Source organism: Apteryx mantelli, chromosome 3 (assembly GCF_036417845.1).
Source record: "Apteryx mantelli isolate bAptMan1 chromosome 3, bAptMan1.hap1, whole genome shotgun sequence".
Taxonomy (NCBI): domain Eukaryota; kingdom Metazoa; phylum Chordata; class Aves; order Apterygiformes; family Apterygidae; genus Apteryx; species Apteryx mantelli.
The window spans coordinates 135,831,475-135,892,904 of NC_089980.1; the positions used below are offsets into that span (position 1 = coordinate 135,831,475).

The 61,430-nt window shown below is 41.7% G+C and overlaps 3 protein-coding genes across 3 annotated transcripts in view; all 3 read left to right on the top strand.

Annotated features, from left to right (window-relative positions):
- The window catches only part of LOC106482090 (cysteine-rich venom protein-like), a 5,563-nt gene extending 1,354 nt beyond the window's left edge, over positions 1–4,209 (top strand). The window contains exons 2-7 of the mRNA XM_067294618.1: positions 1–113; positions 889–979; positions 1,513–1,658; positions 2,271–2,365; positions 3,107–3,195; positions 4,082–4,209. The exon at positions 1–113 is cut by the window's left edge and continues 10 nt beyond it. Coding sequence (XP_067150719.1) covers positions 1–113; positions 889–979; positions 1,513–1,658; positions 2,271–2,365; positions 3,107–3,195; positions 4,082–4,209 — 662 coding nt within the window. The remainder of the gene's footprint in view (positions 114–888; positions 980–1,512; positions 1,659–2,270; positions 2,366–3,106; positions 3,196–4,081) is intronic.
- A 20,756-nt stretch (positions 4,210–24,965) lies between these two features.
- Positions 24,966–43,758, top strand: RHAG (Rh associated glycoprotein). The gene is made up of 10 exons (XM_013939607.2): positions 24,966–25,178; positions 31,645–31,828; positions 33,133–33,283; positions 34,430–34,577; positions 35,365–35,531; positions 36,473–36,610; positions 37,471–37,592; positions 38,256–38,341; positions 39,151–39,224; positions 40,965–43,758. The coding sequence occupies exons 1-10, from the start codon at positions 25,040–25,042 to the stop codon at positions 41,040–41,042; spliced, it is 1,287 nt and encodes a 428-aa protein (XP_013795061.1). The 5' UTR covers positions 24,966–25,039; the 3' UTR covers positions 41,043–43,758.
- An 8,278-nt stretch (positions 43,759–52,036) lies between these two features.
- Positions 52,037–59,072, top strand: LOC136991611 (cytochrome P450 2K6-like). Its single transcript, XM_067294413.1, has 9 exons — positions 52,037–52,252; positions 53,113–53,275; positions 53,993–54,142; positions 55,867–56,027; positions 56,432–56,605; positions 57,011–57,152; positions 57,322–57,506; positions 57,744–57,885; positions 58,696–59,072. The coding sequence occupies exons 1-9, from the start codon at positions 52,067–52,069 to the stop codon at positions 58,881–58,883; spliced, it is 1,491 nt and encodes a 496-aa protein (XP_067150514.1). The 5' UTR covers positions 52,037–52,066; the 3' UTR covers positions 58,884–59,072.
- The last annotated feature ends 2,358 nt before the right edge of the window (positions 59,073–61,430 follow it).

A 61,430-nucleotide genomic window follows, 5' to 3' on the forward strand; every position in this document is an offset into this window, starting at 1 on the left:
TGGATTTTTCTTTCTCTGCTCTTTCTGAGACTCAAAACCGACAACAGATTGTTGACCAACACAATGAAATAAGGAGATCTGTCATTCCCACAGCCAGCAACATGCTGAAGATGGTAAGCTATGCATTGTGGCCAACCTGCTTTCCAGATCACTAGCAGAAGATTGTAGCCTTCTAAACAATCCACAACACAGTCACAACAGAGAGCAGGAAAAGTGCTCTGGGATTAAGAGGTGAAGAAAACAGAATTTTATCCCTGTTATTCTGCAGGCTTCATGCTTAGTCTTGCACAGCTCAATGCTTTCACTTGCAAAATCATTACAATGATCTCAGAACAGGTCCCAACTGCTACTCGAAGTCTTTCTCTTAATCACCATGTCTTAGTTCCCACAGTTAGCAAAACTCAGTTAGGCAGCGTGGGAAATGTCTGTGAGGAGATTTATTCTACAGTGGGGTGGAAGAAGTTGTAAATGGGAATTAGACCACTTGTTTCTTGTTTAAAGCTTCAAAAAAGAGCTCGAGTAGCTCATGCACACAGGAGAGTTCTGTGAGAGGTACTGTGTCCCCAGGAAAACCTCAGCCTAGGGTTATTTGTATAGTGGAACTATGAAACACAGGTTTGCCCCAACCATGGGCCATTTATTACCATCCAATCTATATTAACACAGCCTGGAGAGTAAATCACAAGTTCTTACATTATGTTTGCTTATTGAAACAGACAGCAAAACGTGACATCCATGCCCCAGTGGTGTAAACTGGCGTGACTCCTCCACTTTCTGCTGAGCACCACAGGAGCATTCAGCACACTCCCCAAATCACTCCTTGATTTTTTTTCTTCTCCTTCATGGACTGCACTGTGATCTGGGTACTTCATCTTTTGTGTCTTTCAGACGTGGAATGAGAAAGCTGCCGCCAATGCTCAGAAATGGGCAAATAAGTGTCAAATGAAGATCAGTCCCAGAAAGGAGAGAATTGTTAATGGTACCTGAAGAACTTGGAGCATAAGTTGATGGGTTAATGATGATCTGCAGATGACCCCTGTGCCTGTGAACTAGAAATAAGGATACCTTTTAATCAGATGTAGTATATCTTTTGAGGATCATTAAATACAAAAATATCATCCTTGGCATAGAAAGACCCTGAAAGATAAATTGTGGAAGCCTGAGAGAGAAGGGGAGGCTATACATTTACCCTGTTCTTATACCCTTTGTTAAGTATCTGCTTTTTGTCCCTGCTGGAGACAAGATGGTGCAATAGACAGATGACCCTTTGGTCTAAGTATAGCTATTCTTGTGTAACATTTTGTATTTAAATACATATTTGGGACCTAAAGCTCACTGAAATCAGAGGAACTCTGCAGCTTTCATAGGGTCAGGTGCACTGTCCTCTTTTCAAAACCACAGGGCAAACAGGTTGGCATCGTAGACCATTTTTAGGATGCAATTATGTCATACCTACCACCCTAGATCTTGCTTCTTTCCTGGGTAATAAAACTGACTTACTTCTACTTTCAGGTGTCCCCTGTGGTGAGAATATATTGCAGTCAACCTACCCCAGCACATGGGCTGAAACAATTAAAGTATGGCATAGTCAGAAGTACAATTTCAAGTATGGGGTTGGATCAATCAAGAAAACTGACAAAATCCAGAGCTATACTCAGGTATGGAGAACTGAAACAAATAGCAATGATACACTAGAATTATATGAGTACAATGGGCTAAGAGATTTTTGTTATCAGCAAAAAAACCTATCACTGTCATCAAACCATTAGCTATCAATCATTCACACCCTATCCAAAGCCAACTGACAAATTAAAACCCTTTTGCATCTACTTCAGAGACCCTGCAACAGGTGTTTAAGAAGAGCTGTTCAGAAGACAAACATGGTTCAGCAGAAAAAAATGATGAAATAACTTTAATCTTAAAATAAGAGGAAAACGCTGAAATATGTATACGTTTTATATGGAGGGGGTTGAAATATTTGATTAGGAAGATTCAGAGCAAAATATCTATGATGAAAATATTCAAATATAAACTTTTGCTGTCCTCCCAGAAAATGTGTCTGAAACATTTGCAAACTGGAGGACATGGCTAACTCGTTTTCTTAGTTATTCTTCCTGACTGCTAAATTGTATATTTAACAGCTAAAAGAAACACACAGAACAAAGCAAAAACCATCTTCCAGTTCTGCTATTTTGTGAGCTCTTTGATGAGAATTCAGAGTACAAATAAAACATGCCTCTGACTTAATGTATTTATTTTCAATTCTACAGCTAATCTCGTATAACAGCTACCAGGTTGGATGTGCAACTGCCTACTGTCCTAACAGCCAGTTCCCTTTTATGCGTGTTTGCCATTACTGCCCTTCGTATGTACTGCCCTTTTATTCTTTTAACACGAGATAATTCTGGATATGTTTTCAAAAAATCCTGTGGTCCATTGGTCATGTGTAGGATCAAATGCTTACAGTTTATTTTAACTCTGGATAATTCTGAAAACACCAATGTGAATTGTGACTGTGGGAAGTAAGTAGAAACAATTGTGAAGTAGCATGCTGTCAAAATATTGATGTTTATTTTTATTTCATATTAAAACAGAAATTAGGGTGTCTCAGCATATGAATAAGGTCCTAGATGTGTTAGGACATGGCTTACAAGTCGTTCTGTAACTTTCATCACAAACAGGAAAGTTAGAAGCAAAGTGAAGGCAAACAGCAAATGGGTATTTACAGGGGTAAAGAGTACATCTGTAACCCCTGCATGTCAGAGGGATCTGTTGAGGTTATTTCCTTATAATCTGCAATGCATTGAGAAGCCATTAGAAAAGCAGAAGCTTGGAAGCAGAAAAGATCTATTTTTTTTTAACTGGTAGTGCTGTACAAAGACAAACTGCCAATTAATTTTCTTTCCTCCTCTCCCAAATCTTATCAGCCTTCCCATTTGAAATTGAGATTCTCGTAGTCATAGAATAACTCAAAGTAAAATGTGAAAAATTGCTTTATTCAAAAAACGGTGGAATTCTTTCACTGTGGGAAAGGATTTAAGCTTCTGTTAGAGGCTCAGAGCTGCTCTTTGATCTTGTTTCATGATGTCTTTCTTTGGACTTTCAGAGGAAATAATCCAATGCAAATAACTAAACCTTACAAAAAAGGACCAAAATGTGGTGATTGTCCGGGCCACTGTGACCATGGGCTTTGCAGTAAGTGAATCCATGTTCCTCCTCACGGAAAATGCTCCGCCATTTCAGATAGTAACTTTGTTCCTGAGTAGTTTTTACTTTTTCATGTTTACCTCTTGCTAGTCTGGAAGCAAGTCACCATAGAACTTCCTCTTCCATTTCCCTCCCCAGTAACAGTAGTAATTAAAAATCCCACTAAAATGGATGCAATGGATGAATTGTGCTGCTGTCTAGCAACAAATGCAAAACCATATAATCGGTGTCGTGCTGCCCTCTTCTGGAAAGTTCAGGACAAAATACTATACTGCTCATCTAAGGGCATGTACAAGTTGTCAGGATCCGTATGTCCACATGTACCTAGAGACATGCTCAGGCCCTTGGGTTTTGCAGACTTCCATGTGGAGCAGGTCAAAGTATGCAAATATACAGGAGCTGCAAGACACCACCCTTCTGACTGTATTCCCATTTCTATAAAACAGAAGAAAATAATCACCTCACGTTTCTGGGGTTTATTGCTCTGTTTAACTCCTGAAAGCTTTGCAAATGTGCTGAGACCCTCAAGTAGAGAATGCCAAATATTTTTAAATAAATTAAAATGTCTTTCAGTACTATCATATCATATACCATCTTACATCATTCAGTGTGCACTCCCAGTTTCAATGGATTTATAGCAGGGATGACTGTTCTTTGCAGATCTTTACTTTGCTTACAATATTTGTTTTATTTTCTTCCATCTTAAATTAATATTCAAGTAATCTTAACACCAGAGCAGAGGAAAAGGTACAAAGAAGACTATATAGACTTGAAAATGAATGAGAAAATACATTTTGGAAAACACACAAGTATCAGACCAGGACCAGGTTCTCAATTACTATTTCACATTTTTGTTTCTATCTGTTTATTTTAGCCAATCCTTGCAAGTATCAAGATTTATTCACAAACTGTGCACATCTGAGAATCTACTTGAACTGTAACCTTTCGGTAATGAGCAAAAACTGTCGTGCTACCTGCAAATGCGCCACTGAAATCAAATAATGTCCAGGTGGATGTCATTACAGCGGCTTTGAGACCGGCTTATTTGGAAAGAATAAAACTAACCATGAAGTGTATTTGCTTTCAGTTTATCAGCTCAGACTAAGCTGTTGGTAACATTTTTATGAAATCACGCCATTATTTCAGTCCTAAATTAGTCTAGTAACCTGAGTAACCTCTGATGTCATTTTAGGCTTAATAAAAATCATCTTTAAGCTACTAATGGATTGTTTTACCCTTTTTCTTGCAATGGAACTTCCACTGATTCATTTCTTTTTAATGGGAATTACTCTTTTAAAACAATTTTTGTAATATGCATTAAATTCCACTTAACTTTCTTCCGCTGCCTTTTCTTTGGTTATAAATGGAATGTTATCCTGCTAAATAAACACCTGGTTTGTCATCACTTCCCAAACAGAGATTTTCACTGAAGTTCTTTATAATTCTATTCCTTCATTTGGAAAATTCCTTATAAATATTTCAAGGTTCTTTGATACTTTATGCTAGTGGGGATGAGTCTGAAAAAGAAAAACAAAGACAACAGTGATGGATTCTTTTTTACAGCCAAAATAAGAGGGACACACTGATTCTGCCAACTTTTACCTCAGGCTTAAACACAGAGTTTCTGATGCCACTATATATTTTGGTGATTAAGGATATTTTTTCGTATGGCACCAACAGTCAAGAAATAGGAAGGGAAGCAGATACAGATCATTTTTCAAAGCGTTCATACAGAGAGAGAGGCACATATATCCCTTCATATCGCCTTTATGGATAGTCCCCCACTTGCTTGGAATTAATATTGCAGCATGTAGAATAAAATACTGCTACTATATATATATATATATATTTGGCAATAGAAGCCAGTCCCCCAAAATGCCCATCAAAAGACCTTCTTTTCTCCAGATCTCCCCAGGAAACTTCTTAGCGCCAGGTCCTGTCTGTGGACAGCTCTAGGACCTCTTCAAGAAGATTAAGTTCAGCTCAGGACCTTAGCTCTGCCTTTTCCCACCTGCCTTTGCAGGCAGACAGCCAGCTCCGACCTACAGGGGAATTTAGCTAGATCTGTTCCACTCGGTCACGGTGTTGTTTTAGGTCTTGTAGTGATTCTAAGGACACATTTACTTCAGTAAGATTTTTCATTTCACGCCGTTTCAGGCCCTCTGCAATGCGTGGCATAGCTTCAAAGGACTGAGTGTCCGTATTGACCCAGCACTGAGGGCTTGGATTTATCACCTGCCAGTGACATTCATTACTTGGAGAAACATCCTTTTTCTGACCCATTTAGTGAGGACTGTTGTCATAATCGGGCCTATTTAGATGCTAGCAATATTATTACATCAATAAAAGTCTTTGAAAATGACAGAGGCTTATTGCTTTTATCTCATCGTGATAACATTTCTGAGTATCCACGCTTGCAGAACATACATATTAAACATAGGTGTCACATACGTATTAAAAGAAGAATATCTCTTTTAGTTCTTGCTGGAACCCTGCAATGGGTGCCGTTCAAAGAGACTCTTGGGTTGCATCTGTAGTTTTCAAGACAGCGAAACAAATTGCTTTGCCTTCAGCCATTTTCAGATTTATTTTCCTGCTCTGACCCTTAACCCTTGACCACTTGCACAAAATTACACCAACAGCATTAGCATACAACAAACAACATGATTTAGTCCTCATCTTCAGTCCATAAATTCCCCACACAGGGGACTGTCTCCATTTATCACCTTAACTTGCAATTTTAGACGAGCAAAAAATGTTTATTCTGCAGGGCTGTAATTCTGGTTATAAACGCTAGAGGGTGAACCATATTCAGACATTCAGCTGCATCAGCTTTTGGTTTTGCTACCTGCATGAAGGGCTTCTCTTTTTACTAGAAGTTCTGGTCCTGTCCTGATCTGATTTTAACATTTGGCTGCATAGAATTTCTTAGCCAATACTGGATAAATAAATAATCACTACATAGAAAAACAGTTTGTGTAGTGGTTTCTTACCCTTAATGTTTCATGCTGTCTCTGCTGGTCAAATTCCTACTATATTTAGGCAATTTATAGTCTTCAGGATGTCACTGGCTAGCTAAGGTAGCCTTCATTTGCTATCTGTCTGAAGCAAATTCTGTGCCTCATGACTGCATCCTACTATTCATGGTTTCCACAGCCACAGCAATATTTATAGAAAGCAGTATAAAACAAAAGCTGGGTGAGAATTTCCTAAGCAAGCTATATTTTCCTCAAAAAAAATACTGATTTTTTCATATGCAAAATCTATCTCAGGAGAATAAGCAACTTTGCCAAAACTCTCAGAAAATTTCTGGGATAATTTCCAACATTTAATTTGTGCTTAAAACCAGGGAGAGGGTTTTAACCCTTCCTTGCACACACTTTCTTTTTCTCCCTCTCTCTCTGGCCCAATGAATATTTAAAGAGGAAATGTTCTATTATCAGAGATTTCTGACAGAGCTCCCTCCCCAAAGATCTGCGTTAGGACGTGCCACCCTGAGGCACCATAAGTCCTGCTGGGCCCCTACTGGGGGAGTATACGGACACTTTGCTCCTTGCTTTCATAGCTAATTTCAGAAGACGCTGGTTTCATATTGATGTGGAACGGCAGAAATAGCAGGTGAGCCCTAATGCTACCTGGAAGATCCTATTTCTCACCACGGACTGCAAGGAGAGCTTGGGTCACTGGCTTACCCTTAGTTGTTCACCTCCCTGGGAAGGCAGAGACACTTCTGAATGCGAGTTGCCCATGGCAGGGGAGGTAAAAGCAACATTGCATCCATTGAGATCTCACATGTCATAAAATGGTTTTGTCCTTTCGCTGAACGTATTTTCATGAACTTACTTTTTATACTGATGCCCTGAGTGTTGTTTCCGTTATGGCTCTAGCGTACACCTTTTGATATGTGTAGAAATTATACCTACAGAATTGTGCTACTTTTTATGTGTAATATCATGGAGAATTAATAACACCAAAAATTTCTTTACATTTCTATTCTGGTTCCAGATATACTCACAAGAAGCACATATGCTGAGAGATGATAAGAGCAACAACTGTGGTACAAGGCTAAGTCTTATCTGTAGAGAATGATGTAAGAGCTCTTAAGCAGCTGACTTAGGTGACAAGGACTTTAAAGACAGAGTTTTGAACAAATTTTATGAAGTCACATATCCCAGTTTTATGGCTTATGAAGAAAGAACACTTTTGATATTTAACATATGCTAAGTGCAGTATTCATGTTATCTATTTTAGATGTCTAAGAATCAGGCATTTGCTCTGGGCTAAGCAAAACGGAAAAAATTATTCACTTTCAGTGTCACAAAGTCTTGCTGACTGTCATAGGCCTAAAAGCTTCCCTGTTTTTCTCTATTTGTCTGATAAAGAGAACAACTCTCCCATAAATCTTCTCTCACTTAAATCCTTAATGTACCACACCTACAATAACAGCAGGCTAAGCAACTAAAGCCAAGACTTTATACTAGTGAAAAACAAGGTTTGACAACTCCAGAGAGTGATTCATGCCATCAGGCCTTACAAGAGTTATCTAAAATCATGGGGCTAAAACGGATCCCACCAGAGACAGACGCCTGTCTCTTTCCACTGACCAGAGATGATTAATTTAGACTAGATGACTTTTAGAGATGCAAACTTAGGTGAAACAAGTACCATCTTTTACCCTCCACATACCCCAGAGCAGTAATATTTCTTTGATCCTACCAATAAGATTGAGTTTTAGTGTTGCAAGGTCAGTCATTTGACAGGAATAAGTATGTCAATAAACCAGTTGTAATCCCTGAATGCATATAAATAATCTCAGGGACTGTGCAGACAGACTTCAGAGCTGAGGAGGTGAGAACTTGCTCCAAAAACTAAGCAAAGACAAAATATTTACATGCCCACAACAGTGCATCCATTTGTAGGCATCATAAGGCAGCGTTCAAAAATGTTCTTTCACATATTCACATCCGATCCTATATGTATATATTTCCCTTAGATATACCATTTCCCAAATTGTCTGTATAGCATCGGATGACTCACTCTTCACTATTTCCTCTGAATCTTTATCCTGAGGTGCAAAGAAGCCCAGATTCCCACCTTGGCCTGGGCCCTCATCTCAGGTCTCTTTTTTTCAACTTGACGTGCCATTAGTAATTTGTGTTGTCAGAGCATTCGATCAACCCACAAGAAACAGAACTGTAGGAAGATGCTTGAACAGGGCCATGCAGCAAAGGATCATCAGAGCCGGGAACACAAGGTTGTTCCCCACTCCTGGGCCTGCTAGTGGCTCTTCTAGACCGTGCTGCCAAAAACTGGATTCCTCTACGTGAAAGGGCGATGGTTAAACCATGAAAAACAGGAGACAGGACTTTCTCATTAAGAAGCCACTTGACAGCTACTGTCTCCACTCTGGGCTGCAAGGAAGACATTTAACCTCTCTGCTTCGGTCTCACCGACTGCAACGCAGAGATAAACTGAAATACTCAGGGGTTAGGAAGATTAATTAGTGAATGCTGAGAAAGAGCCCTTGAAGACCTGTTAATTATAATATCACATTGTGTAGCCACACCTCCAGTATAATTATATCTCAGTTTAACCACAAGCCAAGGGGACACTGGGCGTGAGGAGATAGAAGTGCGGAAATGCCGCTCCTTCCCGCGCTGTCCCACCAGCGATGTTTGCAAGTTCCCCGGCTGCTCACTGGGCTCAGGCATCTGGTTTGGGGTCTTGGCTGCGTGGCAATGGGGCTGTTCCCTGGTGCTAACAAAGATATTCTGACTCCAGCAGCAATAGCAAGTCTTGCTGAAATGCAATTTTTAGGAAAAGTTAAGTTGGAATGGAAATACTTTCACATGCATTAGTGAAATTGCCCACATTAACTCTTCATTACATTTACTGATGAACAAACCAATGCTCAATATATGTAAGTGAAAATGGCTCTCTACGATGCTTGTTATCATCAGAATTTTCTTTCTTCCATAGTAACTGAAATGATCATTTCAAAGCAAATGGTGTTTTTCTCTTTCAGTTTTGCATCATTAACACTCCTTCTCTGCATTCTCCTCCTCCCACACATCCATATATAGTGATAGAAGTAAAGGAGGAAAACCCAAAGTGCCAAACTAAAATCAAATTAAAGTTTTCATTTGTTTTGTTGACAAATTTTGAACCAAACACAAGTTTTTTGTTTTGCTTGGTGTCTATAAAACAGTATTTTTTTTGTTTTGTTTTAGGATGTGCTTAAACATTCAGCCTATCATCTTCTTCAAACAATACTTGTTTTTAAAATTTCAGTGACATCTACAAGAGAAGTAATTTTTGACATTTTTCACACCAGTCATTTTAATTAAGCACATGATGTTTCTATTGAGGTATATAGTAGGATGAGAAATCTGCTCATGATTGCATAATTCAGAACCAGTTTAGGCTACACTTTATATCTTCCAAAAATATCACCAATGTGATGAGAACCAAAACCACTAATTTTCAGTCTGCAAGAAATTTGTATATGTGTATTATGACTGGTTCAGGAATACTAAAACAGACCTGGAATCTATGCCTAAATTTAATATGCTGTATTAACCCATTATATACTACATCATTTTACATTTTTTAAACATATTTAGATCTCAGAGGGGCTACCTGTCCCACCACTTTATATACATTTAATCCTTCACTGCATCCGAGATCATTCTTTCTGAATTGATACCAAAGATAAAATGTTAGATTCTTTTCTAGAATCACGTAGTAGATGAAAGGCAAAGATGAAAATAAGATCAGGTCTCCAGACTCCCTGTCCTTTCTCCGCTAGCTGCCTTCCTTCAGAGCTACAGCTATTCTATACCAAAGGAGATGCTCATAGCATTGTGATCCAGTAAAATTCATCCTACCTAACTTTAGATGCCCGCAATGTAAGTGCCTACATCTGAGATAGTTGCATAGATTCCTTTTATGGACAATGGAGAGAAAATGACATTTCTCAGCTCATTCATCCCACTCTAAGCAGACACCTAAAATGCACCTTGCACAGAGGTGGTTATTTCTCCGTTCAGTGGAGAGTTACCAGAGGTTCCCACTCTAATAACATCAAGCCCTGCTGTGGACCAGTCCTAGCAGTGAGGGTTTCACAAGGCACATGCTGAATGCTGTAACTAGCTGGAGTCATTCACAGAAAGCAATGTGAATCCTTGGTTAGTGCTTCACCGGGCAACATAAATTACCTTTTCCAGTAGAGAGTATAGGATGATTATTTCTTGTTAACTCCCAGATAAATCTGTTCCCTCCTTTCCTTAGTAAAAGAAAACTTAATCTTTCCTGTAAATCCAATTTCAGCACTTAAAGCCATGCTTGTTTTAAGCATCCTTATTGTTTATAAAAATACCTGAACTTGGAACCCACTTTTACATCCATCCAAACAAGTGGCAGAGATCCAATTCATTTGTCTGGGAAGAATAAGGACTCCACTTGCTGTTTAACATTATTTCTTCGCATGCAAGTTTGTACCTTCTCTGCTCAAATAATCCCTCATCTAAATGTAAGTGTCCCAATTAGACAGCTGATAATCATGTTTCTATCCAAACAAGTGCCTACACTGACCTTATTGGGAATGGGTTAGGGTATAACTCTCCTTTCTCCATGTAAATATATACCAGAAACCTAAAAGTAACTAAAGGTAATAAAGTGGGTATATATTAAACCAAGTTATTTTTATTTAGTGATATACAGCATTCTTCAAACAGGCACCTCTGACAACACCAATTTTCCACCATGTGATTCCTGGATGATCAAAAACAGTTTATTTTGACAGGAGTTGAAGTGAAGTCCTCGTGATTTTTGTGCAGGATTGAAAACCAGGAGTAGAGTGTCTAAGCACTGCTGCTTCCAAAGCATGAAGATTACATGAAACCAATAATTTCACAGCAAAGAAGGATTCAGCTCTTGTGTGGACACATGTACTATGCAGCTCTGATCAAGTCAAATGATGTAATGGAAGAGACTTTCGATTTCACTATTGCACATGCCAGGAGATGTCTTATAATCACAAAGCTTTGGTTACTGCAAATGACATTACTGTTTTTTTTTGTTTGTTTGTTTTTTTAGGGGGAGGTTTTTTCTTTTTCTATTATATGGAGGGTAATGCAAAACTTTGATTAAAAGGGATAAATCTGAAAGAGAATTGAGCTTTAGCATGAACATTTAATATCCTGGAAATTTATCAAACTAAGTTTAACCATTCAGTTTAATCATGAGTTCTAGATGTGCTTTGCAGGATTCATCCCCAGTTTGTGACTTATAGGAAAGCCCCCTGTATATTTTTTTCACTCTTTTGCTTGACCTCATACACATCACCTCAGGCTGAGATGGATCACAAACTATGACATTCTTTCAAAATATTACCTGCTCATCAGTGTTGCTGGTGAGCCAACAGAGGCAGGAGTCCATTATCTTGTAACATCTTTAAATATGTAGAGGGCACCCTTGGACTTTTGAGCTACCCACTGGGTCACTGTAGCTACAAGCTCAGCCTGGTCTCATCCTTCAGCCCTTTTGGGAGAACTCTCTCTTCTCTCAGTTTTCCAAGGTATGCACCACACATCTTGCAGCTCTTGGTCATATGATAATTTTAATATGCAGCTTGTACAGGGTTGGAGGTTTGCCAGCCACTGGCTTAATTTTTCATGCCTGCCATCTGTCCTAGTGAACCAAGTTAGGATGTTGCAGAAGATCAAAGCTCAATGGATAGCCCAGGTGAAGGCCGTGAGAGACTTAGACAAAAGCATAGTCAGAACATTCAAGCACAATCTGAATAGTATAGATGTTTTATTAGAATATTTTTGTCAACTCAGAGGTGTGAAGATGTCTCATCTTCTACCATTTCCGTTCTGGCTAAAGCCCAAATGTAAAGAAGCTTATAACAGAAAAATGTCCTTAATGAGGCATTCTTTTTTTTAATATTGGAAACTGATGTTATCAAAGGAACCCTTTCATTATTATGAGCTGTGCATCCAGGTGGGAAGGAGTTGGCAGGATGCTCAGTTGGTGTATGAATACAGATATCTCATCTACACGTAGATTAACTCAAATTTAAGTTCTACTTTCACCCCGTTGACTCACAAGGCAATGAGAGTCTAATGGATACAAGACTCTAGCCATAAATATTTTCAGGAAGTATAAAAGCCTATTAACTACTGGTGGCAACAGTGTATGTCAGAGCTAGTCAGTTAATATGATAGAGCTAAGGTCCAGGAAGATGAAGATCTGGGAGCAGCTAGTTTCTATTGGCTCTAGCTCTTCCAGGACAGTAAGGTACTACATGCTTAGTCCTGATTCAGGGCAGAATCCACGTATCTGAGACAATGGCAGGAAATGAGGGATACACCCCATGTCTGGAAGTTTGGCAAATCTGGGCACAGTTTGCTTGCAAGCCTATTCCAGATCAAAATCAGTTTTGGGTCTCCTCCCTGCTATTTTTTCCAAAGCAGGCACTATTGTTCCAGAATGGTGGTTATCTGGTAGGCTTTCCTGGAATTCTGCTGCTTGGTGATTGTCTAAAGAATTATTGTTGCAGTCTGATGAGCTTTGTTTACCACTTTGCATACTTATAGGAAAAGCTGAACCTTTTACCCTTTCTTATTCCTCAGGCACCTAAATTGAATGAATTCTTTGCGTGCATAGATGGTGTTATCTAGCACACCATTCTGCCAGCTAACCCTGTTCCTAGAAGATAGCTTACCCAAAACGCAGTCCCCTGGACTTTCTAAAAGTCTTTTAGAGAAATCAGTTTGCCTGTATGCACTTGGAGAAATTAAAGCAGCCCTTAGTTAAGATACCTTTTTCTGTTCATTGTGTGGGTCTGTTTGGGACATGCTAACAGTACTCTTCATTAAAAAGCCTCTTCCAAAGCCCTTCAGAGGCAATGGAATGAGTGAGTATGATGCTTTTCTATGAGGCAAAACATGGGACATGTTTCGTTTGCCAAAACATACACCCAAACTTCTCACTGCCTTTCACAGTGAATTTTTTGATGAGTGTCTTTCTATTTTAAGAATGGCACTTGACATTGAGAACCATGGTTTCCTTCAGTCCTTAAGCAGACTTTCAAAAGAGAGATTGCTGTTTTGACATATTTCTTATTATCTTCATCTCAGCAACTTGAGGACAGCGTCTGCACTTAAGACACTGGACCTGGAGCATAACAGAAAAGAGTTCTAGTGCCAAACTTCTTGAGTCTCCACCAGGCAGGGATACCTGAATAAATCAGGGCCTGACTCTCACACTGCTGGTGCTCAATACCTTTCTTTGCTTCAGCACCTCATCCCTCAGGCAGGAGTTGTGTTTTCTTAAATTAATAAGCTTCCGTGCAGCTAAACTAGTTAAAGACCGTGAGAATTTCAGTGTAGGACTCATCTCACCTAACTTTAAAAGTCTGTGGAGTTAGTCCTTTTTATGGTCAAGAGACAGAAATAAGCAGATTTCAGGTGCAAGTCATTTGACCTACTTTTGGCCTACTTGTATTACCATGAGTTTAATTACACTCCTCGAGTAGATATTTCTCTCCATTTCTGATAAGCAGAGCACCAGCTCACTAAGTTAGATGTAGATATCAATACTACAGACGTTTGCTTCAGTAGATGGCAGAGTGATTTAAAAGCTAGGAACCTCCTTTTCTCCATTTTAGTAATGTAAGAAATGTGTTATTGCAGGCACCTTAAAGACATTTGAAGTGTGCTATCATGCCTTCCCCTAGTCTTCTGTTGCTCTAAATAAACACAAAACTCTTAAGGGATGTCACAAGGGCCAGCACCTCCAGCATGCCCTGGGGAGATCCCTCTCCTTCCTGCGCTGATGGATGCGGCTGCTGCTTTTCCATTTGCAGGTTCAACCAGGTGCGAGGCTGAGCGCATATCCCAGACACACGTGCACACACGTGTGCGCACACACACAAACACACACACAAACACACAGAGGACACTAACACAGCCAGCTACACAGACTGCCACAGGTGGGCGATGTGCCCTCCCTAGGCAACTGCAAGTTATTTGTCTAGGTCTAAACAACACAATCTGAACTCTTTTTGTGGTCAGTGGGGGAGAAGGTGATAGGAGAAAATAGTCCAAAACGATAAGGTGAAGCAGAGGCTTGGAGAAGCCTCAGACCTACTTTAAACTAGATGCTAACTTTTACACTGTTTTCTGTGATAATGTGGGAGACCATCAACCTGAAGCAACTCTACAAGGAAAAACCTGGACTATTAATTGTGGGATGACTGCAAGTCATCAAAGTGATGTTGTAACAAAAATGTGACCTTAGGATGTATCACGTATTTCCAGAATATAGAAGAACTAATGCCATTGTACAAGATCCCGGTGAGTATTGTTCTCAAATCCTATTTACAATTCAGGTTATATACACTTAAGTGAATGGAAATTGAGCCCAGTAAGAAGAGATATTAACATATGAAGGAAAACAGACAGCCTGCAATATAAGACAAAACTAAAGAGCCTGCTTGATTAGAAAAAGCAAAAGCTGAAAGAGGATATAATTGCTCTCTGTAAACATCAGGATGGTAAATACATTAAGAGCTGTTTGAGCTACCAGATATTTTTGTCGTAAGAAGAAATTATATATACTTTCTATGAATAAATTTAGGGCAGAAATCAGCTCCTAAACATTAAAACTAGAAAGACTGGCAACAGCTTTCCAACTGAATTAAGAAAGACTTAAATTTTAATTTTACAAAGAGAAGTCAAAACATTTATGGAAGAGATTATCTGATAAGGTACCTACAATTCCAGGAAGAGTCCTCAGCAACCTAAAATTTCCCTGTATTCCTAAACAGACAAATGTTGGGTGATGGAAAAGGTAGCGCATACAAGTCATAATAAATAATGTGTTGAAAGCAGCCGTCATGCTTCTTCCACAGATTGTATTGGCTGGATGTTCGTGAGGAAATCAGCTCTTAAAATGAAATAGGAAAGGAGAAAGTAGGCGCCGGAAGAAAAAGAAATGGGTAAAGAAAGAGATGAAAACAAACAGTAGAACTTAAAGCCAAAGGAAAAAACAAAACAAAGCAACAAAAAAAACCCTATAACTAAGGCACAGGTCATCTAGATAAAAATATAAAAATGTTCACTAGATGGGCAAAATCATAAGAAATATGAATGACCATTCATGTAAGCCTAGCATCCTGTCTCTAATAACAGCCAAAAAGTATCCTGTCTCTGGTGCTGTCTCCTAGGTGGACCTCAGACCCACATTGTAGCTGTGTCTCCAGCCCTGTCTCCTTTTGCTCCCAGCTGGACCCACTGGAGGGACCCTGGGTCTGCTCCATCCCCTCTCTGCATCTGCGGCTGTTGATGGACCCCATGACCAGCACCGAGCTCTGCCCATGGTGTTCACACCTGGCAGTACTGTGCCTGGTCCATGTGGGCACTGCCCATGTTGGGGTCACCTTCAGCTCCCGGCTCGTTCTCCCTCGCAGAGCAACTGGTCCTCACTGCGCCTGGACAGCAGGTTTGGGAAACAGAGCTCCCCCAGACACTCCCACATCAATGTCATTTCCTGAACTAAAATTTATGTCTCTATATTTAATACCCCTCAGTGCAATTTTCTTCCATGAGCACTCAGTCAGTTGCTGAAAATGCCACTCTTAAAAACATTGTGAAAGGTGAGAAAACATTTAGACAAGATGCTGCTCCAGGAGGGGCTAACTGTGACCATCACTTTGCATAATTACATGAGGCTATTCTTTTTGTTATAAATAAACATAACAAAGGGTGATTTCAAGGCAAAATAACAATCCTGACCATTTGGACACACGTTTAGAGAAACCTTTTCTTTCTTTAATGTCAAAAGTCAAGCTTAAATCTTTGGAGCTTAATTTATCTCTTTAGTCTCACACTGATTAACAGTCTTTGCAGATTTAATTATACAAATAAGTTGAATAAAGCAGTGAGAAAGATTTTTGTCCAGTCTTATATGAGTTATTTAATGCTGCTAAGCATTTATTTCAGATGTACTTGGAAACTGAATGGGTATCTCATGAGTTGTGGGATGGGATGAAAACTTCATTTCTTTCATAGGTTGGTGCGAACACTTCAGAGATTGGACTTTTTCACTGAAACTGTCTTTCCCGATAGGGCCATATTTATTTACTCTCAACCCACTGCAATACCTCCAGTGTTGGCTTGTGCCGGAAGGAGTGTTGTATTTTAGATAATAACTAGGGTTACAGTTGTTCATTGAATTTGTACTCGGCTCATTGCAAGGAAATAATAAATTCATCTCGTCAGTTCAATAGCACAGGACTACTGGGTATTCTGTGATTTAGTACTTACTTCCTGGTAACTAAAAAAAAAAGAGATGTAAATTAATTATGAAGGTCACAAATCATGTCTTCCATTTGAACAGCATTCAAGCTACACGAAAGAAGTCCCTACTTGCCTAATATTCAGGCAACTGAAGGAGATGTTAGTTGAACACAGGAAAAATAAACAATATGGGAGTTTCTTGTAGACATTTTTTTAAGGTACAGCTCGTTCTACCTACACTAGTGACTCGTGACAAGGCAGTACAGATCAGAATTGGTGGCTGACTTGAATCAGTGTTAACATACAGGCAAAATGCATAGTTTATGTTAGTTTCTAACTTGTGGTGTGCCTCAGAGTTTACACCACCCATTAAGCCATTAATATCAGAGAGTTATTACCTCTTTGGCTTGAAAAATCCTCATGTAGGTCAGACCAATTATTTCATGCATAGCAGCTACACGGCCTCGTGCTGTTTTACCACTAAGAACATTAGAGCGTGGCCTCTGAGAGGCTGATGTTTAGATAAATGATGATAATGCCGCATGTAGCAGGAGGTCTTCTGGGATCAGTTCTCTGGAGCCTATTTGTTACGGTCTCAGTCTGCAGACACCTTCTTCGGATCTGGCTGCTATGGATGGATTGCTCTACAAAAGTAGCACTGGGAGCTATATTAAGCAGAGAAACTGAAGCTAACATATCTTTTGATTGAGGAATATTCCCTAACCACCCACTTTGACTCTTCATGCATGCATTGCAATTACTGCTGCAAATTTAGAATTATGTAGCTCGCTTAAGATTTCTGTACCATTTGTGTACTCTGCAAGATTTAGTGGAGAGAGAAGTACTTAACCTTCTCAACGGGAGGGCACGGTGAAGTGGCAGTGATAGGAACATGCTCTCTTGCTGAAACGGAAAGCACGCCGATATTGCTGTAATCATTACTTCAGAGATGTAGCCTTTCCGTATAGCAAATGGAGCATACAGGACCTCTGCAGGAACAGCACAGCATTGTACTGAGCAAGACTGTAACTGTGAAAGAACAGTGGGGGAGAGGGAAAAAGAGGATTTATAAAGTTGGAAGAGGTTGATCCAGTTTTCAGCCAATGTGGAAATGCAAATCACACCTATCTGTCATTTAGAAAGAAAAGGAAAAAAAGAGGAAGTGGAAATCTTAAGACTCAGAAACAGATGGAAAATTGATAACAAACCTAATATAAGAACAAAAAGTTCCTGGGCCACAAGACAAGGAGTGTAATCCATCTTGTCACAGACAAGGCAAACAGATATGCTCACTGTTGCAGTTACATAGCCTAATGGCATAGCTGTGTACCTCATTACTTTTCAAAAGCATTTTTCTTTGCCATTAATCCTTGTAGGTAAACAGATCTCTACCCCTGTGCAAACCTGACAATAGAAAAGGGGGAGGGGAAACTGAGGCACCCCGAGTTGATTATTTCAATTATTAATGTAGTACATGTGATCTCTGAATAAACCCTGAAACAGGTCTTGAATTATGAGGCTAACAAAATTGTTGTCTAGATAACGCTTTCTATGATGTGGCATTTGGAAGTAGCAATTAAGCCAGGTAAAAAAGGCCAATATGTAAATGAAATTGCCAGGGAAGGAAGGAATTGGTAGAGTTAATTCATGTTACTTCCTAAGAAAGTTGAATCCAATGAGGAAAATCAGAGTGTTACAAAATCTGTGCAGTTGCAGAGACAATCTGGACTGAAACAACCTAAAACAATATTTCCTTTAAGTGCTCACCCAAACCTGAAAGTCCACTTAAACTTTATCTCAACCGATACATAAAAGTTGAAGGGGTTGCTAGAAACTGTGTTGGAAGATTCCTTTGCAGAAAAAAGAATTTCATGGTAGCCTTCAGATAAAAGGGAATTTGGAAGAATTCAGAACTTTCTTGACACTGGAAAGCAGCCTTCAAAACTCCATGCTGCCAACTCTGTGGCTAACACAGCTAAGAGATGTCTTGTAAACAATGTTGAAAAGTCCTTATTTTCAGGTGCACCTTTCCAGTTTTCTTTTTTTAACCGTGTCTCCACTGTTGAAAGTTAAGCCTTTGCTTAACTTTGCTTAAAGCTGAAGCTTTCCGTTTCCATTTAAATCTTTTCCTATGTTTTGGGTTTGTTTGTTTGTTTTTTCCTGGTGTTTTGGTTTTGATTCACGTGATTATGACAAGAGCAGACCGGAGGTCAGAAATCTAAATGAGGTGATGCTGTGGAGCATATGCCACCCAAGGTGAACTTGGGGGTCCCTTGAGTTGGCACGCGTTTGTGGTGTCATTAGGAAAAGTGATGTCACGAAAGGCCAATGAGGAAAAAAAGACTTCTCCTCACTTCCCACAAGTGGTCTTTCCTCGTGCTCTTCTGGCAAGATGCAAACAGCAGAGTGAACAGAGTCATGTGAATTTGTTCCCAGGTCTGTACTGAACTTTGTACCATAGAGACAGCCCTCAGTGGGGAAAAACAACTGAGATGATACCTTGCCTGGTCCGAAGTAATTTCCCTGTCCTTCTCACAAGCTTAATACCGGTTTGCAAGGGACTTCAAACTGGCAGCAATAGCTTCTCTGTAACTGCCAGCTGAAATGTCCAGATAAGACTCATCATAGAGGACGGATGGGGAGCAAGAGCAACACTTGCTTTGACACAGGAAGGGGAAACAGATATATGTGATTTATCATGAACACTTTTTGCAAATAGCATCCCAGACTTTAAGGCTTAATCTCATTTATACTATTTCACATTGCTTTGTCAAGAAAATGGATAGAGATTTAACGTGTATGTAAAGCATCCATCGACTCTGCAGTAGTTCCTTTTTTTTAATCACAAGAACAGTACAAACTGGCTCTTGTGTAAGGGAGAATGAGCCCCTTTATCTCTTATAAACAGCCTTCCAGCAACTTTGGGGATACACTTAAACCAATAATTTCTGCCTGTACATTCTGTTCCTTCTTTGCAGGGCCAATGAAGTAAAAGTGGAATATAAAACAGTGAAGTCTTTAAGTCCACCCTGCTCCTTTTCTACAAGATTCACAAGCTTAACTGAACATAATTCTCTATTTTATTTAGAAGAGAGAACTAAAAGACTGAAAAAGTCTTCCTAGTCTTAACCTCTATTAGGCCTTTTTGTACTGTACAAAGGAAATGCCTTGTATAGTAAACAAGCAATTTCTTCTGAAGGGAGAGAGAAAGTCTGTATGATTTTAAATAGGAAAAACTTAGTTACTTCAGTAACAATCTGTAATAACCAAATAGATTAAACAATGGTCTATCCATTAAGCTGTGGTTGTTTGTCCATCGTATTTCCCTTCTCTCGTTTTGGGATCTTAGTGTTAGTGTTTCCTATTAGAAATTTTAAAAGTGGTGCATTAATAGGAGTAGAAAATCCCTTATTTTTCCCACACTTTGTAAGAAACTGGGCAAGAGGTAAGAGGCCTGCATGGATGATATGAATCTAGTCAAGACAAATTTGTTCTTGCTATCCAGGGAGTCAGAAAACCACATTCAGCATCATTTTCCTCTTCAAGGTGAGGGAGGTTACTTAAGTAATACTTGGACAAACTGCATTTACTGAGCTGAGCTTTGAACTCTAGATGGAGCAGGTGTCTGCTGACTCAGACTGATACAGGATTTTTGACAAAGCATTAGAAAAAGTTAATCTGTGATATGCCCACACTAACAACATGCACAAAGAAGTAGCTTAAATATTGTCATGTTCTCAAGTCATACTCCATAAATCCACATCACTGGCTGAGGGAGACCCGTAGCTAAGACTTCTGTAAACTGAAATCAAGGTTGTTAATCACATTGGTCATTTCAGCAGACCATACTGGATATCTTCTAGGAAGCATCCTGAAGCTGATTTTAGCCTACATCAGCCAACCAACATGATCAAAAGGGCACTGAGTCCTTGCATTCATGTGACCTATTTAGCCTATTTTATATATCTTCTTTTAAGATGAAATCAATTGCCTCTCGGAACTTCCTATTTCTCTTTTCTAACTTAAAAAGGACACTTAATTGGTTAATCAGATATAGAAATCTATAGCATATGTCTGGTCAGATAAATTCTGCTCCTAATGATGCTTGAAGGTATTCTGAAAGATTATTAAGTGCAGCTTCTTTCTCATTCCTTAGGTAAGGATACTGCTCAAACTACCATTTATCTCTTGCTTTGATTTATTTGGAAGCTTGAAAGTCTGCCATAACTTTTTATATTGATTTACATAAAGGTTTTGATACCTCACCAACACCATATTTTTCCCTCAGATGGATTTGTAGGATGAAAAACCCAATGTCGATTTAAAAGATAGATACACAAAGTTAGTTAATAGATCCAGATGTGCAACAATACTTATCAAAGAATACCCTCACTTTTTCCGTTGTATTTAAGCAGTTGTGGCTGGGCTAAAGCTAATAGGGAGGGACAAGGGAGTTTCCCTAGACACTAAAGCCCAGCTGCTCAAGATGCATGTTTTTTTGGCTGCTCTACCCAGCAGTTAGATGGACATTTAAAGACTGCTGGCCTTTGAAACGAGATGTTGCAGATGGCTGTTTCTCATCACCTTGCAAGAAACGAGAAAATCAGAAAAAAGATCAGTGTGAAGGAAGCAGATAATGACGCAGCAGCTGCTTCAAACAGTGAATGAATCAGGCCAAAAAAAACAGGTAATGTGGGACCTGGCATAACAGAAAGGTGCAACAGGTGCCTGGATGGACTGCGTGCCAGTGTGCAAGACAGCGCTCTGCCGAGAGTTAAAATACAGTACGTGCTAGCTGTTATAGCTGTTAGAAGACAAAGGAGTGTTTTCAGTGGAAACAGGTCTGTTAGACATGTAGCTATCATTCATAATGGAATTTGAAGTATTTCCCCCCTTTTTTGCTCCAGGCAGAGCTTCCCTTCTTACTCTACTGTTCAGTAACACTGTCCGTACTCTGTCTGCATAAGGGAAGACACCTGCATTTATTCTATTCACCTCGTGACTGGAGTGCCATAAACAGGAACAGACAAGCAAGAGCTATTTTAATGTCACTACCTTCTGCATGAACTAGGTTCATTCACCTCAGACAGACGTCTCTGAGTATTTTATATAAGTAAAATAGGTTGTATTTTAAAGAAAGCCCTAAAAATATGAGGCATAATTGTAGCTGGTTGGTGAGTTTGGGGATGCATGTAGCAATTGCTCACATAAAAAATGTTTCCCTGTTCCCTCCCTTTTGATTCTGCAGTTAAGAGCAAGGCAGGAGCATTATAAGTTTCCCTTAAATCACAGGAACAAGTTACTCCAATCAGATTGTGTGAGCAGTGGGTATTTTCCTCATTTCCCTGCTGCTGCATCCACACCACGGAATAAAAAAGGCCAGGTCTGCTCTCTGCCCTTATGCTGGCTGACACGACACAGCTTGTGCCCACACAAATGAACTCCCTTACACTCCAAAACAGGGTGGCCAGCTCCTGGCTGCCTACGGGGAACGATCCCTGACCTGTGCTTGCTCCCAAACCGTATTTGGCGTGGGAAGCAATGTTGCAGAGAGTGATAGATGGCCTGGGTCAAAGTCACACCAGGAACCCTGCTAAGAACTCACTAGCCTGGTCAGCAGCCTGCTAGTGCAAGGGGCTGTGCCCTGGCCCTCTTCGCTTTACTAGCAGAGATGTAGCCTGCGTGAGCACATCAGGTATTTCCTTTAAGAGATTTTCTGCGACTGCTTCCATCGCGTGCCACACAAGGGATGAATTACAGCTGATCAAACAAGAATACGCGTGGCAAGATCTTGAAATTCTCAGTGGAGAAGGGTGAACTCACCTGACTTAGTCGAGTTTCTAAAATTTGGATGTGTAATTCTGAGCTACTCCCCAAAGGCCCCCATTATAATCAACAAAGAGAAGTGAGCACCTCTAAAACATAGAGCATTTTTTCCTAAAACAACTCTTTAAGAGGGATGAGACTAATCAGATCCTTGAGATGCACATCTTTCCACAGACTGTAAAGGCAGCATAGCATTACCAGCTCAGACATGCATGAATAATTTTTCTGTATAGATGGTGTATGTGTATGTGCATACATGTAATTTAAGATAGAGTGGAATAATCTTGGAAAGTCCTGCTTAAATTAATTTGATTTGACAGATTTCTAGATTAAAATAGTTACTAAAGGCATTTTCCCTAATAAGATATCAACCAGGAGCCCTTTCTGCACCCGTGAAAGAACTTAACAATCTCGAGCATTGTACTTACTGCATGTGAGATATTCAGTAGGGGAATAATTAGATAATGAATGAAAAAAACATAGTTGTGTTTAATTTACAAGTCCCAGGGGAAAATTCCTTTCATTTTGGAATAATTGAGATATTCACAGTTGAACTAAAAAAGGAAAAAAAAAACTTTTGTAAAAAACAATGAATTTGTCTCGTGATTTTGTTGCTTTTTAACCACTTCCTGTAGAAATGAAGGGGCTAGCAGCTACTTACAATCAAACATTGCAGTCTGTCTTATCCTGTGGTACAGCAAGGATGTTCAACAGCCTTTTAACAAAGCTCTGCTTCCTTTGAACTGTTAAAATGAAATATAGTTGCTACAAAGAAAAAAATAGGAATGTGTTCATTTTAGCTTTGCCACTTGCAAGCGCGATACATTGCTATGTCTCCCTTGCTCAACAGCTTCTTTTCCATTCCAAACCCACAGACCAGTTTTCAAGGGTCCAGTAATGGCTGAGGTCATTTTAAACTAAACCCAGAAAATGGTCTAATTATACCTCTGTGCTAGAAAACTGAATAGTGCCAGGGCCTGGGCAACAGTGCCAGGCAGGCTTTCTAGCCAGGGCTAGCCAGTCATCTCCCAAGCAATTCCCAGCAATTCCCAGCCATCGTCCCGGAGTCAGCATGAACCAGGCTCCCTTCCTAGGAGGCACGTGAGAGGCAGCCACCCTGTTTCGCCAGCTCAAGATGCCAAAATAACGTGAGCTGGCCTCAGGACCAGCAAAAAGGTTGTGGCTTGGTACACTAATATAGGTATACCCTAAATAAACTAAGTTCTTTACATCTCATAAACTGTGTGAGCCCTTTTCCAATAGCAGTCTCACCAGGACTGCAGCCCAAGGTAGCATCGTCTCCCAGCATCTACAGAATATGTCCATTTTACACCCAACAACGCATATGGCAGTTTATTCCTGTATCCTAGCACTGCTACTACATGATCAAGTCGTTTTCTACTGTGATACCATCAGTCTTTTTATAGATACATCTTCTCGTGAGATGCAGACTCATACAACGCAATTTTGGCCTATATTTTTATTCCTAGATGCCTAACACTATGATCAGCTGCATTAAGTGTAGAGATGATTCTGCCTAACTTAAAAAGTCCTACAGACTTAGGAATTATTATCAGGGAATTATTTCATTCTTTAGTTACTACCATGAGTTTTCAGATGCATTCTGGTTCAAGAACTAGACTTTCCATTTTCATTTTGGTATTACCATGTGGTCTTCAACACTGAATTTCCACCTGAAAAAAGTGTATATACTGATGATGTCTAAACATGCTTAGTCCTATCTTCTACATATTGAATAACAGAGGGAGAGATACTCAGTATTATAACAATAAGATAGCTTATCCCAAAATCCACAAGACTTTTAAGATTCTACAGAAAGTTTGACAAGCAATCTGAATACTCAAGAATAAGTAATCATCCTCCCATTAATCTTAGTGAAATTTAATTTGCTCCTTATTCATGAGAATGCTTACAAACTGAGCATTTTAAAACCTTTTAAAAACTTTGGTCTCTGATCTATTCTCATTGTCTTAGCTAAGAGAAATGCAAAAAAAAATTAAAATTGAAAAATAAAGCTTTTTTTTTTCAAGTTCCTCTTTTTAATAATCTACAGCTTTACTTTTTAACAGCTAGGAACATCCTTTCTTCTTTTTAGGAAGTATAATTCTTTTTAAACAACAGTTCACTCTGAGAACTTGTGCTGTATTTATGCATATTTCATTCACTATGAAATAGAAAGAACACATGCTTCTGCAGTTTACTGAAGCAAATTCACTTTGCTTACTTATCCTATTGCCAAGAGACAGGAGATAATCCACATTTCATATCACATGAAAAATAATCTACCTATTTAAAATTAAAGCTACAACTTCGAGAAATGACTGACTGCAGGAAACACAACAGGCTGCAGTTGTGTTCCTCGCTATGTGCTGCAAATCAGGCTATGTGAGATTTTCTTCCAGGCTACTATTTCCTTTTAAACTATATATAAGATACTGAGAAGCATATCCATGACTGAATGAGCTATTTTGTACTACAAACTGAAAAATTTGTAAGCCAGCATTTCATACGCAGAAATAGCCCGGGGAACAGCAATTGCTACATTGACCTATACTATTTCCCTCCCATAGTGGGTGTGACAGTGGGTTCGCTTGTCTCTCTCTTGCTGTATCACCGAGATCCACTGAATTAGGCAGCCCTCTCTTTATCAGGCTCTCACAGCCTTCTGCTGTCCTGCAATGCCTTCAGCCCTTGACACCAACATGAGGTTCAAGTTCTCTGCCCTGGCTCTTCTTCTGGAAGTGATCATCATTGTTTTGTTCGGTTTATTCGTGGAATATGACAGCAACAATGTCTCCCAGAATACTATATATCCATGTAAGTATCGCTGTTTAACATTTATAGTAGTTAGAAGTTCTTTAAAATAATCCTAAGCAAGATTTCTGAACAAAGAGGATACAACTTATGAGACCAAACAGTATAGCTACAAAAGAAAGGCAGGCTTTGGGGCAAACAAACTTTTTCTGGGGTGTGAAAGCAGTAGGTTTCAAAGCTAAATTCAAGTTGAGCACATATATTCTGAAAGTAACTAACTGCTGAGAAGTTAGCTGTTCCAGGAGAAAAGTCCTTTTTCTATAGTGTTTTTATAGCAGGTTGAAACTTGGAGAAATCTGAATTTCTTTGAACAGTTCTGCCATTTTCCAGAGATGAACGACAGTGCTCCTTGGACTGTCTGATTACTGTAGCAAATGAAGACAATGAATAGAACCTGCCATTACTATTGACCAGGTTTCAAAAGGTCATCTTATCACAACATGAAAATAGGCAGTATATTCAGCACTGTTAAAAAATACGTTTGCAGAAAATGGACTACATGAAGCCAATAGCTTTTGACACAAAGTGGAGAAATCCCTCCTACCTTTCAAAGCAAAACAGTGGCCCAGCCGTGGTGTTTGGACGGTAGTAATGTTCAGTCTGTAAATGTTTTGGTTGATTTGTTGTTCTGGAAGTGCCTGATGGAGTCTACGGAGAACGCTTTGGGCATGAGAAGTAGTTGCTGACTTCTCCCACCCTTCCCTTCTTATGCAAAGAGCGGGTTCTTGTGAATAAATAGCAAGAGAAGTTTGCAGAGAAACATCCTGTGTCTTTCTACACTAATGAAAGTTTGTTGTTGTTCTTCTTGTCTCTGATATTGTAAAAATTTGTAGTCCTGATTGCAATCCTCTTAACAATGATCATAACGATACAGAATTCCTAGCCTGTATGTAGTACACATGCACGTATCGCTCTTTTTGTGTTATTCCAGCAGGCCTTTCAGTGACTGTTACAGGGGAACCTAGTCTTGGGGTCAGTTCACACCTCATTAGTCACATTGTGTGTCCTTACACAGAACATTGTCTGCTTGAGACAACAGTGAATACAGGGATTTATTCAGCTCCAGATGCAAGTCAGCTGATGGACATCAAGGGCCAATTACCCACATTTGGGCAACTCCATTGTAATGTAGCAGTGTCTCCAAGAGATGAATTTTGCACTGCCTATTAGCTTCCTTTTAGTCACATGTATGCTAGTAAATTAAGCTAGTAAATTAAGCTGTGCCAGAGCTTATTCTTTGTCTAAGGCACTGCCTGGCTATGTCCATCATATTGAACTATCTCAGCTCCTAAACTAGGTGGCTGCGTCCCGACAGCATGTTGGGGATCATCCCTGGTCCACTATTGCCTGGGACAGTGGTAGATGGCCTAGGCCAAAACCATGCCAGGGGCTATGCTAACAATTTAACAGCACAGATTGTTGTACTGTGATACTTTTATTTTACTAATATATCTATAGCCTAAAACACCTCTCCAGCAATCCCTTCTCTGCCTCTTCCCCAAAACAACAACAACAAGTACAGCCACAGAACAATAGTGTTTTGGGCATCCCCCTCCTGGTATAATTTTGGGAAGCCATAAGGACACATCTAGGCCATGTATCCCTCAGATTCAGGTTAAAGATCTATTTGATCTGCAAGAACAACCCTCTCCAGGTGGAATATCACTGCTTCCGGCTCTGGTGCTCTCTCTGCACTTTCTTAGACTCCCTCTTACCAAGGAAAATGAAAGAAAGTGCCTGGGTTGCACACTTCTAAGAATTAAGGTGTAGCACATTTCCTTTTAAACTGTGAGTCTTCTGGACGGAGGCTTTCTGTGCCACACATAGCACCATGGGTACTGTGCTTCCTGGGGAGCTCCTGAGGTAGGCTGTTCTAGCGTTAAAACCCTGTCCTTGCCCTTGTGTGGAGCCCTGTTTTTCTATTTAACATCTCTACTTTAAAAGGAGGGCAGAGAAAGGGCAGGGTCCTCATCCAACTCATGGAGGAAAGGATTCTTCTCACCAAATGTTAACTCTAAAAAATAGGCCTTAAAATGTAAGCTATTCAGTTAGGGATCATCTATAGTCTTTCCCTCCCTAAGATCAGTGTGAGACACATGGGAAAAATTGCCCTGTCTCTGTCTCTCTCCACCTCTGTCTCTCACGCCTCACAGGCAGTGTACGACTATGTTATACAAACACACTGTCCTCCAGTTGTCCACACTACTGAACTGTTAAGAAGCTTCTGGCATGTTTTTGGCTCATGGAAACCAGCACCCTGATCTCCAGCATGCCTCTGTATGGCTTTAAGCATTGCATGGGTCAGGGACTATTCACAAGACATGGCACAGGTGAGAATGCTGCTTCAGGATGGAAAAGTATTTAGTTGTGTGGCTGTGTCATTTGCCCTTTGCTAAGTTGTGTCGTTTGCCCTTTGGCCTGGGAACAGGCCCTTGAAGTTTACCAGTATGGATATAAACTAAGCAAACACTATAGATGTAATGTTGGGCTTTTCAGTGCTCACCTATGATTAGATGAATCCCATTCACAGCAAACAAGTGGAAAAAAGGAGCAGTATTTCCTGATACCTGTGCTTTCACTTTTAGACCATCTTCTCTCAAAAATCCCTGTCTACAAAGTGCACATAAAAGCATAGAGTTTGCGGGAGTATCTGGCCAAAAGTTAAGGCTATGATAGTATAGATGTATTGAGAGAGATTCTGAGTCTGGACTTCCCCTGAGCTCACAAAATAGTGGGTCCAAACTGCTTCACATGCTCTCTTCAGGCAGCCCTGGGACAGTAACTTCATCTGTACCTCATTCTATGGTAGATTTAGTTGCTTCATCTAGGGTCCAATTTATATTGCCAGATCTGCAATGCAAGGCCTGCTTTTGTATGCCTTAAATACCTCAGTGCCATGGACCTGAGTTGTTTCAGCATTTTTGGATTCATTCCTTAGAAAGATGAAAAAAATGGTTGAAAGCCACCATAGCTTTGCACCCAGATAAGGAGGCCTGAGCTGAGATCATTCCCAGCTTTGCATCGTATATGTTTCTGGAGGATCCAAGTACAGGAATGGTGAATTGGATGGACAACTTTATGTGTGGTGTACCAGTGTAATGGGAGGAAAAGGGTGTGCGGTGGTTTTGTGAGTACTCCTAGGTGGTTTCTGCAGTGCTGGCATCCAGGATGTAATGTTCTGTGTCTGATCCACGTCCCAAGGCTCAGAAAGTTTTCTGTGCCCTTCTTGTTCTGGGTTGTAAGGTTTTCTTCTTCAGGCAGAGCAAAATTACAGTTTAAGTATAAACCTGGATTCCACAAACATCTTTTCATTGAGACTGACCATCATGCGGAGTCCTTGCAGTGAAATTAATATATTGGCTTTGAGCAGCCTTGGCAGAATCGCGTGCATTGGTTTTGTCCAGGAATAGCTGGAGTGTTTTTCCCAGTCTTTCTCTTCCTGTCTCACAGAATAGAAGTGCTATAATTTATTAAATACAATTAGTCATTAAAACAGCTTATTTCATATTGTGCGGTTTTCTCCATCATTTGAAACCATTTCAGACCTATTGTTCTTTAAAAAAAAAGGGTAAGAGGTAGTTCAAGAACAAGGTCCATACTAGGCAAATTCAAGATCTTCAGTTTGTGAAAATTATCCTTAACATCCATGAATTAACCTAGTTTTCCCCAGGACTTTTAATCTGATGTGTAAGTAAGTCCAGACACCTGTAAAACATTTATATGAATCCTGGATAACCCTCAGGAGGCCCCAGGATTACATGTCAACAAGCCACTTGTTTCCAACAGAATTGCATCTTTAGGGCTGTGGTAAGATTTCCAAAAGCATCTTTCAAAAAAGACTTGATCATGCAAAAGCCCTGTTGATGGACATTGATAATTAAACTACTTGGTCATCAAGATGCTTTTGAAAACTGTTCTTTGGTTCATACTTAGTGTCAGGTGACTTAAGCAGTAAAGCATCTTTTACTAATCTAGACATGATTCATTGCATTGTTGTAAACATGAATGGCTTTTTTTTTTTTATGAGAGCAATTCACTTGTTTTGTCTGCAATGATTTAACCAGCAGATTACAAACAAGAGAAAATAATATGCTGAATGCTAACAATTCATAGTTTCCTCTGGGAGACTGGGAGATCCCTTTTCCACAGAGCAGGCTGCTCCTGTGAATGTGCACAATTAAGGCTCGGGTTGTTCCTTAGGCTTTACTGGAAAGTCCATAACCCAGGTTGATTCAGAGTCTAAAAAGGCAAGCAGTGGGTCATTTTCAAATGCACCTCTCATTTTGGTGCATGAAACTCATTTGCGATATAAACTAAAAACTATTGAAGTCCTATATCTCTTTGTAGTTTGTTATGCTAATAGTTTATTTAATACATTTGCATTTGTTTCTGTTAAAGCCAAACAAAAAGGCTACTGTTGTAGAAGTTGCTTCTTTTATAGATTTCTCCCCTAGTTCTGTATTTGTTTGGCACCATTAATAGGCCTGTTATAGAATAGTTTTACAAGAGTCAGTCCAATAACCCAGGCCACTTCTAATATGCAAAAGTGTTGATCCTGCACATTATTGCATAAAGAGTCACTGGCAAAAAATTATTTTTAAAAGAGGAGAAAAAGGTTTGTTAGGCATCCAGTTTTCACATATCCTCCAAAAAGAGGGGGTGGCGAGTAGAATCTCTGATTACTCCTTCTCTTATTTGAGAAGATCTTTTTCATGTGACCCACCAACATATCTTTGTCTCACTTGCAAGTCTGTGACTCCAAATAAACTGCTGAACACCAGGCTGCCAGCAGAAACCAGGGCAGCTGTAGACAGCGTCCCCACCCTCAAAATAACGGGACCCCTAGGCACTATTTTTGAGTGCGGTGTGCACTATACAATTTTAAATTCTTGACTACATACAATTTTTGCTGTTGGCAGGATCAGGAAGGTTGTTTAAGCACAGTTTATGTTGTCCCAAGACATATCTTTTCAGTTTCTTGCAATGCCCTTTTAAGCAAGGAAATATGTTGAACTTTAAGCAAGGTGATTATTTTCACTCAGCTTTGCAATACAAAATTTGCTAGTGTACCAAAAGAGCAGCAGTCCAAATGGGAGAGCTAAGTTGGCTGTATATCTCTTAAAATAAATAGTAAGTACAACACAAAATTTTGGAAAGTAGTTCTGGAAATTGAGTAACATGGTGGAAAACAGGGAGATTACAAAGGGCTGCAGGAGCCTCAGAAAGTCATGTCACTGGCTATTATCAAAGTCAGTAAATACATGTGAAAAATCTAGTCCAAAGAGGAAGTGAAAGTGATGTGAATGTCTGCGCATTTAGACCCTAATTCTTAAAAGTATGCAACCCAGTGTAAATGTTCTTATTTGCATGCATGTATGCATTTCAGTGCTATGTCAAGACTAGCATATGACAATGCAAATACAAGACAGTTTATTAGGAAACTCCAGTAATTTATTATACTTTTGGGCCCTCTTTTGGCTAAAGATGGCAATGCATATAGCAAAACTACAGGAATCATATGAAAATACCACTGCTGGCAAATGTAACTTCAAGCCACATACTATATTTACTAGGTCAGTGTCTCAGTTTTTCCTACGTATTCGCATCTAAGGACCAGTGAAAGAGAAATTAAAATAATGAGTTTCTCTCTACTGAGGTTCTTACTAACAATAAAATCAGAAAAAAATCTTAATTACAGGACTCAGATCTGATAGGTGCACAGATCATTACACCACATTAAATACTTCAGAATAACAAAATATTTTAAAATGGAAAATAATATGATATCCATGTTATGATGATAAATTCAGTTTGCATTAAAAAGCCTGAAAATGAAAAAAAATAATACTTCAAAAAAGTAATTAAAAGAATTAGCCATATTTTAACATTTAGAAGTGTTTGAAGGACAGATAAGTATATGCTGGTTATCAGTATTAATATTAGTATAGTTCTTAAAGGCAACTTCTAAACTAGTAAATTACAAGTGCCCAGGTAAAGAAATTAGAATCAATTTTTTGTAAATTGTTTTAAATCACAGGCATACCTTTGTAGTGGGCCAACTAGCATGTGTCCAAATAATTCCCATGTATATTTTTGGAGTTAGGCCAGAACATTTTGGAGGTGACAACCCTGATCTGAGGGGAAAAGAATTTGCTGTATGGACGTGAAGCTGTGATATTCCAGGTAGCTCCAGGCCCAGAGTGCAGTTCCAGGCACATTCAATTTGCTAGTATAGGTATAGAGCTAGTGTTCTTTGCATAATGATGCAGCAAGTAATAAAACCGATACTGGGTCATGAATTTTCAAAACACTCAATCTGCAACAAGTAGGCTCATCATTAAATGTGGATGGTTGGATCATACTGACAATATGAGTTTGGAATCAATTTCCTTTCTATTAAACCCTCCTTTTTACCTGGCTTTCCTCCATCTATAGTCCCTGTTTACATAGATTTTGTTTTTCCCTTAAGTCTTTCAGGATGTCCATGTGATGATATTTGTTGGATTTGGTTTCCTGATGACCTTTCTGAAGAAATATGGATTCAGCAGTGTTGGTATCAACATGCTAATTGCTGCCTTGGGTCTCCAGTGGGGCACCCTGATGCAAGGATTTTGGCACATGAAAGGAGGGAAAATTAGTGTTGATATCAAAAGGTATGTATGACATTTCCAGAATTGACAATCTGCCCCTTAAGATATCAGGAAAAGACATAAAACTACAACAGCTGTGAGATCAGACTTCTGAGCTCACTAAAATTTGATGGAGCATTACTGCCAGCCTCTCGGCATTCATCAGTCTTTCATCTCTCAAGAGGCAACACTAGTGCATTGGGCCAAGGTAAAACAGGATGAAATTTGGGTCATAAGCTACAGGTGGGCCATATGCCATGTAGAGAGACCCTCTTTGAATCTCTGGAGCCCTGGAAATTTCAATATTTCCCTCACCAGCACAGCACCGGGAGCTCTCCAGATCTCTCCTGTATCCAGCAAGCACAAAAGGGTCTGTCCTCCCATGGTACATGGGGTCACAGAGGAATTGCTGGACCAGTGTGTTTATCTACACGTGAGGTTTTCCCCTGCTTCTGGAGAAACTATGCGCATGAGCATCATGCTTGGAGCCTGTTTTCAGATACTGCAGTAGACTTTGGACCCCAACCATAGAATAAGAAACCTTTGCCCATGAATGTCCCTGGATATTTTTAACCCCCTTCCCACTAATCTGTCTTGCATCTGCCAAGGTCACAGAGTGCTTTCCACATTTGCGGTTCTCCTTCCTGAGAAAACTTGTGGGCTGTTTTGAAAGAAACAGCATCCAAACATTACTGAAGGACATGCAGGATAATATAAATAGCTCCTGAATGTTTACAGACAAACCTTTGATGAGGGAGCTATAACTAGTATCCCTCCATCCTGGAGGTCTTTGACCAATTTGTGTTTTCATTTACCTTTGTCATTCTTCATACCTGTTAACATTGCTCCTTCCTGACATCAGCTAGTGCAAACCTGATGCACCATGTCAGAAAGGCACGTAAGGCTTTTGAAATGAGCTAAACCATCCAAACAAAACCAGAAGCTCCCTCTTGTCTTTGGAATTCAAGCAAAAATAAGAGTTGGAAATATCCCTGTGCATCCTCAATACAAATCTCATGTGTCTTTTCACTGTAATTTCAACTAGCTGCACACAAATACGGTCTAAGCAGGAGGTAACCTTCCTGCACTTTATCCTCAGTAACCAATGAGATCCCCTTGCCTAAGAAAGGAAAGGTTTGATTTAATTTTTATCCACAAAGAACAGAATGTATCTTAATAGTTTTAAATCTCAAGTGTTAAAGCTTTATCATTTTACTGATATGATAAGTTTTAGTCCATCTTTATTTCCAGAAAGCTGATTTTTCTTTTTCTGCATATTTTTTCTTTCTTTTTTTTGGTTTTGTTATGATTTATTTTCTTAACTTCAGCATGATAAATGCAGACTTCAGTACAGCAACTGCTTTAATTTCATTTGGAGCTGTCCTGGGGAAAACAAGTCCAGTTCAGATGCTGATCTTGACGATTTTGGAGATCACAATCTTTGCATGCAATGAACATCTAGTTACAGAAATACTTCAGGTACAAGTATTTAGAAATAATTGTCCTCTGGTTATAACAAATACTAATCTATATGGGGTGGTTTGTCTTCCACAGCCATCTGCCTCCTCTCACATCAAATTCCGCAAGTCTTTGCTCTTCTTCTTCAGTCCGGCTTCTCCTGTTCAGATATCTAACTGTTTCATCTCAGCTTAAGATACTGCTTCTGTCTATATGATACGCTTGGGCTGAACAACACACTTAAGCTATGGCAGCCTAACAAGTTACTACTATCAGCCTCAAACTACCTTAAACAGAAAGACCTATCTGTATTTTTGCTTCTCCCTAGATGCAAGGTAATGTGTCTTTAATCTCAGTTTCAGAGATCAGAAAGAAAGCCCCTGCTAAATACTTCTTCATTCTCTCCAGATGCCCTGGTTTGGGCAAAAAATGATGGCAATTTTAAGTATATATTTGAAAAATGTTTATGAAAGTAAGAGTATCAGCTAATTATTAAAAGAAAGCATTACAGGAAATATGAATGTGTATGGTCAGGAAAGCTAAAAGCAAGCTGGTGTCCATATCTAAAGATCCTCTGATATCTATTCTACTGATTTTGCTTTTGATTATAGAAATCTTTGATTTTGATTATAGAAATATTCTTTCCTTGATCTTAAACTATCTTATTTTTCCCTGTATCTCCCTTAGTTGAGTAAATAGGTAAATACTATTCTTGGAGCTTAGTCAGTCATGGAGCATAATCAAAGAATGTTGCATTTTTTAACTAGAGAGGCACTTGAGCAAGGAATTCTAACAACTCAGATTTGAACAATTTTCAGATCTGTTTCACTGTTTACTATAATCACTCATAAAATCCATTGTGATCCTTCAGCAGTGATCAGGTATTCTGCTTTCCAGTGCTATTAGACAAAAGAATCATGAAACATTTTGAAGACCATACTAAAAGAGATGATCAATAGAAGTGTTTCATATAAATTCTGATTTGTAGTTATAGTGTCATGTGCGTTCTTATTAGTGACAAGTTTTCACTTTGTAATATTTTCAGTTTACAGATTCTACTCCCTACCATAGAAAATAAACGACAGAGTCATCCAGACTTCTCATTCGCCAGGTCCTCATCCTTCCTCTATTTAAAATTTGTGGTATTGTTTTGGATCCCTGTTGCAGGCCACAGATGTTGGAGCCTCAATGACTATCCATGCTTTTGGAGCTTATTTTGGTTTGGCTGTAGCCCTAGTCTTGTATCGTCCTGGCTTGAAAAACAAACATGAAAATGAAGAATCAACCTACCACTCTGACATATTTGCCATGATTGGTAAGTAGAAGAAGCACAGGGAAGTAACAGTGAGCTCTGATTAGTTGTCCATCCTTCTTCAGTTTGTTTTTAAGATTGCCTATTGTTATGCTGCATCCATTTTTCTGCATACAGTTCTGGAGTCATATTCTTTTCTGTCTGATGTATGCATTAAGTTTTCAGTGCAACCCATATTTTTACAATTTTTCTTTGGATAAAAAGAGGAAATATCAAATTAAACATGCATTTTCACTGTGCATTGATGGGGAGTCCCTTCTTGTGACTTCTGTTATGAGCAGCATCTCCATAGAAATTGGCCATATTCAGCTGTGCCCTGTCCTTCTAATAAATGTTATAAAATATATGGTTTATGGAACTGGACATGCATCTATCTCTCACTGAGACCTGTCCATAGATCAATTTTTCAGCTAAAACCATCAGTTATATCAATAGGTGATAAAGGATTTGTATGTGAACTGTCTTGCACCAGCATACATCCTATTCTGTCATCATTTTTACAGAGGTTGTGAGCTCTGGAAGTGAGGGGTGTGTGTGACACAGCAAGGGGTTATAATATCTTAAAGTCCTTCAGTAAGATTTGACAGAGAGCATGTGTCAGCATCCCAGCTGCTAGTGTCAAAAGCTTCTGCATAATCTGTTATTTCTTCCAGGATTTTGGTTGTTTCATATTTCATATTGGCAATCTTCCTGACTTCCTATAGGTAGTTCTTTTGCATTGAATCTTTCACACTAAAATATCTCTTGTGACTGAATAGTCTTTGTTTGGTTTTGTCTTATATTCATCCAGGCACCCTATTCCTTTGGCTGTTTTGGCCCAGTTTTAACTCTGCCATTGCACATGACCAAGATTCCCGGACTAAAGCAATTGTGAACACTTACTACTCCCTTGCTGCATGTACTGTCGTAACATTTGCCCTCTCCAGCCTGGTGGATCAGAGAGGCAAATTCAGCATGGTAAGAGTCATGCCAAACCCTCTGTTAAATTGAGTCACTCCTCTAAAGTAAGGATAATGCTGTAGATTTCCAGCATCTATGAGCTATCTGGAGCCTTTGCTCACAGTGTGGGCAAAATTAGGGCTATTATGCTTCTAAAAGGTTCAATGCCAGATTGGACCATGAGTCATCCCTCCTTGCATATGCGTCCTCAATGGGATCAGTTCATCTGGAGAGCCCAGTGCTGTCAGACATTATAGTGATGGTCCTGCTCCCTTGTCCACAGAACCAGCTGTGGACAAGAGCCACAGGCACATTACTCCAAGGTTCAGGTGGGTTTTGGGGTCTTATTCCAAAGAAGTTCTTACATAAATTACTGTATTGAAATAGCTAAAATAACTCTCTGAAGGCACTTGACCTGTTCCCTGACAGTCTCAGTGCTCAGCTGCACACAGCCAAATCCAAATGAGATTGGAGGTGCCAGGATCCCACGCTTTCCTCTCCTTGCCCTAAAATCCATGTTTTCACCCACTACTTTGCAGTTGTTGCAGTGCTCATCCAAGCCCAGTGTGAGGTGGTCCAGTTCAATGAGTTTTCAGAATTTGTTGCTGTTGTGGGAATCAGTTCTTGCTGGCTCAGGCTGGCTTAGCAAGAGTTTGGATGAACTTCAGTAACTTTACAGAGAAAGGACGGGGATTCTGCTTTCGGAAGCCAGAAAGGGGGACAGGCCCATAGCAGACCCAGGCTAAACTGGCTCAGAGTACTGGCTCAGTTTTGAACTAAATCCAGAAATGCATAATAGGGAGGCACATTTTAAATTCCTCTTCAGCTTTCACTGGACAATTCCTATCTAACAAAAAGAAAAAGAAAAAAAACATGCAAGCAAGGCTTTCAAGTCATTCGGGCCCCCAAAAAGTCTCTATTCCACATATATCATCTTCACTGCTGTATACTCTGTGCAGGTTCTCATTCAAAATGCCACCTTGGCAGGAGGAGTAGCAGTGGGTACCTGTGCCGACATGTCAATCTACCCTTTTGCTGCCATGTGCATTGGGAGCATTGCTGGGATCATTTCTGTCCTTGGGTTCAAGTTCCTGACTGTAAGTACCTAGGACCTGCCTCTGCTCTCATGTACTTTATTGCTTCATTGACTTGGTTTACTAGAAATGAATTTTAGTAACTGGCTTATACTCTACAGATTGCACATGCTAGTTAACTTATTTTGAAATCAGTGTGACTTAAATATATGCTTGTGAACCGTCTTGAATTTATCATCTAGCTAAAAATGTAGATGGATTGTGTAGATTTTAGAGTTCATTGAACTTGGGATTTCTGTTCCAAGGAACTGGCAGGATTTTGCTCCAAGCCCATGTTTCCCAAACAACCTCCACCAGAAGAACTGTGCTTCAGATTAACACTGAAACAGTATTAATTAAATTTTGGTGTTGTAAGATTTCTAAATAAATCTGTAATGGAAAATATTTTGAAGTCCAAAGTGGAAGTGTTTCATATGCAAAATGTCGAAACAAAATAATCTGACTAAAACTCTCCATTTTGGGAGTGCTGCTTGTTTTGATTTCAACAAAGTGGCATTTCCTGATGGAGAAACATTCTGGAAGAAAATAAGTGACTAGCAGACTCAGAACAGGCATGTATGTTTTAGCCACTTCTTTCAGTCTTTGTTACAGTGGCTGAAAAGATCAGGAACATCTCAGAACTACCATGTTTTGTACCATTACAATGGCGCATTGTACATTTGTACCATTATACTTAGTTACCCAGTTTTCTGCATGTACATAGTTTCACAATGAAGGGGAAGATAGCAGGTTTTATAGCCAAACTTTACCTATGTACAGGAAACGTTTACTTGTTCTTCTCCATTTATTTCTTCTGCCTATCATTCTAGAGATAATGGAAGACTATAAATTCACCACAAACTTTGTGTTTCCCCTCATTTCAGCCTTTTATGGCCTCCAAGCTGAACATTCAAGACACTTGTGGAGTCCATAATTTACATGGTTTACCTGGAATACTGGGAGGTATCGCAGGCATCATTGTAACTGCAGTGAGAAAAGAAATCAGGTAAATTATAGAGAGGAGAAAGAAAGAAGTTTCCTTTAGTGAAGGCTTATCCTAGGTTTTTTTCCCTTCCTTGGATCTAGTTATGATTTATTTTCACAAAATGCACCTTTGGTTTGATGCCAGACATGGTGTTCTGGTTTAAATACAACTCTTCTTGATATACTGCCTTTAATACACTGTTTATATGCCAAATGTGTTCCATATTAACAGCTCAGGTAAAAATTAAAAATCGTAAAAAACAACAACTTACAGCACAGTGCATCAAAAGTAATAGAATCATTATCATTATTCTACAATTACACTGCTGGCAGCTGTAAGATATCCAAGAAAAAGATCAATTGGCAAATGGGCTATTTCTACTCTTTTACAAAGAAGGCTACAGGAAGACGAAATGATGGTCTTTTTCACAAAGGAGAACATTCCCAGAAGGCTTATAAGATACTAATAACCTTTTCAAAGAACTTATGCTGAGTTTTAGTCTAAAACAAGACTGAAATAAAATCAATCTATCTCACATAGTTTATGCCTTGGCCACAACAATGATAGGATATGAGCCACCCTGTCCAGCAGAGAGCAAACATGAACAGAGCTGTAAGACAGAAGCTCAGGCTCAAGGTGTAACAATTTTTAATTGTCTATGGTTTACTTTTCTGTCCTTTTCAGGGCAACTGCCCGCTTTACTCCTGACATGCAGGCTGCTGCCCTGGGCAGCACGATTGCAATTGCACTGGCAGGCGGAATATTGACAGGTCAGTACAATGCATACACCAAATGAAAGCAAAGTGAATTTAGAGATGTGCCCGTAGAGAACTTCCATGTGTCAACAATTTTGTGTGAAAAAGTCAAAGATTTGATTTATCTATATTACACTGGTAAATATGACACAGGATTTACAAGAGACCCATGCCCGGCCCATGCCCAAAGGCAACTGGATTTCTGCATGTGATTCCCATCTCCTGTGCCTTTTATGTGGAGAATAATCAATTGAGATGATTTAGTGGTTCCTTCTGGCTCAATATTGGTAACTCTAAACCACTAGAACATATTCTCCCAAAAGCTGGACTTCAGCTGAGGATTCCTTAGTCTGATGTAGGACCTTTGCAGGTTCTCTGGTATGTGTAGAGTAGATGGAAACTTCTACGATCTGAGCCACTGATCTCAGACAAACCTGTACTGTGCAGCTGCCATATATGATATCCAAAGGCCGGTAACTTGATTGTACTTGGGCAGATTGCTTGAGGACGTATCCCAGGTCACAGCATCATTCCTGGGGGAAAAAAAGGATAATTCCCAAACAAAAGTTCAGGTTGAAACAGAAAAATCCAGGATGAAATCTGAGAAGGGTCTGTGTAATTAAAAACAAGCTCTCATCAATGTCAACATGCAGCAACCTGCATCACATCCAATAATGAGAGGCGCAATGTCCCAGGAGGACTGGACCTTTCTGTAGACTAGAAAACGAGGCAAAGAACTTAAATGACTCCCCAGGGCCCATCTGAGAAACATCTTTTTGGGCACATTGTCTATTTTTTAACCTCTGATACCCATTTCCCTGCAGGTGGCATTCTAAAGTTGCCCTTCTTGGGACAAGCATCTGATCAGAATTGCTTTGATGACTCCGTTTATTGGGAGGTAAGATATAGTCTATGGTTGGAAAATGATCCTGATGGAGAAGCTTCAATTTTGTCATGTAGGAAGACGTACAGCACACTACAGTCCTGCTCTTCTGGGGTTTGTGGGGACACAGTGCGACCCTTCGTTAAAATAGAAAGGATCACTTGCACACAAGAACTTGAAACTGTTGCCTCAGGCTTTGACTTTATCAAGGCCTCCAGGATCTTTTTGAACTTTTTACCTAATCATGTCTTTTGCATTAGACTGGCCTTGAGAAAAAAGTAAAAATACAACCAATGAATTGAGACTAGAATTACTTTAACTCCCTTTTAGTGCTGTTTAAGAACATATTTAGCAACATTCTTGGCTGCTTTTCTAGTGTCATCTAGGATTTCCTGCCAAATTAAATTTAGAGCATATATTCAGTATTTATAGGGGCAGTCCCCCTTAGACTGAGAAGAAGCTCTTCTTTCTGACTGAGTGATCTGACCATTGAGGTTATTGTTCAGAAGAAGACCTGCCTCCTGGCACCATTGGTTTATGCATGAAGACACAGATGGGGATGAGAAACAACTACATCTGAATAGTCCTTCTATTCAAAGAAAGATAGCTTTAGATTGCAGTTCATTTGAATCATTTCAGACCTATGTTAGGGTTAGACGAATTAGGATCTTAAAAGTCCATACCCTCCACTGATTGTGGTGGACCCTTCATTGACTACCTCAGATGTGGAGCTCTACACTGCAGACATCCAGATTTGATCAGTTCAGTCCCACACATATCTCCGAGTTAGATGACTACAATCAAGTGCATGAACTCAGACATACATTTCTTCTTGGCTAACCTAAGAAACTCACAGTTCTGTTTGTAGGCTTTCTGCATCTCCCTTCAGTATAGACTGACGATATATTCTTAAATTAGGCAGTCTGAATTTTGTCTTTTATGCTAGGACAAGCTCAAAAAGGCAAGATAAGAAAAGCATGATATAAAATCCATGTAAATAAAATATTGTGAACCCAAAAGGAGAATTTACGAATTTTCTCATGAATAAATCTCTGGCAGGAACAATGCAATTTGGCTTTCGGTCAGAGAAAACTTGTGGTCTAAGGGGAAGTTGTGAGCCAAAAGATCAGCTGTAGAGGTGACAATCAGAAAAAAAGCACCTTTTAATGACATCTGTGCAAGTCATTTGCTGTTTGACCTTGGAAGAGTCACAAGCATTATTTACAGCAAGACTTGAAACAGGCTATCTTATATACATGCTGAAAAATGACAGGAAGAAGACAATTTTGAAGTGTGACTAAAGAATTCACAGCATGTGAATGACTGAATTATCCCTGTGTTGACCAGTGATAATAATACAACTGTGCTCAGTTGAAGGTCCTGTAGTATCAGCAGAACTACTCATAGAAATAAGATAAGTGAGCTTTAATAGGAAAGGAGGTTTATATTTGGCATACAACTTCCTTTGAGTTTCTTTAGAGATGGAGACCTTGTTTCCTCAGAGCTCTTCAAAAGCCCAGATAGGACTTTTGCACACTGGTAGCTAGAGTGAATGTTAAGGTATTCTTTTATTAAGAACACCATGAATTCATTCCTCACAGTTCAGAATTGCTGGCTGATGTAAGTCTGAGTTACTGTTCATAAATAGATAGTACATATGAAGAGAATGACCTTATCAGTGCACATTAATCTCCTCCTAGGACAAAATGAGTTCTTTATGTCATTGACTAAACTCTTCTTTGGTTTTCATGGCAGGTTCCAGAAGAGGAGAAACTATATGAGATTCATTCCAACAATCATGATGAGCACAGTAGATTTGAAGCCACGATGTAGAAAAAAATTTTTTTTTAAATCTCTGTCCTAATGGTGCTGTTTTCAGTTTCTAAAGTTAAAAAAAAATCTGAATATCATCCTAACCGCTCCTGGTTTTCAAGAAGGAGCTGTAGATAGCTATATTTCTGTAATATAAAACAAGCTTTATTTTAGTATATGTTGTCATTACGCTAAGCTCAGTTGAAATAATTGGCTCCTTTCAATATATTTGCTTATCTAAAATGAGAAAAAAGAACATGCATTGTTCTAGAAAGTTATCTGTATTTTACCATTTGTCATCACTGAAACAATATAACCATTGAAATAATCTGTGTGTTTCAAGCCTATTACAGGATACCATATTTAATTGCAAGATTCCTGAGTGAGAGTCACATCCTTTAACTGCTTAGGGGTAATTAAGCAGATGGTAATGAAGGAATAGATTGATATTGTTTATTTGGATTCTAATAAGGTTTTCACCAGAGCATCCCAGATTAACTTTTTAAGAAAGTGTGTTGTCATATTGTTGGATGGGGGAAAAATCTACTATAAATCAAAGAATGATTAAATGACAGGAAACAAAATGTTGAGATAATTTTCACCGCAAAGCATGGAATATAGCAATTGAGGAAATATGCTAAGTGGCAATATGAGTGGCAAGATTTTTTGTTAATATATTTATTTAAAAAGAGAAGGAAGTGAACTGGTGACAAATTTAATTATCTGTGCAGGATTAATAAGGCTATTTCAAAGAGAGGATAAGGGAATCCAGTAGGAGCTACAAAAAAAAAGAAGTGATTATGTAATACTGTCCTGCTAAAGCCAATGTTAATAAGTGGATGATAGAGCTGTTAATGTCAATGGATATAACCTGAACAAAATGCTTGCTCCAAGAAAAGGTATGTGTTGTTAAGGACTGGTCAAAATGCAGCTATGTTCAAACTGCAGAAGACTCAGTGGAGAACATCAGTGTGGCGACTCTCTGCCTTTGAAGTCACTGCCTCCTGAAACAAGATAAAGCAGCAACAGAAAATTGAAGCTAAATTAAGGTAAATTAATTCCACCCAAGTGCTGATTATAACAACTGCCCAGTTATGCAAGACAAAAATTGAGCGAACTGAAGGAGTTCTATGAGATAATAGTAGATGGAAGCCGAGTCATGCATCTGTGCAAACCTAAATGGTGTTATCCATCAAGAGGCAATGGGCAAGAGCTGAAGAACTAACAAAAGGGTTATAGTTCCTCTAGACTTTATTCAGACGTACAAAGCTACCACTAAGGCCTCTGAAGGACAAGCTACAGTTGATGAACTTTCGAGACTTTTGTATTGGCATCTTATTTTTTATTGGAATCTTTATTTCTTATCATATTCTTATCATATTTAAGAGGAAACCTCCTCTCATATGAAATAGCACAGGAGATTTTTTTCTGTTCTGTTTACGTATTTTTCCTTGAAAAATTTAAGAAAGATACTAGACAAGGCTGTCCCTTATGGCACACCACAGTATACTGCTTTGTGTGTCAGATTCATATCTATGACTGACAAAACATGATTGTTGTAGTACACTTTGCACTGTTTCAGATATGTTCTTTTGCAGATGTGCAAGGACTGACTGTTTGCTACTTTGTTAGATGGAAGGAATCTTTGACCCTTTCAAAGCCCTCACACAATTATTTTTTGTGAAAATGGAGAAGGGATCTGATGATGTTAATGTTGAATATGTAAAGATTGTATAAGTATTTTGTACATAATTTACAAAAACAAAGTGTCAAAATACTTGAAAAAAAGATTCCATATAGAGAGAGACTGTAAAAATCTTATCCCTCAAAATCCTATTTGAGGATTCAAAAGGTCTTTCATTCACCTGCAGTGACTGGGGTAATTTCAGTGACTGTGGGTGTTTAATACAGTGGAATACTTGTGTGAGAAAGTGAGAAAGTGAGATTTACTCACTGTGAGTTAATGTTTTAGAATGATGCCCTGAATAGTTATATTTAGTTAGTTAAAACAAAAGGGAAAAAATAAAAGTGTTTTGTTTTCCAGTTCTGCCTTATATTCTTTCTATAGTAACCTAAAACCTTGTCCACCAAGTACTGATTCTTCTCCTCTGCAAAAAACTGCTGCCCCAGAGAAATTAGTCCTTCAGGGTCCCTCAAAAAACAGAGTAAAGAGACTGGTTCTTCTAGAGGGAGATTTATTCCACCTAACCTATTGATCATTTATAGATGAGTCTTTCTTTCCTTTTTGACAAAGAAAGATACTAGAAGACTAGTTTAGCCTGGGAAACTGTGTTTTAGATGGTTAAAACCTAGGAAAGAGGCCAGGAAGCAGTCTTTGGGCCAGGGCTCAAATGGTACTGTACAGATCACAGACACGCACAATGAGACTTTGAGACTTTCTCCTCCCTCACCTCCAAGGCAGACCACCATAGTTCCCTACACATTTTACCCTTCAAGAATACCCCAAATACACAGACACACAGAGGACTGCGTAGTACAGCCTTCAGCAAGAGAACATTAGATGTTGACCTGATTCAGAACTACAGGGCAGACATGTAGGAGATGATCAAATGAAAACACAGGGAAATCCAACAGCTGGAAGCCAAAATTGGTTAGCTTCCGATTAATGTGCATATTAGTGAGATTAACTGAAGCCTTCAAAAATAAAAAAACTTTTCCATGGAATTAAATAGAATTATTGTATTTCCTTTGAATGAATAAAAATGGCTTCTGTGGATGTGCCCTTGTCTGGAACAGAAACCAATGCTGTGCTTTCAGTGGTTACTGGGTGAGTCAGTCCTTCTTTGATGACTCTGAGAATCCTCCATCTTCTTTCTTTCTCACCTCTGCCATAACATTTTAGTCACAAGAATACCTGCAAAACTACTTACCAGCATTCTATCAGCTGTGCCAACTAAATTTAAAGGATATATAATCACTTATATGGCCTTTTCTACTGGCACAAGTTCCTGCTCCATTACAAAGCCCAAATGGCAAAGTAACAGCACATATAAATGCTATCATTTCTAGCAGCACTCAAAAATTCTTGAAGAGTACTGCCCTAAAGCATTAGGAAGTATGATTTAACATACTGGTTCAGAGGGAAGGTCTGCCACGGCACAACAGAAGAGGACTGTGCACATCTCTATACCTCATCAAAATACTCAGCCAAGCCGCTGAAGCACTGCATGGCGTTCCTCCAGATCTGAGATCTTCCAAACAACACAACTTTCTACTGTAGCCCTGAGCCAAAGTTTCAGGTGGTCTCAGTGTGGGAAGGCCTTCTCTCCACACACAAGTACTCACAAAAACTCTTTACACACACAGTTGCTCCCACTGCAGCTTGACTTCTACCCAGACTGCTACCACAATACCTGGCACTTGCTCCTTGCAGAAATAGCCTGTGCCATGTTTTTAGAACCTGCCACAGTAGCTGTGTCTGTCCCATTAAGATCAACAGAAAACAAGACCCATTCTCTTGACTCTATGCCAGCTGTTCAGTGAGCACTGTCAATGAATGGATGCCAATACACTGGTTTCTCCCCTCCAGGACCAGGTGCTTGCATCAAAAATGCTGCCCCAGGCCTACCTGAAAACTTTGTCCAGGAATGGACCTAGTAACTGGCTAGTTGGCCAGGATGAAAAATGTGCCTGGGATGATTTGGAAAAAATAAAGATCATGTTCCAGTGCCTTGACACAGCTTACTTTATTACAAGGGACATAGCCAACATGGCCAGCTCTCACAATTTTCCAGAAAGCTTGGTTGATGGCCAGACCAACAATTGCTACACCTCTGTCCATTTTTTTCTAGTTCATTTTACATAAGGAGCACTGGGAAATTAAAAAGAATTCGTCTTGATCTACTAAGTTTGCTACTGAGATGACCAAGAACAAGAAGGAATTTTTCATGCTGCTGAAAGAATGCATGAGTTCCCCCTCCTACACTACGTAAAACTCCATAGAGCAGTTCAGTATTTGACCTTAACAAACACTCTGCTAACAGCTCAGTTGGTTCAAGACATGTTTAGAGAAATGACCTATCAGACCTTGGAGAAGCCACAAATTTTGGCCTGAAGTAGGATCTCAAAATCTCAAGATATTTGAGATGAAACATCTCAAACATCTCTCTGCACTTCAGGATAAGACTGAGGAGAAAAAAAAAAAAAAAAAGAGGAAATACTCAAAGCCTGTCACCAATGCCCAGTGCCTGTGATAACATCACCCTACTCGTAGCAACCACCACAGGAACTCATCAGGACTGAGCAGGCAAGCAGAAGGGAGCAGAGGGTTGGACTCCTTCTCCCACTGCATTGCAGGAGACACCTCCAGCTCCCCCAGCTTCCTTCCAAAACGACAGAGTCTTGCACAAGTGGGTAGAGGCAGTGCTTCTTCTGAAACACCACATGGATGTAACCCGGCACCCATCTCTCAGGAAACACCCCAGAATCACCCTTTCACTTCATTTCAAGAGTCAGCATCAGCATCAGCATTGTTAATAATTAAATTGCAAATAGGTGTGGAAGGCATGGCATGCACTGTGCCCTTTTGCCTCCTTTGGGGAGGTGGGGTAGAAACAGGCCAGCTGGCACACAGCTGGACACAAGCCAGGGACTGTTCTCTAGGACACCTTCCAGGTGGGCAAAATGGCCTGGCCTTTGCTCCAGAGACCCTGACAACAGCACAGACTATCTGGTACAAGAGCAGGCTCTCTCTAACTCCTCTTCCAAGGTTCCTGCCCAGGGGCCTGTCCTGCTCCTTTCCCTGGAGGCCTCCAGATCCCCATCCCTTGGAGCACTGACTCTTCTCCTCTGCCTTTGGTCATATCTTTGCAGGGATCATGACTCTAAGGAGTTAAGGACAAGGAGATCAGCCTGAGCACTTCAGCTTGCACAGGCAACACATTCTCGCCTCACAACCAAGTATGATTCCCCCCACTAATCTCCTGCTAGAAAACTCTTCCAAATACTGTCCTGAAGGCCACAGCTCGTCTGCACCAGTCAGGCTCAGTGAAAACCCTGGATGCTTTCTTCTCCATGTCTTCTTTTCACACCTCCTTCTCTGCTCCTCACTCTGTCAGGCATGAAGACATACAAAGACAAACCGTACCTCAGCCCTCTTTCCTCAGCCAGCCAAGGCCATCTCTTCTCAATTTTCTCTTCAGCCTTGACTCCCCATTCACAGGGAATCCTACAGGCTTTTCTCTCTTTCTCTCTTCCTGAAACTGCTATGGTCAGAAGGCAAAGGCAAGTGCCTCTACTGAAGACACATAAGTGCAGGCCCTACTGTGTGATTGCATAATGTGAAGAGATTGGACTTAAAACATTTGCAGCGTATGCTAGACTTCTTGTCCTCCCAGATGAAGTCTTCCTATGCAACAGATAGGTCACAAGACATCTGTAATGATATCACCTAGAAAAGAAAAACAAAAGCAAGGTGAAGTTCTTTGCTCCACCCAGTCACTAACAAATATCTTGGGTGCAAAATATTGCATCAGTCGCTAATGAATATCTTAGGCGCAGCACACGTTTTTTTCCTTTTGCAGGACATCATTTCCTTTCCAGATTCTCATTCACTCTGAATTCCCTTAGCTTATGTAGCTTCTTTGGGTACAGTTACAACACCCATGTGCTTTATCTTACTGGACTCACTATCAGAAGCTCATAATATTTGCTTGACACCCTCTTTTGCTTGTCACTGGATGGGAGCCAGACCTGGCAGAACGGGAAAGCAAGGATTCAAATAAGCAATAGTGGCTGAAAATGTGCTTCACAAAGAATGGCCCTGAAACCTTAACTTTGATTTAAATAAAAGTAAATTCAGTGGAATAAACATGAAAATTAGCATTTCAAACTTAGCTGCTGAGGTCTCTTCTCCATTACGGAAGCACTCTCAGTGATTCCACCTCGCTGATAAGTGCAGCAATTATCCCTGACCCTTATTTTTCTATTTCTAAACTTACCTTGGCCAGTTCCCTTTTAATCAGAGCTGCAGTATCTGGAAATTTTGATGAGCCATCCTCAGTCAGCAATTTTCCTCTTCCAGGCACACAATCCAAACAGGGTACTCTTGTAGCTGATACTTTAACTAGCCCCAGAACAGGCAGGAGGGAGCTGTATCTTGAAGCAAATGGCATTTTGCAGCATGGTCCCAGCCTTGCTGCTGGAGATCACAGGGATGCCCAAAACTCAGGCTGCTGTGGTCAGGCCCAGGAGACTCAGCACCAAAGGGGAGATGCAACATCCACTACCTGCTTGATCCAATGTGTGCAATGTCTTTTGAGGGGAAATCTAGAGCTGCTCGGAAGGCAAAGGACAGAGTGTCTTCAAAAGGGAGCATGGCAACGGGATCTGAGGGAAAAGGTGGCTATGAACACCTCTGACCTAGATCTAGCGTGGTGAGGTCTCTCTCTTTCAAAGCGTAAGCCTCTGAGATTGCCTTCTCCCCAGGAAAAGGGGGTTTGCAGGGGAGGAAGAACTTCCTCCATTCCCCACACATGACACACTTTTAGGATTAACTGTCAACAGCTGCTGGGGTGTCAACAGCTGTCAGGGACAGAGACTTGAATAAGGACATCCCTGCTTCTGACAGCTGCTGATTGTCCTGAAGACCTGAACAGCCCTGAGCAACAGCCTCGGGATGTATGGTTCATGTAGCCCTAGCAGAGGTCAGTGCTGTACCCTATGGTGCCCCAACAGCAGAGTCAGTAGTCTCATCCAGACTGGTCCTATTCTTTCCCCAGGAACATGCTCTGTTGAGCCAGCCTGGCATCCAGCACATCTCACATCATGACTGCATTGTAAGCCCGCACTGCACTGTTCTCCTCCTTCTACAAGCACAGCCTCCCTTCACCTTACAGGAAAAAACAGCCACTGACAGTTGAATGAGAAAGAGTTTAGAGAGAGTTTGTCATCCTGAAACACTAAAAAAAATCACAGATTAAAAAAAATGTACATCAGTGCACCTGGACTTATTCAGTGTCACAACCCCTGTGTCACCTGCATTTCTCACGCCTTCAGAGCCTCCCCATTAGCAGTGCTGCATGTCTGGCTAGAGCAGGAGTTCTTGTTGTTTTTCCACTTCCTGAGGTCTCAGAATTTCCTTCAGTGGCTTCACTCCCACAGCACCTGCTCTCCCTCAGGGCCTGAACACTTCACCTGTGCTAGTAAGCTGAGCAGTGCTAGGCTGCTCCCTCTAGCATCAGTGGAAAGTGATGGGCAATTCCAGGGAGACATTTAGATCACGTGGCAGCATTCAGAACAGTCTTACTGTCTGGGCTTTACATCATCCCCTCTTTAGCTTCTGTCTTGCAGCACAAATCTTAGTGGGAGAACCCAGAGATTTTCAGTCCTGAACATTTTCTCACATCAATCCCTGGAAGGTGATGGAGCAGAGAGTCCTGGAAACCATTTCCAAACATAGGCAGGACAAGAAGGTGACTGGGAGCAGTCAGCATGGATTTATGCAGGGGAAATCGTGCCTGATCAACCTGACAGCCTCTTACAATGAGATGACTGGCTTGGTGGATGAGGGAAGAGCAGTGGATATTGTTGTTGACTTTAGCAAGACTTTTGACACTGTCTCCCACAGCATCCTCATTGACAAATTCGTGAAGTATGGGGTGGCTCTGAGGTGGATTGAAAACTTGCCAGACTTGGAGCCAAACTTAGCCTGGAGAAGAGGAGGTTCATGGGTGTGGTGGGCAAACAGCGGAAGATTGGCAAGGAGACAGGAGCATGCTGACCAATTAAATATTCCAGCTGCCGAAACACTTGGCATGCAGAACCCATGAGAACAGCAGGTTGTGACTGTTAGACTTGCACCACATAGGCGTCAGTCTGGACTTGTGTACTCCTAAAGAATTATTGCTTCCCTTGTTATCTGTAGCGCATGTGCAGTACCCCGTACTGGAGCCTATCAATTCGCCTTAAACCCACGCCCGACCAAACCTCGCCATGGGCCCATGCTCTGCAGTGCCTGGAACAGCCCGGTTGCTTCCCCGCAAGGTTCCTGGGGTTCCCCTTGAGGTTCAGGGATTTCAAGGTAATAAACATCTAATAACCTTATTCCAGAGTGGTGTCTTCTACCTCTGCGTATTCCAAGTGTCGCTTAGCACCGTTAACAATGGGGGATCCTATCAGTGTGCATAAATACCTGATGGGATTGTGTAAAGACATCGGAGCTAGACTCTTCGCAGGGGTGCCCAGTGACAGCACGAGAGGTAATGGGCACAGATTGAAAAAGAGGATATTCCCTTTAAGCCTAAGCACCCACAATAGCTCCTCATTTTCCACTCTTTGCCACACTAGGGAGTTGAAATCAATTTGCACAGAATCACAGAATCACAGAATGGCTGAGGTTGGAAGGGACCTCGGGAGATTGTCTGAGTCCTACCCCCCTGCTCAAGCAGGGTCACCTAGAGCACACTGTAAGGATCGCGTCCAGGCGGGTTTCAAATATCTCCAGAGAAGGAGACTCCACAACCTCACTGGGCAACCTCTTCCAGTGCTCTGTCACCCTCACAGTGAAGAGGTTTTTCCTCATGTTCAGATGGAATTGTCTGTGTTTCAGTTTGTGCCTGTTGCCTCGCGTCCCGTTGCTTGGCACCACTGAAAAGTCTGGTTCCATCCTCTCGACACCCTCCCTTCAGAAACTTGTACACATTGATAAGATCTCCTTGATAAGATCTCCTCTCAGCCTTCTCTTCTCCAGGCTAAACAGGCCCAGCTCTCTCAGCCTTTCCTCATAAGAGAGATGTTCCAGTCCCCTAATCATCTTTGTAGCCCTTCGCTGGACTCTCTCCAGTAGTGCCACATCCCTCTTGTACTGGGGAGCCCAGAACTGGACGCAGTACTCCAGATGTGGCCTCCCCAGGGCTGAGGAGAGGGGGAGGATCACCTCCCTCCACCTGCTGGCAACACTCTTCCTGATGCACCCCAAGAGACCATTGGCCTTCTTGGCACCATCAAGATCTTCCTGCCTGAACCCAAGTTCCAGTGTCAGAGAGAGTGTCCTGGCCTTATTTTGTTTACTGTGTAGTCATAGCCTTGCCTTCACAATTGGATACCTTGTCCAGAGAGGTGCATCACATCAGATACAAGTTATGTGCTGAAGTTTTGTCTTCTCCTGTGGAGGTCATCATTTAGCTGCAATAGGCCCTGCTGGCCATGCTCCACAGGTTAATGCCACATTCTCTCTCCAAAGTCACAACACTCACTTTTTAAAAGGAAACATTTTGACCTTAATGCACATACCACCTCTTCAGTAGGGGGGTTCACCACTCCTAACTTTAGACTTCCACAAGAGAGATGCCATCTTCCGAGATCTGGGTTCCCCTGAGCTTTGGTTGCCTTAAGTTGGGTGAGAAAATTAGGAACATTTGAGAAATAGGTTGTGTGGCCTGTTTTGGTTTCTGATTTGGGGAGAGAAGAACGGTGCCTTCAACGTGCTTTTTGCCCTCTATTCTCTATAAAGGAAGCCGTGGCTATTAGGTCAATGCAGACCTCATCACTTGGTCAAATTAGTCTCACCCTACCTTTCAATCTGTTTTGAACGCTGACTAGTTCAAAGATCTGTGTGCCTCACTAAATTATCTGGCTAGCTCAGAGGAGCTTGCTGTTAAGCTCGGCCTTTCCCGAGCGCTTCTAGTCAATGCACCTTCCACGCTGACGAGTGAGTGAAGAGTTAACAGGATTGAAGAATTTTGCCAACTGATTTGCGCAAGGCTGTGGAACAGAAGAGTTAACAGGATTAAAGTCTGCCACCTGATAAGACTGTGGAATCACAACTGCACAGATCCCCAGGGAGGGAGGAAGCGATAGGGAAGTGTTGCAGCCTTGCCTCGCTAGCAGGGACTTCCAAGCAGAAGAACAAACAGCCCTCTGGTTGTGAAACTCACAAAGGCCAGCAAAAGCAGTGTTTGCCCAGAGCCCCAGCCGTATGTAAAGACTTGGAAGCTAAGAGACTTTGAGCAGGGGACGGGAACGTGACCTGATCATCCTCTCCGTCTGGACCGTGAGTATTCCCCTCCCTCCCCTTTTCCTGGGACTCTGGCTTAAGGTAACTCCTCGAGGTTGAGAGTCCTCTCACTAAGAGAGTGAACAAGCTAGCTTTCAAGTTGGGATAAGCAGCATTCCCAATTAATAGCGCAGTAGCCATCAGTTTGGGGTTATCCTTTCTAAATTAGTAATCGCATTATTTTAATGGGTGTTACTAATCCAAGAGCTTGCGTGAGGAAATAAACATATGTTTATTACATTACTGTCTCAGTTGTTACTAGCGAACCTTCATAGCGTGACACACACCAACACCCACAGTGCCTCCAGGTTACTCCAGAGGAATTTTTACAATCGCCCCAGCTCCCCAGAGCTTCTCTTCAGGGGAAAAGAAGCTTCAAAGCTGCAAGCAGCTTTACAGAGAAAGATGGAAAAGTGGGGGGATGACAAGAACTTAATTTGCAGGATACAGCGCAATGCAATGCATAGTGTATACAAACACAATTTTCTGATGGTAAAAAATAGAGAGCCCTTTCCCCAGAGGAAAGTGTGGATAGTTTTAAAGAAGACGTTGAGACAGCAATGTCTAAGAGCAGAGCCCTTAACTGCTAGGGATAACCCCTGGGTACCCTTTGCAGACCTGTTTCTCAAGGTTTCAATGTCTCTCTGGTGTCAACTACTGCTTTAGATATGAACTTTCACCCTCCAAGTTCAAGGTGCTGCTTGGTTTGCTGTTTCTGAATTGGACTGATGCCCCCAGACTTATCCACCAACGCACAAGACTAGTTTAGAAAGCCACATGCCTCCCATTAAACATTGACCAGCAGAGAGCAAAGAAAAGCAAAAGAGCACGCCTGGTGCAGAGAGTGCCTAGTGAGGCCATTACCCAGTGAGGAGAACCCAGAAGAGAACTCCTGCCATCTGTTAGCACTGAAGCTCTATCTCTATTAGTATATGAGTGTCATCAGTGCTTCAGACTCTTAACTTCTGACAGCAGATTGCACTTTGGCTTACATTTTGGCTTGCTGCAGCTAAGCCCCTGCTGAACGACAATGGATTGGGCCAGCCTCGCTCCTGCAGGCTTAGTGCTTATCCTCATTCTCCTGCTGGTTCTGAAAAGAGACGGTTTCTGGAAGAACCACGCAAGAAGGGGCTTTCCCCCCGGACCCAGGCCTCTACCCATCATCGGAAATCTGCACATCCTGGATCTGAAGAGGCCTTATCGGACAATGCTAGAGGTAGCCTCTCCTGTTGTTCTTTTTCTTACATCTCCCTGCCCGGCTAAGGAAGCTTCTGAGCCACAATCAGGGCTACAAAAAGTTCTCTGAGCAGAGAGCTTCAAATGCAAGATTCACTCGTTCTTCTAAATGCTCCTCCCATCACTGGAAGTTCATGATAGGGTGTTGGTGTGGGTGATGTGAGCCCTGGCATCGTCCCCCTAAAAGCAGCAGCTCTGGACTCAGTGAAGTGCAACTACTCATGGTGTCAAGTGTTTGACCATGAGCTGAACAGTTCTCACAACAATTGCTGAAAAATTCTCTTTGTGTTTATCTCTTTTAAGCCATGCATAGCTAAGCACATCTGCTGTCCTACATTGCCTAAAGAGCTCTGAAATACCTGAGTTACCAAGTCAGGGCCCTAACATGCTTCTCTGCAAAGGCTTCTCAGCTCTGCTACCTCCCAAAACCAAAATTGCCAAATCGTTTCATACCCTTAGGCCTTCTCCTGCCATGGCAGAGTCCAGGCCCTAGTCTGTACTTTGTCCTTCCATTGCTGGGCGCTCCCCAGGCATGGTCCTACTCTGCCATGCCATCCTCACTTACACGCACACTCAGAGGGGCAGAGCCAGCCTTTAGGCTCTTCTCTTCCAAAGGGATCCTAGCAGAGGATTGCAGACCCCATTATGAGGCATTCTCTTCATAACAGTTCCAGCGTTTCTATGCGTACTTCCGTGACCTCTTCTCCACATTCTGGACAGAGAGGGAAATTCCAGTGCTGTGTGGGAAGGTGAACAAAAGAGTCTTGAGCTGGCTGAGAACTAATTATTTTGGGCTTTCCGGTCATCATCTGACACCATTGTCTCCCTTCATCCCGCTAGCTGTCCAAAACGTATGGCCCAGTCTTCAGCATTCAGATGGGACAAAATAAAATGGTCGTGCTGTCAGGATATGAAACAGTGAAGGAAGCTCTGGTGAATCAGGCAGACGCATTTGCAGGGAGACCTGAACTCCCAGTCATTGAAGAAGCAGCAAAAGGACTCGGTGAGTTGGCTGGTGAACAAGGATGGACCCTTTTGTATCTGGTGACCAACTGTGAGTAACCAACGTGTTGTTAAAAGTCAGCCCATGTTTACATGCTTTCTTTCCTCAGGAGGCACTTGAACAAGGTTTCTTGTCCAAGACTCTCAGCAAGATTAAGAGAGAATGATAGGGATAGGTGCAAGGAAAGTAAATTGCAGCACCTGCTTGACCGAAACTTCTCTGCAGATGCCCCTGAGAATTCTCTGCAGGTTTGCTAGGATGCACAAGGGTGGGACTTCCTTGACCAAGTGGGGAAATTTTCCACACAGATGCCCACATCACAGCTTGTCCTTTAGTTCTTACAGTCTATCAAGAACATGTGCACTCCCAAGGGGCGATGCATCTATTCCCAAAGAAAACATCTAAGATGACGAGCACACTCACCTCACACAGAGGAGACACAAATTCAGCTCTCTGCTCTAATCTGGGCTGAACAAAATCCCTAGTCTCTCGGAAGGCACCAGCAATCATGTGAACTCTGAGCAGTGGCTGCTCCTCTCATAGCTTGCACCCAGCATTTCTTTCCTGTCTAGTTTCACTCTACGTGAGGACATAATGTACCTTGAGAGTCTGAAGTGTTTCCTAGCAGTGCTCACCTTTACCAGGATTCAGAGTGGCTAAGGGATCTTTGCCCTGTTTCTGAAATCTCTAATTCTGTGCTTTCATCTTCCATTTCAGGAATTATATTCTCTCATGGAGAAAACTGGAAAGTGATGCGAAGATTTACTCTCACAACCTTACGAGACTTTGGAATGGGCAAGAAGGCCATAGAGGACTTCATTGTGGAGGAGTATGGATGCCTGGCAAACACCATTGAGATGCATAAAGGTGAGCAGACTTTTCCTTTCATAAAACTTCTCTGATTTTCCTCAAATCTCCCACAGGAATACCAAGGATGAGGAGGAAGTGGCTCATAGCTCCCTCAAAGATATACTGTTTTCCAGCATCAGTGACATCATGAGTTTACATGGTCTATCTGTCTACCTGTCTCTCTGACTGTCTACCTGGCAATTTGCCTGATGTGCAAATGAAAAGCATTCAATGAGGTAACGGAAGCCGAACAGGGAGTCAAACACCAAACAGCACATTTGGGGAAAGGAACATTTCCCTCCATGTGCAATGCCACCATAAATGACAGTCTTTGACAAATTTAGAGGCATGGCAGTGGAGGCAGCAGGCAAATGCAAGGACTTGCATACCTACCAAAACTTTGACTGTGCTTAAATGTGCATGGCTGGGAAATCCTTTCCAGCAGGAGACAGAAGATCCGGTTACACATTTCACCAGCGTCAGCCAGGACTATTTCTCACTAGGCTAGTATACCAACAGCAGGAATTTCAGCAGGTGGGTGTACCAGGTTGGCAGTAGCCAGCTTTGTGCAGCCAGAGACTTCTCTGTGATCTGAAGCACTCTCCATGCTTAATCTCTTGTGGCCACGCATTGCTGTGTTCTTGCAGATTTCTTTCTCTGCAAAGCAGCAGTGAAATCAGTACCTAAAGGTGGATTCACCTCACCCTCTTGTGGCCATCTAATTATTACGCGTCTTGTCTAAGCACTTGGTCTAGGTTAGAGTCCTCCTCAGTGAAGGAAGAGGTATTAAAAAAGGCTAATTCGTGCAGCTTATTTTACCTACCCGGTTTGGGATGTTATGCAGAGGCTTCTCAGGTCTTAAGTTCAGCAGCAAGCAAAGAAGTCTCATTAGCATGTTCTCTACTAGCTGTGGAGTTCAGCACCTGCAGAATTAGATTCAACCCTTCCTACTGGAGAAAACTCTGATGCAAACTGGATGAACCCTCGTCTGGAGGCCTCTCTCTCTGTATCTCTCTCTGGTGAGGATGGAGGAATACCAGAGGAGGTGGCTTAGAGCTGATGCTCAACTTTTGGGTGGATACACTGCGAGGAGGACAGAAGATGCACCAAATCAAATAGGAAGTCAAGCAGCTCCTTATTTGACCAAGTTTTGCCCTAACAGCCTTAGCATAGAATCATATTTCCACTTCATCATGCCAGCCGAGGCTTCTAGGCTCCAAGTATTCCCCTTGACCCCCTGCAAACAAGAGCTATGGCTAGCTGAAAATGGGATGCACCAGAGGGGCCTGACATCTGTAAAAGCAAGAGGAAAGGAAGAGTGACCAGGAGTGAACATGTATGTCCAAGCAGAGAAGCTCCCCTGAAAGGGGAGTCTTCGCTCTTTGCTCTGCCCTGATGACCCCCGGGGACATGTGAAATGTTAGTTGGGGGAGCCTGTTGTTCCTCCTGACAAACCTGGACCTTCTGCTCAGCAGCTTCCTGACTGCGTATCAGTGCCAGAAGTGGGCGCACACAGGTCTCTTCCAATCTTTCTCTCTACCCTGGTTTCCACACAAAGAAAAGCCGGGCTCACATACCCCAGAGGAAACACAGCACGCTCCAGGCATGTTCCTCATTTGGTCAGGTGGAGCATGGAGCACACCTGTCTGACAGGCTAGCTACAACACACTAGCTACTGTAATACTTTGATTTATTAGAGTAAGCATTAACCATGGTGTTTGCACAACCTTCTCCCACACTAGGAAAACCCCTTGAGATGACCCTGATGCTGAATGCAGCTGTCGCTAATGTCATTGTGTCCATATTGCTTGGAAAGAGGTATGACTACGAAGATCCCACATTCAAAAGGCTCCTGTCTTTGGTGAATGAAAATGTCAGGCTCCTTGGAAGTCCATCAATTTCGGTAATTCATATCATTTGCATAGTCCTCTTCAAAAGCAGGCATTACACAGAGGGTAACTGCACACCCCCTCACTCCTCCCCATCACAACACATCTACCCGCACATGACAGAATTCTCTAGGAGTGTCGAAGTAGGAAATTGTGTTTATAGTCAAGGGCATCTGCAGAAAAAGTGATTTCTAGGCCACTTTTGACAAGGGGGATTAAGACATGGTGTAAGAAGGAATCAATTTTAACCATTTTGCATGGCTGTCCGGGGAGGAGGGAGGACAGAGGGATGTTTTGCCTCATGACCATAAGGATGCACACTATTTTCAGTAAGGACTTTTCTCAATATGCACTGCTGAGCTATGGTACCTCTTCTTAGCAGTTACCTTTGCTTCTTCTCCATCTCTGCATCTTGCAGCTGTACAGCGCATTCCCAGCCCTTGGGTTCCTCCTGAAGAACAGGAAAACCATTGCAAACAACAGAGATGAAATTGCTGCTTTTATCAAGGTCACTTTTATAGAACATCTCAAAACCCTCGACAGAAATGACCAGAGGAGCTTCATTGACACTTTTCTTGTCCGACAACAAGAGGTAATTGCATCCCAGCAGCTTCCTCAAATCTCCTTGGTTTCCTTTTCACACTTGACTGAATAGCTAAAGAACTGTTTTTCAGCAGAGGTCTAGCTTGAGGAAAAGAACTACCAGAACTGTGGCTGGGCTGAAAAACTGTGCAGTCATGTCAGTTAGGAGATCAGCTGATCACAGAGAGACAGCTTTCTGTTGTCGCCCTTGGGTCATAAGAAAAATACAAATCCTTCTTTCACCAAGCAAAGTCAGACATGCTGTCTTGGCTTATAGTTTCACATTTCTTTCCATGCTCTGGAACTTAACACTTCCATGAGGTCTGCATATGAAAATAATCACTGGTTCTCCAGCTTAAAAGGGCTTTCTGGAAGCTTTAATCAGGTAGTATTGTTAATAATTCATCTTTTCCAGGAGAAAGGTAACGCCAACGGGTACTTCCATAATGACAACTTAACTGAGGTTGTGAGAAATCTGTTTGTAGCTGGCATGGAGACCACATCCTCCACTTTGCGCTGGGGCCTTCTGCTCATGATGAAATATCCTGAAATTCAGAGTAAGTGGAACGAGGCAGCCAGCAGCCTCCTTCTCACCGGGTCGCTGTGCATGAGACTCCACACTGGACAGGGCCAAAGAAAAAATGAATTCTCCGCTTCCCATTATTCCTAGCAGGAGAAAGAGACTTTGAATGAGCAATCTGTGTATGATCCATATTCCTTTCACAGAAAAAGTCCAAGAAGAGATAGAGCGAGTGATAGGATCAACCCCACCACGAATCGAACATCGAACACAAATGCCATATACGGATGCTGTCATCCATGAAATCCAAAGGTTTGCCAATATCCTGCCGTTGAACTTGCCTCATGCAACTACTGCAGATGTCAGTCTCAAAGGCTACTTCATTCCCAAGGTGAGAAGCTCTGAGCGCTCCTTCTCTTCCATTTGTTCCCCCTGCAACACGTCCCCTTTTAGGTCCCGCTTGCGTCAAGAGATGCTCGCTCACTCTGGCATTCTCGCAGCTACCTTGGCAGTAGCTCCCCTGTTAAACAAAGTGGGTTTCTGGAGCTCCAGCATTCATCACCGCTGTGATAATCACAGCAAGGCCATCAGCAATGGAATAACTGCTCTGCTCTGCCTTGGCTTCCAGGGAACCTATGTCATCCCCTTGCTGACCTCCGTCCTGCGAGACAAATCCCAGTGGGAGAAACCCGACGTGTTCCATCCCGAGCATTTCCTCAACTCTGAGGGGAAGTTTGTAAAGAAAGATGCTTTCATGCCTTTTTCAGCAGGTATCTTCTCTTCTATTTGTCAGGCTCTGAGGGGAACTGGGCATCTCAGACTCACTCTTTTCCAAGCAAATTGGTGCCCAGGACTGACTGCCCTTGTCCTGAGCTCTCTTGTCTTACGGCCTTCCCCCAGACCCCACCACATTGCCCGTGACTATCCCGGGAACACGGCAAATGCCCTTACTTGAGCGCTCAGTCTGTAGCACCTCTCTCATCAACATATGCTCCTTGCCAAAACTCCTCAGGAGCAGCACAGAGCCAACAATCTGCCCAGCAGAAGGATCTAATCATCCCAACTATGAACTGTGGTTTCCCTGCCTTCCTGGGGGACCGAATGAAGAGCACAGCAGCCAAGAAAGACATCAGCCCTCTTTGCACCCGCTGTCAGACAAGGTCGTTGTAACCCATTCATGACAAGGAAGGCCTTGACATGAATGGTCAGGCCAGGCCTTGTCACTTCAATACCTGTCCAGCCCAATGCATCACGCCACTCCGATTCAGGATATTTTGATGCGGTGTGGGGATAGCTGTTTTCAACAAGGGTCAGTAAAGAAAATACAAGAAGTAACCCGTAAAGGCAAAATCAGCATGGGGGAGGGAGGGTTTCCCTGCCAAATGGATACAGGATGCCCCTCAGACACTTCCCTGAGCTCTCCTCTCCGCTTTTCCACGCACATCTGCTGACTTCACAAGTCCAGCGTTACCAAAGGGCCTGAATTTTGAATTTGCCCAGTCAGAGTTCAAAGCCCCTGACAACAGCCCAAGAAGCAGCAGCTACTGACACTCTTACGGCCGTTCTGCATTTCATTCCAGGGCGGAGGACCTGCGCTGGGGAGACTCTTGCCAAAATGGAGCTCTTCCTCTTCTTCACAAGCCTCCTGCAGCGCTTCACCTTCCGCCCTCCCGCTGGAGTTTCTTCTTCAGACCTGGACCTCACTCCTGCCATTGGGATTACAACCCCCCCAGTGACTCATGAGGTCTGTGCAGTGCCACGTTCCTAGAGCTTTTCTCAGGTATCCTCCTTCTCCCAAGACACCCAGATGAAATAGCGTAGTCTTTCTCTAATCGCACACGGGTAGTTTGGTACTCCAGAATCCAACAGGGGATTTCTAGCACAACCACACTTTGATTTGGTTGACTTCAGAATAATGTACCTATTGATGAGAATGATTAAATCTTGAAAAAATAAAAAATCCTTCTCCACTGAGGAACCAAATTGTTGCCAGTGTTGTCTTCAAAGCTGCAAAGGTCCTCTTGCACACCTTAAAATGGCTTCTGTGGAGGCACCCTTGTCTGGAACAGACCACCAGTGCTGTGCTTCCGGTGGGAAATGGGCGAACTAGTTCTTCTGTGACACCTTGGGGGCGCCCACCATCTCCTTGCTCATACTCCCCTTCTGCAGTGTTTTATCCTAAGAACACCTGCAGAACTACTCACCAGCTCTCTAACACGTGGGACAACTAAACTAAAAGGTGCCTGTTGCAGTACGGGCACAGATTTCTCCTCCGTTACAAAGCACTGAAGGTATCACTTAATGAGAGAAGACTCTAGCAGAACCACTAGCCACTCTGCAAAGAGAAATCATGTCTCCTGTCCTCTCGATGCCGGTGCTGCAAGGCCAGAGACACAGAGGGTGGACTTCATCTCACCTACCTTCAGTCTGCTACAGGTAGACTTCCACATTGCTCTTCTGCTGCCAGCCAAATCAAGCATTTACCCTACGGGAAGCAGCTCACGCTACCATGCACCCCTGCCATCCTCCTTCTTTGTGCAAGTTTCTTAGCAGCAGCAGCTCCCCATGCAGCTTCCAGGCTTGAGTGACACTTCAGTCTTGCCACGACCACAGCTGTGCAGCCAGGTGGGCAGTCTGGATTTGTCTCTGTCTATAGCATGAGCCTGGGGGGACATTCCCATGGAGACAGCCAAGACATGGGGGGGGGTTGGTAACATCTTCTGTAATACAGACCACTCCCATGGGAAAAACACAACTTGGCAGGGATCCGAAGGATCGGGTTTCAGGATGGAAATCAGGTGAAACAGAGTATCCTGAGACCTAAGTAGTGTATTTGCCATCTGATGCTAGAGAAATCACAAACTTTGGCCTGAAGCAGGATCGCGAACAAGCTCCCATTCTCTCCTCATCTCAGAATAAGACGGGGGCAAAAGTTCCCAAGCAGGGAGGAAGCACTCACAGCCGGTCACCAGTGCCTGTGATAACGTCACCCCGCTCAGCTCACTCACTAACTGCAGGCCCTGGAGGAACTCAGCAGGACTGAGCAGGCAAGCAGAAGGGAGCAGAGGGTTGGACTCCTACTCCCACTGCATTGCAGGAGACACCTCCAGCTCCCCCAGCTTCCTTCCAAAATGACAGAGTCTTGCACAAGTGGGTAGAGGCAGTGCTTCTTCTGAAACACCGCATGGATGTAACCCGGCACCCATCTCTCAGGAAACACCCCAGAATCACCCTTTCACTTCATTTCAAGAGTCAGCATCAGCATCAGCATTGTTAATAATTAAATTGCAAATAGGTGTGGAAGGCATGGCATGCACTGTGCCCTTTTGCCTCCTTTGGGGAGGTGGGGTGGAAACAGGCCAACTGGTGCACAGCTGGACACAAGCCAGGGACTGTTTTCTAGGACACCTTCCAGGTGGGCAAAATGGCCTGGCCTTTGCTCCAGAGACCCTGACAACAGCACAGACTATCTGGTGCAAAAGCCCCTGTGTCACCTGCATTTCTCACACCTTCAGAGCCTCCCCATTAGCAGTGCTGCATGTCTGGCTAGAGCAGGAGTTCTTGTTGTTTTTCCACTTCCTGAGGTCTCAGAATTTCCTTCAGTGGCTTCACTCCCACAGCACCTGCTCTCCCTCAGGGCCTGAACACTTCACCTGTGCTAGTAAGCTGAGCAGTGCTAGGCTGCTCCCTCTAGCATCAGTGGAAAGTGATGGGCAATTCCAGGGAGACATTTAGATCACGTGGCAGCATTCAGAACAGTCTTACTGTCTGGGCTTTACATCATCCCCTCTTTAGCTTCTGTCTTGCAGCACAAATCTTAGTGGGAGAACCCAGAGATTTTCAGTCCTGAACATTTTCTCACATCAATCCCTGGAAGGTGATGGAGCAGAGAGTCCTGGAAACCATTTCCAAACATAGGCAGGACAAGAAGGTGACTGGGAGCAGTCAGCATGGATTTATGCAGGGGAAATCATGCCTGATCAACCTGACAGCCTCCTACAATGAGATGACTGGCTTGGTGGATGAGGGAAGAGCAGTGGATATTGTTGTTGACTTTAGCAAGACTTTTGACACTGTCTCCCACAGCATCCTCATTGACAAATTCGTGAAGTATGGGGTGGCTCTGAGGTGGATTGAAAACTTGCCAGACTTGGAGCCAAACTTAGCCTGGAGAAGAGGAGGTTCATGGGTGTGGTGGGCAAACAGCGGAAGATTGGCAAGGAGACAGGAGCATGCTGACCAATTAAATATTCCAGCTGCCGAAACACTTGGCATGCAGAACCCATGAGAACAGCAGGTTGTGACTGTTAGACTT

Bases quoted from the DNA above. Each gene is read 5' to 3' on its own strand.
- LOC136991611 (XM_067294413.1), top strand. From the start codon at position 52,067: ATGGATTGGGCCAGCCTCGCTCCTGCAGGCTTAGTGCTTATCCTCATT. The intron at 53,276-53,992 runs GTGAGTTGGCTG...CTTCCATTTCAG, and splicing joins AGAAGCAGCAAAAGGACTCG to GAATTATATTCTCTCATGGA. The intron at 57,886-58,695 runs GTATCTTCTCTT...ATTTCATTCCAG, and splicing joins TTTCATGCCTTTTTCAGCAG to GGCGGAGGACCTGCGCTGGG.
- RHAG (XM_013939607.2), top strand. From the start codon at position 25,040: ATGCCTTCAGCCCTTGACACCAACATGAGGTTCAAGTTCTCTGCCCTG. The intron at 25,179-31,644 runs GTAAGTATCGCT...TTTTCCCTTAAG, and splicing joins CCAGAATACTATATATCCAT to TCTTTCAGGATGTCCATGTG. The intron at 37,593-38,255 runs GTAAATTATAGA...TGTCCTTTTCAG, and splicing joins GCAGTGAGAAAAGAAATCAG to GGCAACTGCCCGCTTTACTC.